Below are 72089 nucleotides of genomic sequence, written 5' to 3' on the forward strand. Positions count from 1 at the left end.
CTCCTTTACTACTTTAAGTGTGTCATTTCCTATTCTAATTCCCTCAGCATCAACCGACTTAATTCGACTACATTCCATTGTCCTCGTTTTGCTTTTGTTGATGTTCATCTTATATACTCAGGGAGAGACTACAACCCTGTCTCACTCCCTTCCCAACCACTGCTTCCCGTTCATGTCCCTCGACTCTTATAACTGCCATCTGGTTTCTGTACAAATTGTAAATAGCTTTTCGCTCCGTGTATATTACCCCTGACACCTTCATAATTTAAAAGAGTGTATTCCAGTCAACATTGTCAAAAGCTTTCTCTAAGTATACAAATGCTAGAAATTTAGGTTTGCCCTTCCTTAATCTAGCTTCTAAGAGAAGTCGTAGGGTCAGTATTGCCTCACGTGTTCCAACATTTCTACAGAATCCAAACTGATCTTCCCCGAGGTCGGCTTCTAACAGTTATTCCATTCGTCTGTAAATAATTGCTGTTAGTATTTTGCAGCTGTGACTTATTAAACTGATAGTTCGGTAATTTTCACATCTGTCAACACCTGCTTTCTTTGGGATTGGAATTATTATATTCTTCTTGAAGTCTGAGGGTATTTCGCCTGTTTCATACATCTTGCTCACCAGATGGTAGAGTTTTGTCAGGACTGGCTCTCCCAAGGCCGTCAGTAGTTCCAATGGAATGCTGTCTACTCCGGGGGCCTTGTTTCGACTCAGGTCTTTCAGTGCTCTGTCAAATTCTCCACGCAGTATCATATCTCCCATTTCAACTTCATCTACATGCATAAGCTTTCCTTATTTTTCTTTTGTGTAAATTTACCAGAGTTATCCGATGATGATTACTCGAAACGCATCATAAATACTGTTTTTAGCGATCAAGACGTTTTCATGGAATTACTATATGCCAAATTCTAAGAATGTTTATATTTTATGTATTTGCAGCTAAACGTGATTTTCATAATGTGTTTTAACTGAAATTTTCAGCTTTGGAATGAATTTCTGATACAATAATGTTTTGGGCCGCAAGGTTAGTTGTTGAGCCAGTGTTGCAATCCATACTACAATAACAGTATAATGAAGTGCTGTTATCAATTTTATAACATTTGTGTGCTTCAATAAGTAACTGGCTGCAACTGTTCTATCTATATTTGATTTTGGTGCCTCGCGTTTCATTTGTGCGCCAGCTAGTATAAGTAAGTGAAAGCTTCCTGATAAACGAAATGGTGATCGGTACACGTAATATGACTATCTGAAGACTGTTCCAATCCCAGTGTCTGTCAATAATTAAACTGATAAAAAATTCTCATGTCCCAGTTAGCAGTACTCCACCATCAGCAATTAATTGCCTATGATGATCATTAACTTCTCTGCTTTAATATACAGATAGTAAGTGTTACTCAGAGCCAGTTGTTGTTGAAACGTTTCAGTATTCGTTCTGTGTTGTGCATACCACACCACCGGTACAATGCTTGCTACAATGTGCTACTGTCTCGAACCCTTTGTGCAAAACAGAATATCAGTACCAAGTAAAGTCATTTCTAGTAGTTAACATACTTTACTAACAGTGCTACTATTTGATTACAATTTTTCCTAATTAGGGTGTCGGCCGTTGTCTTTTGTAGTTTGCACAAAGCAAACCTTGTTTCTGGCAGAACCTTGGTTCGAGTCCCGTTTGTTCTGCCTCTGCTTCCTTTCATTAGAATTCTTTTGAGAAACGAATCATAGTCCGAATGCCTCTCCATGACGCACGATAGCGGTCAAATCAAAATTCCTTTCAGAGAAGTAAGACTGTCGGCATACTGCTAATTTAGTAATGCGGATAGTGTTACAAAGCCTGCACAGTTAAATCTCCCAGCTGCGTTTAAATAGTTTCATTATCCGACCGACGTTCGGACGTAGCCTATAATCGGGGAATGAAACATCTCGTTTACATCTGCTATAGATCATTTCATTAAAGCGACCTAATCTGGCGTTTATGTATACAACCAGATTATGGGCTGGTCCGATAATAAAATACATTACATGCGGCTGAGAGGTGTTGCTCTGTAAACACGATCTTGTTAGGAAATTCGTATTGTCTGATGTTTCTTTTCTGTTAATGTAAATAGTGTATGTTTTCTGGGAAACAAAGATTTGTTCATGATGTTTAGGCAACTTGTATAGCACAATGCTCCAAAATGTTTATGAAATACAGGGTGTTTCAAAATGAATGTACAGGTTATAAGGCACTGCGGCAGATATTACATTCACCTTACAATTGTAAATAATGTACCAAATGAAGGAGAAACGCAAACAGTTTTTCTTACAGTTATTCAGTGTGAGCACAGATCACACATCGGGTCGATAGGCGAATTGTTCCGAAACCTTGATCAATCTGTCAGGAGTAACCTTTGCAATAATACAGTTTCTAAAGCCGGATAGGGCAGCTGATACCGGAGGAACACACACATGATCGCGTCAGATCGTGCGTGAATGTGGAGGTCATGCATAAAATGCTGTGTCAACCGACCCTTGCGCCCAATCCACCCGTCGGGTACGGCGCCGTTTAACCAGCCGCGTACTAAGTTATGCCAGAGAGGCTCTAACATTCTGCGTGGTGTCTGTTTGATCTACGTCGTGTCTTCCTACCAGTTTCGCGCAACGACGCTCTGAGCGTGTTTTTTAAGGAACTGTCTAGTTTGAACCTGGGACCTGTTGCTGGTAAGGAGACGCCAGACCACACATGACATGTAGAGTTGAGAAAAGTTCAGTGAGACTAGCGATGATATAATCAAATACTTAATGATTTCAGCGTCAGTTCCACTGCACCCCCTGTAACTATTTTTAGTTAGCTGGTAAAATAACGTCGAGAATGCAGTTAAGTTTACCATTGGAATTTTTATTCTACTCACAAAACATTGTTTATAAATTGCGCTATTGATGAAAGGAAATATTTTAATACAGGATGATAAAAACCAACTGCGTTAAACAAAAATGTGAACGAATATTCCTTGCATGGGTTTCCAAGTTCTACAATGAATCGAAGGATGACGTATGCCATATCACATCTATAATCTAGGTTTAAATTAAGTTTCATAAAAGAGAAAACTGTCAAAATTGGTCTACAGTGTCCCTCAGTTATCTTCAATTACTTATTTAACTTGTCGTAAATTACAGTGGCTGATGTGGCTTCTCAATAATTATATAACAGAAAAATCATCGCATATCAGATTTAAAATTTCAAGTAGCAAATGTGAATACCATGAGGTTCAATTGACGATCGACACTAGTATTACGCAAAAAGGGGGTGTAACAGATGAGACTTCTGCAGTTCTGAGTGAAGCCTTACGCGCTCTTATGCGGCATCGCGTGCGTTCATTACCTTGTTGGTTACTCAGTGTCAGGGGGCAGCTCCACACACCTCGCCGTCTCGGTAACAACTCCCTCGAACTTCTCTTTACTACAATTTACTGAAGTGGGTTTAAGAAAAAGGTATCTGGCTGTATTTTCAACTGACCAGTCAGGTCAATGTTAACCTTAAACTCCGCCTACAAAAATTCTGTCTATCCAATGAGAAACGTTATACTTTTCGTGGTGGCAATGTTTTTAAAGTTTGCAACGTAACAGAGACGCGTATAGTCTCACGCTAAAACGTGCAGCTTGTGTGGCCCTTTTAGTGTTATCGTAAGATCTATACTGATCTTCTGGAGGGCTCTATCTTTTAACGTGGGCTGTGGGGTGGTCTTGGCGGTTGGCGGGAGATGTGGGTGTCCCTTATTGTGGGGCCTTCTAGCTTACACGACTCTGCTCTCGGCTTCTGTTCTCGTTTCTCCCCTCGGAACTGCGTCTGTTTCACGGTGGGAAGGTATGACATGCATTTAGGCCTTCTTGTGTTAGTCTGTGGTATTCCATTTGCTCACTCGTTGATCGTATTACTTTGGATAATTTAACGTCAGGATTTATTCGGAGCTATGTGTCATACTGCCGGATTTGCTATCATGTCAGGGTTTTCATGGAAGGTGTTGGATTTGCCTGACACCTTACAAGGCAGCGCACCATCTTGCTCCCAAATGAAGATGTGTTGATTAACTTCTTCCACAGCTGTAGGACATCAAGATAAGAAACATGTTACAGTTTAATCACCGAAAAAGATAGCCCCTTTAACATTCAGCCCCCAAGGGCTAAGTGTGAAAGACTCGCACTCGTTCAACATGTTTTTCAGTCACTATTTTGTCATTCCATACTCTTCCCATTGCGCACCGGTATACAAACAAAACTGTTTCAGTTGCTCTTTCAATTTGTGTATTACACTACTGGCCATTAAAATTGCTGCACCAAGAAGAAATTCAGATGATGAACAGGTATTCATTGGACAAATATATTATACTAGAACTGACATTTCATTACATTTTCACGCAATTTGGGTGCGTAGATTCTGAGAAATCAGTACCCAGAACAACCACTTCTGGCCGTAATAACGGCCTTGATACGCCTGGGCATTGAGTCAAACAGAGCTTGGATGGCGTGTACAGGTACAGCTTCAACACGATACCACAGTTCATCAAGAGTAGTGACTGGCTTATTGTGACGGGCCAGTTGCTCGGCCATCACTGACCAATTTTCAATTTCAATTGGTTTTCAATTGGTGAGAGATCTGGAGAATGTGCTGGCCAGGGCAGCAGTCGAACATTTTCAGTATCCAGAAAGGCCCGTACAGGACCTGCAACATGCCGTCGTGCATTATCCTGCTGAAATGTAGGGTTTCACAGGGATCGAATGAAGGGTAGAGCCACGGGTCGTAACACATTAAACAAAGTGCAGTCAATGCGAACAAGAGGTGACCGAGACTTGTAACCAATGGCACCCCATACCATCACGCCGCGTGATACCCCAGTATGGCGATGACGAATACACGCTTCCAATGTGCGTTCATCGTGATGTCGCCAAACACGGATGCGACCATCATGATGCTGTAAACAGAACATGAATTCATCCGAAAAAATGATGTTTTGCCATTTGTGCACCCAGGTTGAGTACACCATCGCAGCCGCTCCTGTCTGCAATGCAGCATCAAGGGTAACCGCAAGCTGTGGTCTTCAAGCTGATAGTCCATGCTGCTGCAAACGTCGTCGAACTGTTCGTGCGGATTGTTGTTGTCTTGCAAACGTCCCCAACTGTTGACTCAGGATCGTTGCAGCCATGCGGATAAGATGCCTGTCATCTCGACTGCTAGTGATACGAGGCCGTTACTATCCAGCACGGCGTTCCGTATTACCCTCCTGAACCCACCGATTCCATATTCTGCTAACCGTCATTGGATCTCGACCAACGCGAGCAGCAATGACGCGATTCGATAAACCGCAATCCGACCTTTATCAAAGTCGGAAACGTGATGGTACGCATTTCTCCTCCTTACACGAGGCACCACAACAACGTTTACCAGGCAACGCCGGTCAACTGCTCTTTGTGTATGAGGAATCGGATGGAAACTTTCCTCATGTCAGCACTTTGTAGGTGTCGCCACCGGCGCCAGCCTCGTGCGAATGCTCTGGATAGCTAATAATTTTCATATCACAGCTTCTTCTTCCTGTCGGTTAAATTTCGCGTCTGTAGCACGTCATCTTCGTGGTGTAGCAGTTTTAATGGGCAGTAGTGTATTTACAATTGTAAGGTGAACGTAAGAAATGCTACAACGCCTTAAAACTGGTATGTTCATTGTGAAACGCCCTGCAGTTTACACAAGTAATAACAATTACGTATCTGTTAGAAAAGCAGTCGACATTCTTTGGTGATCAGAAGGTGATAAAATGTGTCTAAATTAATCGTTAATGTCGTTGTATTCAGTCTAAGAGCTCAACACAATTTACAGGTGGCGAAGCTCTCTGCGTTTAAGACACTAGACATAGTCAAAAAGAGACTAAGTGATGGATGTACAGCACAGGAGGTTGAGCTAGACCAGTGGAGAGAGATACTTCCTGAATCTGTGATTGACAGTATAGTGCAGCAGCTGACAACAGCCGGTAACGGTACCACGCTGCGCGGTACACTTGATGCGGCGATGTTGTACGGCGCAGTAGTAACAGGTGATACAGAATGTGTACGACTGCTGATCCAGGCTGGGGTTGACCTCAATGTACAGGTCACTAGTGGTGGGACAGCTACACATGAGGCAGCATATGCTGGGAATGTCGAATGCTTAGAGTCGCTACTCTCTGCTGGTGCTGACGTCAATATGAAACACAAGTCAGGTCGGAGTCCACTGCACTTCGCAGCAGGGATGGGCAGGGCACAGTGTGTGAAGGTACTGCTGCGGGCCGGTGCAGACGCGCTTGCGCAGGACTCGGAACGGCGCAGTCCGCTGCATTGTGCAGCCAGTGCAAGGGCTGCGGAATGCGTCAGGCTACTGGCCAATTCAGCCGAAAACCTGGAGGTTAGAGACCTGAAAGGCGCCACAGCACTGCACTACGCTGCAGAGAATGGCGATGTTGAAAGTGTGGAGCACCTGTTACGTGCAGGGGCTCACAGCAGCCCACTGAGTGACACCGAGGTCACACCTCTGCACGTGGCAGTATTGAGAGGCCATCTCGACTGCGAGAAGCTGCTGCTGCAGGCGGGGGCCAATCTGACCGCGGTAACTGCTGGTGGTTTAACTGCGCTGCACTTGGCCGCGCAGAGAGGCAACCCAGACAGTGTGAGGCACCTCCTGGAAGCTGGTGCGAATATCCGGGAGAAGGGTGATTTCGGTTTGACTCCGCTTGCCATTGCAGCAGCATTCCGCAGACCTACCTGCGTGAGGGTACTGGTGGAAGAAGGAGCTGACGTAGACGAGAGGGACAGCGAGGGTCGCACACCACTGCACCACGCAGCAGGGATGGGCAACGCTGAGAGTGTGAAGCTACTGCTGGACGCTGGTGCAGATGCACTTGCCCAGGACTCGCTAAGTAGGACACCACTGCACGATGCATCAGGTGGGGGGAATGCAGAATGTGTCAGTCTACTGGTGAAGAAAGGAGCTCATGTCGACAAGAGGGACAGCGACGGTGGAACACCACTACACTATGCAGCATCCAGTGGCAAGACTGAGATTGTGAAGCTACTGCTGGATGCTGGTGCAGATGCACTTGCCCAGGACTCGCTAAGTAGGACACCACTGCATGTAGCATCAGGCAAGGGGAATGCAGAATGTGTCAGGCTACTGGTGAAGAAAGGAGCTGATGTCGACAAGAGGGACAGCAACGGCCTAACACCACTACACTACGCAGCATTCAGTGGCAAGACTGAGACTGTGAAGCTACTGCTGGACGCTGGTGCAGACCCGCTTGCGGGGGACGCACATAGGTGCACACCACTGCACTACGCAGCCTTCGGGAGGAATAAAGTGTGTGTCATAATGTTACTGTATGCAGCCTGGGTCAGACACAGAGCAAGCAAATGAAGCTGGCCATAGAACACTCTACTGTCCAGCTACGTCTGCTGTTGAGGTCAATGTTCCGGCGGCGCAAAGTTCATGTGAGTGAGGTGTTCAAAATTTACATCTCGTCTACAGGTCGTCTAATAGACGCACTGAGCTGTGCATTCAGGGAAATCGGCACTCGTTTGAACACCCACTTAAAAGACCCTTCTCCTACGAGAACATCAACCTGAACACAGCCTATGGTAAGCTTGTACAGTCCAACCGAAAACTCTGAACGTTTCAAATTCAGTAAATAAAATTTTTAAAGCTTTGATGTAAGCTCATTTGTACACAGTTGGTTTAAATACATAAAGTGCCTGGCAGAGAAAAAATAATGTTGTGTTTCAAAAATTGTAGCTCGTTGCTGTACTCTCACAAATAACGAAATAAACTATGTTTATATTCTGTAATAACGTTCCTTACCTTTACCTGTCTACAAAAATATGACTTTAACTTTTTATTTTGTAAGTTACAGAGAAGAACGTCTCTGACTACCTAAAAGAGCCTGCATGTTACGGTAAGCACGTTGTTAGTTACATATGATACAGAATACGACATCCAGAAATTAGCCGTGAAAAGCACGACAGTACACACAAACTACAGGATGGCAGAGTTAAACTCTGATCCCTGGCTGGGAGAGGAAATTATGAAACACAGTCAGTGCAGATAGGGGAAAAGAAAGTGATGTCATTGACAGAGAAATGGAAAGAGAAAGAAGCGCAACTGGGAAGACATGCGACCATTTGGTTTACTCTTTGCACTAGAACTGGCTGCATGCGTTAATATTTCGTGACCACACGCACTTACCTGTACGTTTTCAGCCATGCCACTCACAAATTATTTTCGTCTTGATATGTCACTGCAATTTACTTCGAGCATAAAGTATACACGAAAGAAAAGACTACACATTTAGGTTAACTGTTCGTCTGCACAGTTCACATATATGCATTAAAAAATCAACTTTCGCACTCCCCTCTGTGTCTTTAAACAACAAACCGCCCTTTTGCCGCCTACTCCCTTTTCCAACTACGCATTGCTCGCACTCTCCTCTACAATCGCAGCCCAATGATGTCCCGATACAATGGACGAGATATCTGCCAACGCGAGACGCTTTCAGAGTGTACAGCAACACATTTGTTCTCAAAGTAGCCGACACAGGCGCACTGGTGGAACGACTGGTCGCCCCACAGGAGACATCTCACGAAGAACGTCCAATGCCGCCTCAAGCTTTGACGCTGGTTTCAACTCGGCCCAAAAGAGAGTCCAGAGGTCCCTTCTTGAATCTCATATCCGGTTGAAGCCATTCCTTGATGATTAGACCCCGAATTTAAATAATACTCATGTCAACAACTTTTCTAAGTATTAACAGGTATTTTCAACACTGCCGAAAAAAATTAGTACATCTGGTAAGATGATTTCGATTTCGATGCGATGACGGCGAATGGCACTTGGAGTTTAGTACATCTATTGATAGTGGGTTCAACGCCGCCCGGCAGCAGATAGCGCCCTGGCATAGCTTTTTTTTTTTTGGTCATCGGTCTACTGACTGGTTTGATGCGGCCCGCCACGAATTCCTTTCCTGTGCTAACCTCTTCATCTCAGAGTAGCACTTGCAACCTACGTCCTCAATTATTTGCTTGACGTATTCCAATCTCTGTCTTCCTCTACAGTTTTTGCCCTCTACAGCTCCCTCTAGTACCATGGAAGTCATTCCCTCATGTCTTAGCAGATGTCCTATCATCCTGTCCCTTCTCCTTATCAGTTTTTCCCACGTATTACTTTCCTCTCCGATTCTGCGTAGAACCTCCTCATTCCTTACCTTATCAGTCCATCTAATTTTCAACATTAGTCTATAGCACCACATCTCAAATGCTTCGATTCTCTTCTGTTCCGGTTTTCCCACAGTCCATGTTTCACTACTATACAATGCTGTACTCCAGACGTACATCCTCAGAAATTTCTTCCTCAAATTAAGGCCGGTATTTGATATTAGTAGACTTCTCTTGGCCAGAAATGCCTTTTTTGCCATAGCTAGTCTGCTTTTGATGTCCTCCTTGCTCCGTCCATCATTGGTTATTTTACTGCCTAGGTAGCAGAATTCCTTAACTTCATTGACTTCGTGACCATCAATCCTGATGTTCAGTTTCTCGCTGTTCTCATTTCTACTACTTCTCATTACCTTCGTCTTTCTCCGATTTACTCTCAAACCATACTGTGTACTCATTAGACTGTTCATTCCGTTCAGCAGATCATTTAATTCTTCTTCACTTTCACTCAGGATAGCAATGTCATCAGCGAATCGTATCATTGATATCCTTTCACCTTGTATTTTAATTCCACTCCTGAACCTTTCTTTTATTTCCATCATTGCTTCCTCGATGTACAGATTGATGAGCAGGGGCGAAAGGCTACAGCCTTGTCTTACACCCTTCTCAATACGAGCACTTCGTTCTTGATCGTCCACTCTTATTATTCCCTCTTGGTTGTTGTACATATTGAATATGACCCGTCTCTCCCTATAGCTTACCCCTACTTTTTTCAGAATCTCGAACAGCTTGCACCATTTTATATTGTCGAACGCTTTTTCCAGGTCGACAAATCCTATGCAAGTGTCTTGATTTTTATTTAGCCTTGCTTCCATTATTAGCCGTAACGTCAGAATTGCCTCTCTCGCCCCTTTACTTTTCCTAAAGGCAAAGTGATCTTCACCTAGCGCATTCTCAATTTTATTTTCCATTCTTCTGTATATTATTCTTGTAAGCAGCTTCGATGCATGAGCTGTTAAGCTGATTGTGCGATAATTCTCGCACTTGTCAGCTCTTGTCGTCTTCGGAATTGTGTGGATGATGCTTTTCCGAAAGTCAGATGGTATGTCGCCAGACTCATATACTCTACACATCAACGTGAATAGTCGTTTGTTGCCACTTCCCCCAATTATTTTAGAAATTCTGACGAAATGTTATCTATCCCTTCTGCCTTATTTGACCGTAAGTCCTCCAAAGCTCTTTTAAATTCCGATTCTAATACTGGATCCCCTATCTCTTCTAAATCGATTCCTGTTTCTTCTTCTATCACATCAGACCAATCTTCACCCTCATAGAGGCTTTCAATGTATTCTATCCACCTATCTGCTCTCTCCTCTGCATTTAACAGTGGAATTCCCGTTGCACTCTTAATGTTACCACCGTTGCTTTTAATGTCACCAAAGGTTGTTTTGACTTTCCTGTATGCTGAGTCTGTCCTTCCGACAATTGTATCTTTTTCGATGTTTTCACATTTTTCCTGCAGCCATTTCGTCTTCGCTTCCCTGCACTTCCTATTTATTTCATACCTCAGCGACTTGTATTTCTGTATTCCTGATTTTCCCGGAACATGTTTGTACTTCCTCCTTTCATCAATCAACTGAAGTATTTCTTCTGTTACCCATGGTTTCTTCGCAGCTACCTTCTTTGTACCTATGTTTTCCTTCCCAACTTCTGTGATGGCCCTTTTTAGAGATGTCCATTCCTCTTCAACAGTACTGCCTACTGCGCTACTCCTTATTGCTGTATCTATAGCGTTAGAGAACTTCACACGTATCTCGTCATTCCTTAGTACTTCCGTATCCCACTTCTTTGCGTATTGATTCTTCCTGACTGGTGTCTTGAACTTCAGCCTACTCTTCATCACTACTATGGCAGAGCTACCAGAGCTGAGTCTGCTCTTTATCAGAGAACTCTCACAGCCAGAAGGCCCGGCTTGGTGCAGACGTGTGAAGCAAGCAGGCAACCGCGCCACAGACAGGCACTCGCGCTTCCGACAGCCAACTGAGCGACTTTGAAACGGTGCAACGTCCCCTTAGGGAAATTAAGAATGGCTGTGCTGGTAAACCTCTTACGTTATCTGAATTTCGAACAGCTGAGCAAAACAGGACGCACTCAGACATTTCTCTCTTTACTTCTCCTGATCATCACTAAACTGACGCTCAACATTTTTTAGCGCGACGCAAACTGACTTTCAATAATCCCTACAAAAGAATGGCCCTGACTAACACTAACCTATACCTTTCGTGAATCACTTACCTCACAAAAATCTTCGTTACTCAAACTGCTGCAATACAGCGTGCACCAATACTGCCAGCTGAATAAAAGATTCAAACTACTGAAGGCACTAACTACTGATAGGCGTAGTTAGCAAAGTTTTGATAGAGAACAAACAATGTATTTACCTTACTAATGTTGAAAATTCATCATATACATACAGGGTGTTACAAAAAGGTACAGCCAAACTCTCAGGAAGCATTCCTCACACACAAATAAAGAAAAGATGTTATGTGGATATGTGTCCGGAAACGCTTAATTTCCATGTTAGAGCTCATTTTAGTTTCGTCAGTATGTACTGTACTTCCTCGATTCACCGCCAGTTCGCCTAATTGAAGGAAGGTAATGATGACTTGGGTGCTTGTGTTGACATGCGATTCATTGCTCTACAGTACTAGCATCAAGCACATCAGTACGTCGCATCAACTGGTTAGTGTTCATCACGAACGTGGTTTTGCAGTCAGTGCAATGTTTACAAATGCGGAGTTGGCAGATTCCCATTTGATATATGGATTCACGGAGGCACGGGGCAATAGCCGTGGCGCGGTACCTTTGTATCGAGACAGATTTCCAGAACGAAGGTGTCCCGACAGGAAGACGTTCGAAGCAATTGATCGGCGTCTTAGGGAGCACGGAACATTCCAGCCTATGACTCGCGACTGGGTAAGACCTAGAACGACGAGGACACCTGCAATGGACGAGGCAATTCTTCGTGCAGTTGACGATAACCCTAATGTCAGCGTCAGAGAAGTTGCTGCTGTACAAGGTAAAGTTGACCACGTCACTGTATGGAGAGTGCTACGGGAGAACCAGTTGTTTCCGTACCAGGTACAGCGTGTGCGGGCACTATCAGCAGCTGATTGGCTTCCACGGGTACACTTCTCCGAATGGTTCATCCAACAATGTGTCAATCCTCATGTCAGTGCAAATGTTCTCTTTACCGATGAGGCTTCATTCCAACGTGATCAAATTGCAGATTTTCACAATCAACACGTGTGGGCTGACGAGAATCCGCACGCAGTTGTGCAATCGCAACACACATTTTCTGTGAACGTTTGGGCAGGCATTGCTGGTGATGTCTCGATTGGGCCCCATGTTCTTCCACCTACGCTCAATGGAGCACGTTATCATGATTTACTACGGGATACTCTACCTGTGCTGCTAGAACATGTGCTAGTGCGACACTACATGTGGTTCATGCACGATGGAGCTCCTGCACATTTCAGTCGAAGTGTTCGTACGCTTCTCAACAACAGATTCGGTGACCGATGGATTGGTAGAGGCGGACCAATTCCATGGCCTCCACGCTCTCCTGACCTCAACCCTCTTGACTTTCATTTATGGGGGCATTTGAAAGCTCTTGTCTACGCAACCCCGATACCAAATGTAGAGACTCTTCGTGCTCGTATTGTGGACGGCTGTGATACAATATGCCATTCTCCAGGGCTGCATCAGCACATCAGGGATTCTATGCGACGGAGGGTGGATGCATGTATCTTCGCTAACGGAGGACATTTTGAACATTTCCTGGTAACAAAGTGTATGAAGTCACGCTGGTACGTTCTGTTGCTGTGCGTTTCCATTCCATGATTAATGTGATTTGAAGAGAAGTAATAAAATGAGCTCTAAGATGGAAAGTAAGCGTTTCCAGACACATGTCCACATAACATATTTTCTTTCTTTGTGTGTGAGGAATGTTTCCTGAAAGTTTGGCCGTACCTTTTTGTAGCACCCTGTATATATATCAATTCATGACATCCAAATTTCCTTTCTCTGACGGACACACGTCCAGATCGTCCGCTCTCAAAACTCTGCCATCTCTCTCCCCACATCCCCCGCTGGTGGCGCCTCACCTCCAACTGCGCAACGCTACGCGCTGCTCACATCCAACCGGCCAACACTACAATAGCGAATATTCCGACAATACCAACCGCTCACAGACTAGACACAGCACAGTCAGTGATTTTCATACAGCCTACTTACAACGGGTCACACTGTTGCCTTCGCGTCCGACCATCCTGATTTAGGTTTTCCGTGATTTCCCTAAATCGCTCCAGGCAAATGCCGGGATGGTTCCCTTCATAGGGCACGGCCGACTTCCTTCCCCGTCCTTCCCTAATCCGATGAGACCGATGACCTCGCTGTCTGGTTTCCTTCCCCAAACAACCCAACCCAACCCAACTGTTGCCTTCCGAGTGTTGGGAAGGTGGGTACTGAGAATTCCTACGCAACTTGGACGTGAAGCGTCAGTAGTGCAATGACGCTGTTGACAGTGGTCACGTGAACATCCTCAAACCCATACACGAGGGTCTGGTCGTCCACGCAGCCAGGACGCCGGCCAGGAGCGTGGTATTGCGAGGCCAGCAGGGGCAGACCGTACAGCTACCGCAGCACAGGTAACAGGGCATGTCCATTATAATTATCCGGGCTGTTATGCCGTGGTCGATTGATGAATTCCGTGTCGATTCCCAACGTTTCGTCTCCGACTGCGGGAGACATCTTCAAGGGGGTCCGTAGCTCGATGGAAGGTCCAACACACCCACGCAGCGAACACGACGCACCTGTCACAAATTCAGCCGATCAGATATTTACCATCTGGCATGCGACACATTTCCCTCAGTGCCTATTAAGTCAGACATCGTGAGCCAAGATAATCCTAAGAATCAGGGTCCACTAAAGCGCAGCTCACATTCGACACTTTCTGCCGACGTAACTGCTTACGACGACTACCCAGCCCAAATAGAAAGCTGTTTATAAATGCTCAAATGCGGCCTCAACCGATTCCGACGAAGTACCGCTGAGAAGAAACTTTCTACATAAAAGAAGTGAAGGTAAAAGGAGCAGTAATTCTAAATGAACCCACACAACTATGTAATGGAATACTACTCGCATTGGAATAGTACTCGGAAAGTGAAAGATGAGATATAGAAAGGCGGAAGGATTGACACGAACACACACACACTCACACACAAGTGAGGAATAATGAAACAATAACACCGGAAACACCAAGTCTCCACGACACGTCTTTGGCAGCAATTTATAACACAAAGATTTTTCACCAGCTGCGACATAGTCACGTATATGAACTGTGTTCCAATACTATGAAATGTTCCCTTATTTGATCACAATATCAATTCTTTTGACGACATTGTGATCAAAGACTTGAATAAAAAGCATTTGACAAAGATCTTTCTCATTTTTTTCGATTATCGTCATAAAAACATCTGGTCGATGGAGATACGAAGCTGTACAAGCATTTAATGAATGTTGCACAGTACTAAATTAACTAGTAAGTTCATCGATGACAGCGTGTGTGTTTATACAGTGTCTGCATCTTCAGAATTCAGTGTCCTTCAGACGTGCACGCATCGTAACCATCAGCGATGTACAGACGCCCACAAGGGCCAAATAGGTGATATAATGTTGGTCTCCGGTTGCGGAAACTACGAATTCTGTGAGCAGAGAGGCTGGGGCAACGAGGCTTGTGGGAGTCTGTGCCGGTGCTGGAGGCGAGGGCGGACAGCCGAAGTTGTTGAGAAGTAGCAAATCCAAGTTCGAGACCCGGTCCGGCACATATTCTCATATGCCGCAAACAGCTGACGTCAATGCCCTGTCGCAGGATATCTCTACAATGACTGCTGAACCACTTCCCGGCTGCATAGCAGGTAAGCCAATGTTTACAATTTTCTCTTAGTGCTGATGGTTTTGTCGTCATTCTACGACGTCCCACTCTATTCAGATGGAACATATTTAGGCAACCACTTACGTGAAAGGGTGTTGCAAGTGTAAAAAGAAGGCAATAAGCAGTCATATTTCATCAGAATGAACACGATGATCATTCGTCTACTCACAAGGGAACCTCCCCATCGCACCCCCCTCAGATTTAGTTATAAGTTGGCACAGTGGATAGGCCTTGTAAAACTAAGCACAGATCAATAGAGAAAACAGGAAGAAGTTGTGTGGAACTATGAAAAAATAAGCAAAATATACAAACTGAGTAGTCCATGTACCAGATAGGCAACATCAAGGATAATTTGAGCTCATGAGCGCCGTGGTCCCGTGGTTAGCGTGAGCAGCTGCGGGATGAGAGATCCTTGGTTTAAATCTTCCCTCGGCTGAAAAGTTTTACTTCTTCATTTTCGCAAAGTTATGATCTGCCCGTTCGTTCATTGACGTCTCTGTTCACTGTAATAAGTTTAGTGTCTGTGTTTTGCGACCGCACTGCAAAACCGTGCGATTAGTCGACGAAAGGGAACCGAAAACATTTGATCGCAACGTCATAGGTCAACCGATTCCTCCACAGGAAAACACGTCTGATGTATTCTACACGACATTGGTTATGGCATGTGCGTCACATGACAGTAATATGTTGTCGACCCACCTAACTTGTACACTTGGCGAATGGGTAAAAAAAATCTTCTACCTTGCCCGATTTAGGTTTTCTTGTGGATGTGATAATCACTCCCAAAAAAGTGATAGAAACACAAGCGTTTGTCACATAAACTGAAAATAAAAAGTTACACTTTTTAACTGAGGGAAGGCTTGAACGAAGGACCTCTTCATCCGCAGCTGCTCATGCTAACCACGGGACCACGGCACTCCTGCTCTTGCTCTTTCCATGTTGTTGCCTATCTTGCGCATGGTCTACTCAGGTTGTATATTTTGCTTATTTTTTCATAGTTCCACACAACTTCTTCCTGTTTTCTCGATTGATCTGTGTTCAGTTTTTCAAGGCCTATCCACTGTGCCAACTTATAACTAAATCTGAGGGGGGTGCGATGGGGAGGTTCCCTTGTCAGCACCAACGTTCGCAAGGAGCACTGTAGCAGTATCGGAGTCATCTTCGCGACGGAAAAGAACGATGTTTAAGCCGTAATTCTTCTACTTGTAATGGATTAACAAATTTGACAAAAAAATATAAGGTTTGGTGTCAAAATACGCTGTGTATATCTGATCTGAAGTCAAGCCAAAAGTATCTATGTTGTGTACATAGTTCAGCGTAGTCAGTGCGTACACAACTTTCCCACTAGAGCGCGCCCCGCTAAGCTCAACAGCGCAGGCGCAGCGCTCGTCCATCTCCGCACTATGAGATGGCGCTGCCTTAGAGACGGACCAAATTCTGTTTCCGCCGATCCGCGTATTAATATGTAATGCAGCCAATGAGATTGCTGCTAACGTAGAACCTTCTCTCCTTGCGGATCACACTCGCGCAGTGATACATGAACGTGCCCCCTACTTAGCAATCATATACAACCGCTCGCTCACTCATAGATCTGTACCTACAGATTGGAAAATTGCGCAGGTCGCACCAGTATTTAAGAAGGGTAATAGGAGTAATCCATCGAACTACAGACCTATATCATTGACATCTGTTTGCAGTAGTGTTTTGGAGCATATACTGTATTCAAACATTATGAATCACCTCGAAGGGATAGGCAATCAGCACGGTTTCAGAAAACATCGTTCTTGTGCAACGCAGTTAGCTCTTTATTCGCATGAAATAATGGCCGCTATCGACAGGGGATCTCCAGTTGATTCCGTATTTCTAGATTCCCAGAAAGCGACTTCTAATCAAGCTGCGGGCCTATGGGGTATCGTCTCAGTCGTGCGACTTGATTCATGATTCCTATCAGGAAGGTCGCAGTTCGTAGTAATAGACGACAAATCATCGAGTAAAACTGAAGTGAAATCAGGTGTTCCCCAGGGAAGCGTCCTGGGACCTCTGCTGTTACTGATCTATATAAATGACCTGGGTGACAATCTGAACAGTTCTCTTAGGTTGTTCGCAGTAATTTACTGTCTAGTAAGATCATCCAAAGACCAGTATCAGTTGCAAAGCGATTTAGAAAAGATTGCTGTATGGTGTGGCAGGTGGCAGTTGACGCTAAATAACGAAAAGTGTGAGGTGATCCACATGAGTTCCAAAAGAAATCCGTTGGAATTCGATTACTCGATAAATAGTACAATTCTCAAGGCTGTCAATTCAACTAAGTACCTGGGTGTTAAAATTACGAACAACTTCAGTTGGAAAGACCACATAGATAATATTGTGGGGAAGGCGAGCCAAAGGTTATGTTTTATTGGCAGGACACTTAGAAGATGCAACAAGTCCACTAAAGAGACAGCTTACACTAAACTCATTCGTCCTCTGTTAGAATATTGCTGCGTGGTGTGGGATCCTTACCAGGTGGGGTTGACGGAGGACATCGAAAGGGTGCAAAAAAGGGCAGCTCGTTTTGTATTATCACGTAATAGGGGAGAGAGTGTGGCAGATATGATACGCGAATTGGGATGGAAGTCATTAGAGCAAAGACGTTTTTCGTCGCGGAGAGATCTATTTACGAAATTTCAGTCACCAACTTTCTCTTCCGAATGCGAAAATATTTTGTTGAGCCCAACCTTCATAGGTAGGAATGATCATCAAAATAAAATAAGAGAAATCAGAGCTCGAACAGAAAGGTTTAGGTGTTCGTTCTTCCCGCGCGCTGTTCGGGAGTGGAATGGTAGAGAGATAGTATGATTGTGGTGCGATGAACCCTCTGCCAAGCACTTAACTGTGAATTGCAGAGTAATCATGTAGATGTAGATAACGAGTGTACAGACCTCCGATCAGTCAGTCTGCATTAGTCTGTATCAGTCTGCACCAGTCTGTACAAGTCTGCATTTGTCTGTACCAGTATATAGTCATGTTTCAGTCTGCGCCTAATAAGATTACCATGAAAATAAATGTATAGACTCTTTGTCAAGTATCAGAGATATGTGAGAATAAGATTAACGTACCAAGACCAAAGGTACTTCAGATTGTCAGTTGTAAACAGCATGCAGAATCAAGTTACGTAATGTCTATGCCTTTTATTATTTTAATAAATGTGTGTGAAAATTAATCAAGTTCTGTTTAAAGTTGGTCACCGTCAATCTGCTACTCTAAGCGTGCAAGTGGCATTTTTATCGTCTGACCTAGCGGCAGAAGATAAACACGCCACGATAAGACCACGAGACACATTGCTGACACTCGCCTACTTCGTTAGAGCGACAAGTCAAATAATCTGATGGAGTGAACCGAAGGTCCTACAGTAGACACACCACAATCTACCAACCAACCAGTCGTGGATTTCTAGGGTCAAGGGTCGACTTATCGAAAGAAAAACTCACTGTACCTTTACGTGAAACAGACCTGGACGCCACGAAAACGAAAGAAGCAAACACCACCGCCATAAATAGCACACCTAAACCAGCACAGACATAAATGCGACGTAGGGTATTATAGCGTTATATACGCTAGCCATTGAATACAATATGCGCTCACGTAACTTCACAACCGTCTAAAGCGTGAGATCAAAACATAACAATTGAAACATAATAATACTGTGACATGTGGTGAAATTTTGTGTTTGTTTTTTTCTCCATAAAATACATTTTGCAATCAAAATCATAATAAAAACGTTTGGACAGGGATTTTTGCTAAAGAGAACAAACGGAAACGAACTCTGTACACCTTTTGCAGTAAAACAAATGATATTGTACTTAAATTATCGTCGCAGTTCTGTGGCGTCTTTTTTTCTGGCTCTTGCAGAGTAGGTACACAAGTTTCTACGTACCGTAACTTCAGATACAATATAACATGTTTTTGGAAATGTTAAGTGGAATACGTCGGGTTGCCCGGTAGGTTACCTTCGGACAATGATGTCAGCAGTCGCTTCGGGCGCTTGATTAGCATCGTGTCTCGCGATATTAATAGGCAGTAACCTAATAATTACGTGAACATGTAATCTATGTCTTGTGAGAGTAATCATTAACTTCATTGATCTACATTTTTTGATCACGTTTCGCCGGCCGTTGTGGTCGAGCGGTTCTAGGCGCTTCGGTCCGGAACCGCGCTGCTGCTACGGTCGCAGGTTCGAATCCTGCCTCGGGCACGGGTGTCTGTGATATCTTTAGATTAGTTAGGTTTAAGTAGTTCTAAGTCTAGTGGACTGATGACCTCAGATGTTAAGTCCCATAGTGCTCAGAGCCATTTGAACCATTTTGATCAGCTTTTCCGTCTTTGAACGTTTCCCTCGCACCTCACAGAACTGCATAGTAATCAGCATTTTTATTTGCCTTTACGAACTGGGAAAAGTTTTCATAATACTTATATATCAGAAATTTCTCTAGTACTACAAATTCTAGATAGAAAAATTTCAATCGCGCCCAACGTGGGGCGCTGTAAATGAAAAATTCCATTAATGTCTTTGTGCAATGTTCCTTTCTGTTACATGTAACTACCTGATGGAAGCCATTGATGTAAATCGAAACTGCGACGAAAAATTATAAGACGAAGAAGCTGTCCAAGTTATGATATCTTTTTGTCATTAGCAAACCAAACAATATTATTGTATAAATTATGAAGGCGTAATACATCAAAATCATGTAAGGGCACCATTGATCTACGCTTCCATTTTTGCGTTGCCACGACTTTCAGACACTGCCATAAGCAGCCAATGGTTCAAATCTGCCTTTGCAATTATTTCAAATTTTTGAATTAAGAAAATTAGTATTTGTAAGATTCATTATTGTAACAGTGGAATTCGTAGCTATTAAGCTTTATGCGAACAAGATGGATGGAGGTTGGCTGTGTTATGTTTCAGTTACAAGCATTCGTCTCGTTGCTGTGTCTTAAATTTGTTTTTCTTCGTGCTGTTGTTTCAAACGCTTTGTATGCGCAGTGTGGCGACGTGCGTTGGAAAAATCTGTGGTTCTGTAGTACGTCAGAATCGGGAAAGCTAGACACGTTGATAACCCAGATAATGTTGGATAAAATTCAGCTGTCGATGGCGATGATACGGTCGATGGGACAGTGCCCGGAGTAGATTTAAATAACGTACAACACGAAACAAATACGCAGCCTGAATTAACAGAAGAAATTTTGGAGGCGAGCGCCGCTCACGATTCATTTAGTGCATTGCTCAATAATTTGGCAAATACACACATCAAAAAAAAATTTTGCAATACCCCAGTTCCCAGAAATCCTGAAGAAAGACGTTGACTGTGGATATTGTATCACAGACACAGTCCCTTTGACTGTTCAGAGATGTCACTAAATCCATCCAAAGACGTAAACAACCATGCATGAGCAGCGCGTATTAGGTGGAGGGGGTCCGACAGCCGATCAGTGGCTCTGACCACTATGGGACTTAACTTCTAAGGTCATCAGTCCCCTAGAACTTAGAACTTATGAAACGTCCCCTTTGAACAATTATACAAGACTGTGCTTAAACTGACACACATTTTTTTTTTTTTTAGCGCAACGCAATCTGACTTTCAAAAATCCCTACAAAAGAATAGTCCTGACTAACATTAACCTATACCTTTCACAAATCACTTACCTCACAAAAACCTTCGTTACTCAAGCTACTGCAATATAGCGAGCGCCACAAATGACAGCTAAATAAAAGATTCAAACTACGGAAGGCACTAACTACTGATAGGCATAGTTAGCAAATGAAAGATTTTAATAGAGAACAAACAATGTATTTACCTTAATAGTCATAATATATATAGCAGTTCATGACATCCAGTCTTACAAATATCAAAACTCCGCCATTTCTCTCCCCACATCCACCACTGCTGGCGGCTCACCTCCAACTGCGCAACGCTACGCGCTGTTAACATCCAGCTGCCCAACACTACAATGGCCAACAACAATGCAAACCAGCCACAGACTGCACACAGCACAGCCAGTGATTTTCATACAGAGCGCTACGTGGCGGTGGCGTTACCAATATAAAAGCCTAAACAGCCTACTTACAAACTACTTAAACCTAACTAACCTATGGACATCACACACATCCATGCCCGAGGCAGGATTCGAACCTGCGACCGTAGCGGTCGCGCGGTTCCGGACTGTAGCGCCTAGAACCGCTCGGCCACCTCGGCCGGCCAGCCGATCAGTCGCAGTCATTCCACGAGGAAGGAGGTACACGGCTCCTGTTGTGTGTAGTTCAACCGTGCATAGACGGTCAATACCGCGGTTAGATCGCGTCCGCATTGTTACTTCGTGGCAGGAAGGAAGGGCTCTCAACAGGGGAAGTGTCGAGGGGTATCGGAGTGCCCCAAAGCGATGTTGTTCGGACATGGAGGAGATACAGAGAGACAGGAACTGTCGATGACATGCCTCGCTCAGGTCGCCCGAGGGCTACTACTGCAGTGGATGACCGCTGCCTACGGATTATGGCTCGGAGGAACCCTGACAGCAACGCCACCATGTTGAATAATGCATTTCGTGCAGCCAGAGGACGTCGTGTTACGACTTAAACTGTACGCAATAGTTTGTATGATGCGCAACTTCACTCCCTACGTCCATGGAAAGATACATCTTTGCAACCACGACACCATGCAGCGCGGTGCAGATGGGCCCAACGAAATGCCGAATGGACCGTTCAGGATTGGCATCACGTTTTCTTCACCGAAGAGTGTCGTATATGCCTCCAACCAGACAATCGTCGGAGACGTATTTGGAGGCAACCCGGTCAGGCTGAACGCCTTAGACACCCTGTCCAGCGAGAGCAGCAAGGTGGAGGTTCCCTGCTGTTTTCGGGTGGCATCATGTGGGGCCGACGTACGCCGCTTGTGGTCACGGAAGGCGCCGTAACGGCTGAACGATACGTCAATGCCATCCTCCGACCGCTATAGCAACCATGTCGGTAGTATATTGGCGTGGCATTCGTCTTCATGGACGACAATGCGCGCCCCCATCGTGCACATCTTGTGAATGACTTCCTCCAGGATAACGACATCGCTCGACTAGAGTGGCCAGCATGTTCTCCAGACATGAACCCTAGCGAACATGCCTGGGATAGATTGAAAAGGGCTGTTTACAGACGACGTGACCCACCGACCACTTTGAGGGATCTACGCCGAATCACCGTTGACGAGTGGGACAATCTGGGCCATAAGTGCCTTGACGAACTTGTGGATAGTATGCGACGACGAATACAGGCATGCATCAATGCAAGAGGAGGTGGTACTGGTTATTAGATGTACCGGTGTGTACAGCAATCTGGACCACCACCTTTGAAGGTCTCGCTGTATCGTGGTACAACATGCAATATGTGATTTTCGTGAGAAATAAAAAGGGCGGAAATGATGTTTATCTTGGATCTCTATTCCAATTTTCTGTACAGGTTCACGAACCCTCGGAACCGAAGTGATGCAAAACTTTTTTTAGTGTGTGTATCATCAACGATTATTTCCAATGCCTTGCACTGAAACAAACAAGAAGTAAATACGACTCTTGTGTGTTGATGGTTGGTTCAAATGGCTCTGAGCACTATGGGACTCAACTTCTGAGGTCATTAGTCCCCTAGAACTTAGAACTAGTTAAACCTAACTAACCTAAGGACATCACAAACATCCATGCCCGAGGCAGGATTCGAACCTGCGACCGTAGTGGTCTTGCGGTTCCAGACTGCAGCGCCATTAACCGCACGGCCACTTCGGCCGGCTCTTGTGTGTTGATTTTGATCACATTCCACAAGAACACTTAACTCTGATAAAGTGTCTCAGCAGCTATCAGCTCTTGAACTTATTGCCCAAGAGCAAACAGATAAGATTAAATGAAAGTTTTGATGCCATCCGTACCGAAATGACGACATCAAAAGATGCATATCAGGGAACACTTGAAACGGTAAAAATGCCATCGGACGATGCATGCGCGCTATAAACTGCGCACAATACGCTGCAGGGAAATGTCGCTCAACTTGCACAACACCTCGATGAATTAATTATTTTTTTTCCTTTATTGATTTACAATTCCCCCCTAAGGGGGCGGGCTGGCAGCAGCTTAGTACGCTGCTCTACAGCCTATAGACTTTTATTTTAAAAACGGAAGAAGAAAAGAGAGAAGAAAAACAGGCGATAAAATGGTGACGTCAAGTGTAAAATGGCGGAAAAATGTGTAAAGTTAAAACAGAAAGCAAAAAGGGGGTGGCAACGTTAATAAAAGACACAGGAATCAGACAAGTAACATAGTACACACACAATTAAAAAACACGTCGGCAGTCTGGTTTCTGTTCGCAAGAGATAAAAGGCACATCCAGCGACAGTATGATGGCCATTCGCAACACTTCCCAAAAAACGTAACACGGAACACTCACTGTAAAACACGCACTGGAGAACACTCACTGTAGTAGAACACTGCGCGAAAGTGGCGGCACAAGGATGACACTCCCGAGCCAAAGGCAGAGGAGGGGGGGGGGGGACGTGGAGGAGGGGGAAGAACAAGGAGGGAGGAAGGAAAAAAACGAAAAAGGGGGGGGGAACGAAGGAGGGAGAGGACGAATAAAGGGGGAGAAGGGCAGACGCGAGAGGGAATGAGAGGAGGCAGAGGAGGGAAATGTAAAAGGACTCAGGGGAGAGAAGGGAGCAAAGAGAGGGGAGGTGGGGAAAAAAGAGGATGGAAGGGTGGGAGAGGGAGCCCGGGAAAAGGACAGAGGAAAGGAGGGGGGGTGAGGATCAGAGTTGATAGGAGGGATAAATGGAGGGAGAGAGGGCATCATCCGGGAGGGGGAGTTGATGGAAGCCACCTCGGGAAAGGAGATGAATGGTGTAGAGTTGGAGGGTAGGGGGGACACAACGGTGAAGACGTGGCAGGGGGCGGGGGTGGGAGAGGAGAGGAGCAACCAGGGGATGAGGGGGATCAAGGCGGCGGGAGGTGTAGAGTATGCGGATATGTTCGAGGAATAGGAGCAGATGGCGGAAAGGAGGTGAATTAACCGCTAGCCAGAAATCTAAAATTAATGAGGGACTCTCAGCACAGGGTACAAAATTGATAGATGGGTTCAATCGCTGATTACGAGAAAAGGAAGCCCTAACCAAGGCAAAAGTCGGTACTGAATTACGAGTTGCCGCGCAATCTACAGCTGCAGAGGCCTCACTTGTATCGGGTGCAGCGGGCGAAATCGTCCGAAGCGGCTTGTGACAAATTAAAAAGGTATCCGGTGTAGACGTGCGAAACCGGAACTTCCCTACAGGTGGAGCCAGCAGTCAGCGAAGCGCCCGCGAGAGCGCGCCTGCAGCGCCCCCTGCCTCAGAGATGGGTCGAACTCGTTCATTCCCGTGAACTACTTCATTCATTTCACTCTTTGCCGTGAAGCATTCAAATGAAGTAGTTCATTCGTGAAGTGCGGAAGCTTGGCGAAGTTGCCCAGTTCGCCGCTCAGCTGCGGCTACGCTCGCCTCGCCTCGCTCCTACAAAAAAGCTCGTAATACTTCAAAATTTTACCAACAGATGGCCGAACTATGCAGTAACGTGCACTCAACGTTTTACGCTCTTACAGCGTCTGAGTTAAATCGAGCATGGTCGAAGGGGACAAAGGAAAGATAAACAGACAAGCCTGTCACATATAAACAAGGTATTACATTTAATCTTGCTCGACATTTTCTCATGAAGCGCCCAAAAAGTCTTTATTTGCCAAATGAAACATTATTTGATGTATTCATAGACTGAAAACTAGGGCTACCAACGAAATGCAGTCCAATTTTATGTTCCTTTTAAAATTTAATCCAAAATAGAATGAGTATGTTTACCACTGTCACAAAGTCTATATACCTACGTTAAGTAATTATTCGGAAGTTTTCCTTTTTTTTTATTTTTGTTGAGAATAATAACCCTCCAGATTCAAAACGTAAACTGTCACCTGTAGCCATTGGTACGATTTCAGGTAAAATCCCTCTTTCAGTGTTATTAACAAACCTTTTATTTTCATGTTGGCTGGGTGTGCTTCGTTTGTATGTTTAATATTCGTTTGTCTGCAAGCACTGCCAACGGTAGGCTATCCGTAGACGCGAAGTTTAACTGCACAAATAGTCACGGGTAATAGTGTCAGCACTGCAGGAAGCAACTGCCGCTGCTTTCCCCTCGCCCCTCACCTCCACAACCCATCGTAAACCTATCGTTCCCCACAAACACCGCGCGATTCGTCGACAGGCAGTAGAGGGAGGACTGAAAAGAAGGGAGGATGAGTGACGTAGCGCCGATGTAGTGGGAGAGGAAGAGGGGAAGAGAGTGAGTGAACTAGAGAAAAGTGTGGAGTGTGCTATCTGTGAAGAGTTTGAAGTACCAGTTCATTGAAATTGAGTGGTTAGTTCACACTTCACTGGAGCGAAGCGTTCATTTGAACGACTCATTCACGAGCTCCCCATCACTAGTCAGCACACAGCAACCCATGCTCCATACATCGGTATCTGTTCCAGACTCGTTAACATGTCGACTTTTGTGCCTACGAACTACGACTTGCGGACAGCATTGGTTTTCTGTTATCGTTTGGAGAAAACTGCTGCAGAATCGCATCGACTGCTCGTCGAAGCTTTCCGCGAACAAGCTCTTGGGAAAACACAGAGTTTAGAGCGGTTCAAAAAAAAAATCCAAAAGTGGCGATTTTGACGTGAGAAACGACGAGAGCGCGAAACCACCGAAAAGGTTCGAAGACAACGAATTGCAGGCGTTATTGGATAAAGATGATACTCAACGTTGACAGGAACTCGTGAAGCAATTGTTTCTGACACAGAAAGCCTTTTCTGTTCGGTTGAAAGCTTTGGGAAAGGTGTAGGTAGTAGGCAAAAGGGTTCCGCACGAAATGAATGAAAGACAACAGGAAAATCAAAAGACCACATGGGAAATGCTGCTCGCCACATACAAAAAGAGAGTCATTTCTCCATCGAATAGTTGATGATAAATGGATATATTTTGAGGACCCTAAGCGTCATAAATCAAGGGTGAATCCAGGCAAACCATCAAAGGCCACAGTAAGATGAAATCGCTTTGGAAAGAAGACAGTGCTTTGTGTTTAGTGGGATCAGAACGGTGTCATCTACTACGAGCTGCTAAAATCTGATGAAACGGTTAACACTGATCGCTACCAACAGCAAATGATCTATTTAAGTCGAGCATTACGTAAAAAACGACCGGAACATTGAAAAAGGAAACACGAGGTCACATTTTTCCATGGTAACGCCCTATGACACACAGCAGAACGGGTCAGGGAAGCGATCGAGGGGTTCAGTTGGGAAATACCAGGGCATGCGGCTTATTCTCCAGACTTCTCTGCACCCGATTATCATCTGTTTGCATCACTGGGACACGCTCTCCCTGAACAACGCTTCAATTCCTACCAAAATGTACGAAACTGTCTCGCTGACTGGTTCGTTTCAAAATAAGCTTTTGTTGGGGGGCGTGGCATTCATAGCCTGCCGGAGAGGTCGGAAAAATGTGTAAATAGCAATTGAGATTATTTTGAAAAAAAAAAAAAAATTTATGAGTGTCAACCAACAGACGTGAAATTATTGCAACCAAATTCCGGTTTCACACTTCTACACATGGTATACGGCGATTATTGAACCGTATTGATGGGAGAGGGGCAGATCCAAATGAGACAAATGTTTTATTAGCCTCTTAGAACACCGGCAGTTTCAGGTTTTCACACAGGAGAAGAAACCTCCACATTCCGTTGTGTTTACAAAAGCTTTCACAGGAGAGCCGTCACAGTCATGCAGTGAGAAAAAGAATATTCAGTTTGTCATGCCTCACATTCAGGGTGACGCTGCCTTATGGGCAACTTGTACGACTTATGAAGAATTTGAGGAGGCTTTCTTCGCAAAGGACTGGCCGATATGTACTCAGCCGGCCGCTGTTCTAGGCGCTTCAGTCCGGAACCGGGCGACCGCTACCGTCCCAGGTTCGAATCCTGCCTCGGGCATGGATGTGTGTGATGTGCTTAGCTTAGTTAGGTTCAAGTGGTTCTAAGTACTAGGGGACTGATGACCACTGATGTTAAGTCCCATAGTGCTCTGAGCCATTTTGATACGTAGCCAGGAGAGGTTTCGGAAAGAAGTTCTTTCTCCGGAGGTCTACAAACCGAGACAGGAAGTCTTCGAGTGTGCTTTGAGAGGTATCTCGCCAAAACTCGCTACTGGGACGAACCCATAGCGAATAAGGACTTTTTGAGAACACTCAAAACTGTCAATACCGATACGTGAAGATGTCATTGGTTCAAATGGCTCTGAGCACTATGGGACTCAACTGCTGTGGTCATAAGTCCCCTAGAACTTAGAACTACTTAAACCTAACTAACCTAAGGACAGCACACAACACCCAGCCATCACGAGGCAGAGAAAATCCCTGACCCCGCCGGGAATCGAACCCGGGAACCCGGGCGTGGGAAGCGAGAACGCTACCGCACGACCACGAGATGCGGGCCGAAGATGTCATTAATTTGCGGGACAGTGATTTGGAAAATTTTTGATTCGTGTCGGATTCGATTAAGGACTGTAAGAGTTGCATTGGAAACTTCGGGGGCAGCCTCCGCCATCAAACGCTCGTGAACGTGGGGGTAGCACGGTAGCGTGGAAATTGGGCAGCGGCGCGTCACGCAAAGCGGACAGCAAAATGTGCCCAAACCGTCGCAAGCAGACAGGCGCCAAAGAAATCAAAGTGACGGACGTCGTATCATTCGAACGTGCAACGGAGCTCGGTACGGTACAAGGCAGCCACAGTGTTCTGATCGGCGGGCAGCCAGATCTTACGCAGCCGATGTCGAGTAATTGCAATAATAATGGCGGCCGCGGTGTGCCTGTACTAAAAGCGGTGCCTGGGCGCCACCCACGCAGTGTCACGCCGCGGACTCTGTAGAGTTGTCCCGAGTAACGGCGCCCAAACGACGCCGGCGCCGTGGCTCTCCCTGACGGCCGTCGGAAGGGGCTGGAATGGTAGAGACAACCGGCGTGGACTACCTTCACACGCTGGGGCACAACGAAGGCGCCGATGTGCGAGAACAGAGCTGTATGGCGATTTACACTGAAGAGCCAAGGGTTCCCGCGAGCACGCAGAAGTGCCCAACACGACGCGGCGTGGACTCGACTGATGTCTGAAGCAGTGCTGGTGGGAACTGACCCACGAACCCTGCAGGGCTGTCCGTAAATCCGTAGGAGTACGACGGGGTGAAGAACAGCAAGGCATCCCAGATACGCTAAATAATGTTCATGTGTGTGGAGTTTGGTCGCCAGCAGAAGTGGTTAAAGTCGGAAGAGTGTTCCTGTAGCAATTCTGGACGTGTGGGGTGTCGCATTGTCCTGCTGGAATTGTTCAAGTCCGTCGGAATGCACAATGGGGAAGCATGGATGCACACAGGATGAGACCTGAGTTTCTCCTGGCGTATACAACTTTCAAATAACTTCCGGGAATTCAGCCAGGTAACACTTTCAGCGACCGCTGATATTTCGGCGGGAGAACACCCCGCCATTTTCAAGGCAAACTGCAACGGACACGCGGCGTACATGCAAGTTTAATACCTCGGTTCTCGGACAGAAGCAGGAAAGATAACACACACACACACACACACACACACTGAACACTAGTGCCACCAAAGATGACCAAAGTCAGAGCTATCGATAGTGAGACTATGAATTCGCAGGTGAGGCAGCATTGACTCTGTTCCTCTGTTTTTTGACAAGGGAGAGAGCCGGATTCCAAACAGAGTTTAAACTGAAACCTCCATCCCTGTTAACGAGGTTGCTCGCTAATTTAATCTCAACTGCCTCCCTAATAACACTGTCCCAATAGCTGGACGTGCATGCCAATATCTCGGTGTTATTATATAACATGGGGTGACCAATGTCCAAGCAATGTTCGGCAATAGCAGATCTACTTGGCTGCTGTAATGATCTTGGACTGCGGGTGTATATCGTATTCCTTGTAGCTGCGGCATGGCGTATATTGGTCAAACTATCAGGACCGTGGAGGACGGATGTACTGAGCATAAACGGCACACACGATTACAGCAGCCAAATAGATCTGCTATTGCCGAACATTGCTTGGTTACTGGTCACCCCATGTTATATAATAACACCGAGATATTGGCATGCACGTCCAGGTATTGGGACAGTGTCATTAGGGAGGCAGTTGAGATTAAATTAGCGAGCAACCTCGTTAACAGGGATGGAGGTTTCTGTTTAAACTCTGTTTGGAATCCGGCTCTCTCCCTTGTCAAAAAACAGAGGAACAGAGTCAATGCTGCCTCACCTGCGAGTTCATAGTCTCACTATCGATAGCTCTGACTTTGGTCATCTTTGGTGGCACTAGTGTTCACTGTGTGTGTGTCTGTCTGTGTGTGTGTGTGTGTGTGTGTGTGTGTGTGTGTTATCTTTCCTGCTTCTGTCCGAGAACCGAGGTATTAAACTTGCATGTACGCCGCGTGTCCGTTGCAGTTTGCCTTGAAAATGGCGGGATGTTCTCCCGCCGAAATATCGCCGGTCGCTGAAAGTGTTACCTGGCTGAATTGCCGGAAGTTATTTGAAAGATGCAGACAGGATGCTTACGTACGTCCCACCTGTCAGAGTCGTAGCTAGACATATCAGGGCTCCCATATCACTCCAACTGCACACGCCTCACACTATTACAGACCTTCCACCAGCTTGAACAGTGCGCTGCCGACATGCAAGGTCCACAGATTCATGAGGTCATCTCCATACCCGTACACGTCCATCCGCTTGACACAATTTGGAACGAGACTCGTCCGACCAGGCAACATGGTTCCAGTCCTCAACAGTCCAATGGCGGTGTTGACGGGCCCAGGCGAAGCATAAAGCTTAGTGTCGTGCAGTCATCAAGGGTACACGAGTGGGCTTTCGGCTCCGAAAGCCCACATCGATGATGTTTCGCCGAATGGAAGAACTTTCAGCATTGCAGCGCGTCAGCAATCGTAAGTATCTGTGATCTGCAGCCAGTGGATTAAATTCTTGCGCAGATGGTAACCTGTCTCAGTCTGGAGTGTACGAGGTGCATTCAAGTTCTAAGGCCTCCGATTTTTTTTCTCCGGACTGGAAAGAGATAGAAACATGTTCATTGTTTTAAAATGAGGCCGCGTTCATTTTCAATATGTCCCAGAGATGGCAGCACCGTACGGCAGATGGAATTTTACCGCCAGCAGCGAGAATGAGAACTGTTTTAAATACTTAAAATGGCGACGTTTTCCTTACTTGAACAGCGTGCAATCATTCGTTTTCTGAATTTGCGTGGTGTGAAACCAACTGAAATTCATCGACAGTTGAAGGAGACATGTGGTGATGGAATTATGGTTGTGTCGAAAGTGCGTTCGTGGGTGCGACACTTTAATGAAGGCAGAACATCGTGTGACAACAAACCGAAACAACCTCGGGCTTGCACAAGCCGGTCTGACGACATGATCGAGAAAGTGGAGAGAATTGTTTTGGGGGATTGCCGAATGACTGTTGAACAGATCGCCTCCAGAGTTGGCATTTCTGTGGGTTCTGTGCACACAATCCTGCATGACGACCTGAAAATTCGAAAAGTGACATCCAGGTCGGTGCCACGAATGCTGACGGACGACCACATGGCTGCCCGTGTGGCATGTTGTCGAGCAATGTTGACGCGCAACGACAGCACGAATGGGACTTTCTTTTCGTCGGTTGCGACAGTGGATGAGACGTGGATGCCATTTTTCAATCCAGAAACAAAGCGCCAGTCAGCTCAATGGAAGCACACAGATTCACCGCCACCAAAAAAATTTCGGGTAACCGCCAGTGCTGAAAAAATGATGGTGTCCATGTTCTGGGGCAGCGAGGGCGTTATCCTTACCCATTGCGTTACAAAGGGCACTACGATAACAAGTGCATCCTACGAAAATGTTTTGAAGAACAAATTCCTTCCTGCACTGCAACAAAATCGTCCGGGAAGGGCTGCGTGTGTGCTGTTTCACCAAGACACCGCACCCGCACATCGAGCTAACGTTACGCAAAAGTTTCTTCTTGATAACAATGAAGTGATTCCTCATGCTCCCTACGCACCTGACCTGGCTCCTAGTGACTTTTGGCTTTTTCCAACAATGAAAGACACTTTCCGTGGCCGCACATTCACCAGCCGTGCTGCTATTGCCTCAGCGATTTTCCAGCGGTCAAAACAGACTTCTAAAGAAGCCTTCGCCTCTGCCATGGAATCATGGCGTCAGCGTTGTGAAAAACGTGTACGTCTGCAGGGCGATTACGTGGAGAACTAACGCCAGTTTCATCGATTTCGGGTGAGTAGTCAATTAGAAAAAAAAATCGGAGCCCTTAGAACTTGAATGCACCTCGTATAAGATGACTTGCGGTGACTGCCCGAAATTTTACGTAAGTCAGACAGGCCGAGCTGTCACGACCAGATATAAAGAGCACATCCCCACTAGAAGCGGTGATGAGACGAGGGGTCGCACTTATGCAGAACGCCTTATGCAAATGGCTCATGCGCCGAGTCCTCCGTCTAATATAGAGTTGCTTGATGGTGAAGTTAAGGGTTCAAAATTGGACATCTTAGAGGAGATGCAGATTTTTAAACACCTGCAGTATGACTAAGACGATGTCCTTAACGATCAGCTCCAATTAATAAACAGAAATTTCTTTCAAGGTCTCGGTCCCTTACTTAATTCTTCACATTAAGTTGCATGACGTGGAAGTTGGTTGATGCACGCGCACGATGTTGATTGTTCACGGATGGTAACGACGCCCCCCCCCCAACCCCCCATTTTGGTACGTTTTTCCCTCCTACTGTGTTGAGGGTTTGGTTAGCCAAGAAGAATACCATTTGTATTTTCTTATTGCTGCTCGCTTTTAGGAGGTATTTTATGTATCTTCGTTGGCTTCTATGTAACTATAAGATCATGGAGCCAAGGTATGTTATAAATCTTTAACGTCTTCTGAATATGGCCCAATGGGCCGCTTAGTATTATGGCGATGTACCGAGTATGGTTGTTCCCGCTGCAGATATTATTAGTGCGGTTTCATCCGTTAACAATAACGCCCTTAGCATAGCTATCTTTTTAGTTTACTTGTAATTTCTGCCTAATTCTAGGGCCTCCATATTAGCTTGTGTCTGATTTACCATCCGTGCACAAAGTTTCTCGCGCGTTGCTATCAAATATGTCTTCATTCCCGCATCATCGCTTTTTCCATTTGCTCAATTTGCTATTTGTGCTACAACTTTTGGTATTGTGTTGGCAGAAGAGCCAACACCGTCGTACTAGAGAAGGCCGAAATGCACGCGTTTTAGCTCACGCAGGCTGGTGTGAGGAGGGAAAAACTATACTGACGTGAGGTCTGGAACATGTCAAGGAATTAGAATTCAGAAAGTGGACGTAATTAGTTTGATACTTAACTTTAATCCATTAATGATGAACGTCGCTCTTGAGTCACAATATTATCCGTTCAGAAGACATAGTAACTGATTATGGCGCCTTGCTAGGTCGTAGCAAATGACGTAGCTAAAGGCTATGCTAAACTGTCGTCTCTGCAAATGAGAGCGTAAGTAGTCAGTGAACCATCGCTAGCAAAGTCGGCTGTACAACTGGGGGGAGTGCTAGGGAGTCTCTCTAGACTAGACCTGCCGTGTGGCGGCGCTCGGTCTGCAATCACTGATAGTGGCGACACGCGGGTCCGACGTATACTAACGGACCGCGGCCGATTTAAAGGCTACCACCTAGCAAGTGCGGTGTCTGGCGGTGACACCACATTTGGCACTCAGTTAGGTCCCGATCCGTGTTAACTTTGTAATCCCGCTGCTGTGCATAAGAAGAGCGTTTCGTGGCCACGCGCATGCGCAGTGATTTCGATAGTCGCGCATGTGAGCAGCCTGCGGTGGAGAGCCTCTGACCATCGAACGTTGGCTGGGGCGACGCAGCACACACAGTGAGGTGAGTAACACTATTGACTTGGTGCATACGTACCGTGTATTTGTAAAAAAAAAAATATGGTGTCTTGACGCCGTAGGTGTTGAGTTTAGCCTTTGGCTATGCCTATTTAGGCAACCTGTTTTCTATATTGTTCTGAAGAAGGGGTGGTTACCCACGCCAAAACCTGGGTAAACACCAGGTAGTTTGTGCAGTCGAGGCAGATTTTTCATAATTATTTCGCCGAATGGTTCGCACGCTGACAGTTGTTGATGGCCCAGCATTGAAATCTGCAGGAGTTTGCGGAAAGGTTGCACTTCAGCGACGCTGAACGATTCTCTTCAGCCGTCGCTGGTCCCGTTCCTGCAGGATCTTTTTCCGGCCGCAGCGATGTCCGAGATTTGATGTTTCAACGGACTGCTGATAGTCACGGTACGCTCGTGAAACGGTCGTGCGGGAAAATCCCCACTTCGTGACTACCTCGGAGATGCTGTACCCCATCGGTCGTGCGCCGACTGTAACACCACTTTGAAACTCTCTTAAACCTTGGCAACCTGCCGTTGTAGCAGCAGTAACCGATCTAAGAACTCCTTCAGACACTTGTCCGATATATGGGTTTCCGATCGCAGCTCCGTGTTGTGCTTGTTTACAAATCTCTGTACTTGAGTACGGGTGCCCATACCTGTTTCTTTGGTGCTTCAGTGTACATCGGAGGCTGCCGTAATGCGCGCCATCGTCTCTGCTGACAAGGGGAAGGCCTCAGACACGGCCAACCGATTCGGCTCAAATTTGGCAGGTCGCTTGTGTACAACCTAAAACGAAGAAATCTAAGATATTTTGGGTCAACACCCCCGTAATTTTGAGAAAATCACCCCTAAAGATTATGACGAGCAGTCGACTCAAAATTGGAGGGATCGATAGATAATTGTGAATAGAGCATTTTTCATCATCAGGTATGGGGTCCGCAAACGCTGACTTTTCCAGAAATCGAGGTAAGAAAGTTTTGCAACTGCCGCTTCTGTAACCACATGGTAAACACTTTTCGCCGACAGCACCGATAGCGCAATGGCCAAGGTAACTGGCTGGGAGTCGGAAACCCGGGTTCGAATCTCTAAGAAACCTAGCGGATGTTATTCTTTTCGTTTGTATTTTTCCCTATCTCAATTGATTGGGATGGGAGGGTTAATAAGGTAAGTAAATTAATAAGGAATGATAATAATAAGACACGCAGACTAATTTCCCAAACGCCGTGAGTTATTAAAGTATTAAAATTTTAAGCCTTGTCACATAAAAGCAAGTCCGAGTAAGAGTGCTGTGAATTCCTCACGAGGGATCACAGACAGCCAACCGCACGACGCTTGTTTACAGAGAGGCACGCGACAGAGAGTTATGTTGTCCCGGTTGCCTCTTCGTCATATCATAGTTGCGAACCTGGAAGAGTGAAGGTGTCCAGCACGAGCCTTATAGAAGTCAAACGGAAAGAGTTGTTTTCCGTCATTAGGCTGCCGCGGATCTTGGGGTTACATGCAGTGATTTTTCCACCGTTAAGGCGCCGAATGAAATACGTATTGTGAATGAATACACTGTTCTTCCGTAAGTAACATATGACGAGTAGTGTATGTAGTTTGTAGTAATAACGGAGCATGTGCACCATTCGACTAGCGCTGTAATATACATGGTGTTACAAAAAGGTACGGCCAAACTTTCAGGAAACATTCTTCACACACAAAGAAACAAAATATGTTATGTGGACATGTGTCCGGAAACGCTTACTTTCCATGTTATAGTTCATTTTATTACTTCTCTTCAAATCACATTAATCATGGAATGGAAACACACAGCAACAGAACGTACCAGCGTGACTTCAAACACTTTGTTACAGGAAATGTTCAAAATGTCCTCCGTTAGCGAGGATACATGCATCCACCCTCCGTCGCATGTAGTCCCTGATGCGCTGATGCAGCCCTGGAGAATGGCGTATTGTATCACAGCCGTCCACAATACGAGCACGAAGAGTCTCTACATTTGGTACCGGGGTTGCGTAGACAAGAGCTTTCAAATGCCCCCATAAATGAAAGTCAAGAGGATTGAGGTCAGGAGAGCGTGGAGGCCGTGGAATTGGTCCGCCTCTACCAATCCATCGGTCACCGAATCTGTTGTTGAGAAACGTACGAACACCTCGACTGAAATGTGCAGGAGCTCCATCGTGCATGAACCACATATCGTGTCGTAAAGGCACATGTTCTAGCAGCACAGGTAGAGTATCCCGTATGAAATCATGATAACGTGCTCCATTGAGCGTAGGTGGAAGAACATGAGGACCAATCAAGACATCACCAACAATGGCTGCCCAAGCGTTCACAGAAAATTTGTGTTGATGACGTGATTGCACAATTGCGTGCGGATTCTCGTCAGCCCATACATGTTGCTCATCCGTAAAGAGAACATTTGCACTGAAATGAGGATTGACACATTGTTGGATGAACCATTCGCAGAAGTGTACCCGTGGAGGCCAATCAGCTGCTGATAGTGCCTGCACACGCTGTACATGGTACGGAAACAACTGGTTCTCCCGTAGCATTCTCCATACAGTGACGTGGTCAACGTTACCTTGTACTGCAGCAACTTCTCTGACGCTGACATTAGGGTTATCGTCAACTGCACGAAGAATTGCCTCGTCCATTGCAGGTGTCCTCGTCGTTCTAGGTCTTCCCCAGTCGCGAGTCATAGGCTGGAATGTTCCGGGCTTCCTCAGACGCCGATCAATTGCTTCGAATGTCTTCCTGTGGGGACACCTTCGTTCTGGAAATCTGTCTCGATACAAACGTACCGCGCCACGGTTATTGCCCCGTGCTAATCCATACATCAAATGGGCATCTGCCAACTCCGCATTTGCAAACATTGCACTGACTGCAAAATCACGTCCGTGATGAACACTAGCCTGTTGATGCTACGTACTGATATGCTTGATGCTAGTTCTGTAGAGCAATGAGTGGCATGTCAACACAAGCACCGAAGTCAACATTACCTTCCTTCAATTGGGCCAACTGGCGGTGAATCGAGGAAGTACAGTACATATTGACGAAACTAAAATGAGCTCTAACATGGAAACTAAGCGTTTCCGGACACATGTCCACATAACATCTTTTCTTTATTTGTGTGTGAGGAATGTTTCCTGAAAGTTTGGCCGTACCTTTTTGTAGCACCCTGTGTCTCTGCTCGCAAATGGCACAGCTTAGTGCAATGTTGGCCTATCTACTAATACTGGACAACATTTGTCATAGATCTGAATTATAGAAAAACTGACTTTGCTTATTGACACAGCTGCACATCTGGTCGTCTGATTACTAAAGAACACATGACTGTGATCCGAGAAAATTTCTGAAGTTTAAATAAATGACTGGATCGGGACTGGCAATGACTTAAGGCAAAATTATTCCTTCATTCTTTGTTGACTGGTAAAATTTATATTCTGAATTTTTTTTAGATTATTGATAAAGGTCTGCAATCCATTATGTGAAACATTGAATATTACAAATCTGGGTCAACTGGTGCTGACGAATCACAAAAAGATTGAAACAGACTCATATTAACATCTCAGACAAGTGACTTAACTATGCGCATGCCAATAAAAAATAATAAAATTTACCTTACAATGGAGGCTGTGAACTGCACTGCACCAGCGACAGACTACGACTGCCCTGTAGCAGCGAGCGACTGCAACTGCTGCCGAGACTGCTCTGACCTGCGACTCTGTTGCAGCGAAGGTATTTTCTGTCGCAGGCAGCGCGTGAACAATACATCGAAATTACATTTGCTCCAGCAGGGTGGTGAACCCCTCACATAACCCTCCGCTGGGGGGTAAAGCGAAGGTGAGTCCCTTGGACTTGCGATGAGCAACAAATTTTTCTATTGCAAATAGATATGAAATACTTAGTTTACTAAGTCTACAAAGTGAGTTTTGGTAATTAATATACATATGTTTTACATAGTTACAGAGTATATATGAAATCATTGTAGAATTATATAAGTACTGAACATACAAAGGTAGTTATGAATATTAATAATCATATAAAGTACACATGCACTGTCAATTCAAATTATTCTTTAGTATACGTTTTTAGTATCGTTTATAAGAAGGTGAGGAATGGAAAGGATAGCATCATGGTTGTAGCACAGTGGGTAGCACATAACTGCCCTGAAAAGTCTGTTTTCACAGAAACACAACAACAGGTGTGAGAATCTGAAGTTCTCTTTTCTGAAGCATTTATCAGTGTAGCCAAGACATTGAAATGTCGCATTAATAAAGTATGTTGCCCTTTTGGTAGTACATTAGATACACCAAGCAGTAGGCCCATAATAACATCGCCGTTGGTCAGTGTGGTGAACTGCTTGATATGTCAACACCACATTCTTGTAGAATCCATAATCTGTACGTCAACGCAGAATTAATGTAAAATATCCAAATAGAGTGCTCCATGACCATGAGGATGGGCAAGACATAGAAAAGTCTCCGTAATTGGTTATAACTGGGTCATAAGTTGAAGGATACATTTAGTCTTATAACAATTCGTGAATATTATGTTATTGACATCAATCCAAAGTTACAAAGTATAAGCCGAGTTTCTGTCCCATAATATATGTTAGGTAAGCTCACATGAGCATTCCATTGCCGGTTTTACATAGATATATACTTGATTTGACATAATAAGTAGATCAAGAAAAAATTATATTACTCATTTATGTGACTTTTTGGAAGCCTTAAGTGACAACTTTACAAAATGTTGTGGCGTTCAAAGGCCGAACAATATAATTAAAATATTAAATAAGTGTAACATAGAAATCATCAGTAGTAATCTTATATATTCTTAGCTGGAGAAGTGTCGGCACTCAGTGGCCTGTCAAAATTTCATTAACTGATACACATGATATACAAATCATTATCTAGAAATAGGTGTTACTACAAGTAGCATTTAGCTGCTAGTAAGTACATATAATATTTTGCAAGTGACATAAGAGATTCCTAAAATGTATGACATTTAACCTAGTCATCAAGGTGCCTAGCCTAATGATACATACAGATAATCTATACATAAGACAAGAACGGAATTTTGCAATATATTTTGGTCTAGCAATGCATTGCTTTGGGATTAATGGTTCATTAATGAGAATATTTTCTTTTGATTTACTGCTGGAAATTAAATGATTAACGTCATTTGTCATTTGTCATGAGTCAGGTGCAGCAAGGTTATCAAATAAGTAAAGTATATATGATCACATTCACCAATGATAGAAAGAAGTAGGTAAAATACAAGAAGTGGAGCAGGCTTAATAACTAACTGTCTATAGCATATAATATAAAAAAACATATTTCAAATGATGCTGATGACATGAAATGTTATTCCTGGAAAAAATACAAAGTGGATTATGAAGGTAAAAGAAGAAATGTATGCCTATTATGCATAAAAGTAATAAAGTCTGAATTAACAGGTAATGAAACATTGTGTTTAATATGAATGTATTCTAACTGTCTCTCCCAAAAATATTCATTCATTATACTATGTGATATATGCCATACTGTCAAAAAAACTACAACAAATACTTAAATAACTACATAGCATCTCATAACTAAAGGGAAAACATCATCATTATCATCATACGCAAAAAATAAAGACTTCACTATTCATCACCATCATTTGTTTGTGTCAGCTCAAGGTATGACTTCTCGAGTATCATTTTCTTCGTATAACATTATTACCATCATCATTTTCTTTCATATTATTTCATTTTCATCATCATTTCACATATTACAGAGTTTCTTACATATGACATACCTCATCACAAAAATTAACGTATATAGTTTTACGTGATAGTCTGCTGTAACTGCGTCATATTCTGATAGAAAAATGATTAGTCAAGACTGTTATCATATGGTGTGTATAGTATATTCTTGTTAATGCTTGTTAATTCCTGTCCAGTTACTTTTCATGGCAAAGTGTTTTCCCTCTTTCGTTCTGATTTAAAAATATCCATGTCTGTCTACAGTGAACACTGTGGTTATTTAATTTATTTCTTTTACAGGGTATTGCTTTCTTAAAATGATGAGTATGGATTAATATCTAGCATTTACATTATATACACATTAAGGGAAAACTTATTTCTAATCATATGATCAAATATAAAATAGCAATTTTTGTTGTTGTATAACATACATCAAGGTATGTGCATGTAGCACAGCATAATAGAAAGAAATGTGGTAGGTACAAATCAATGGACAAGAGTATTTTCAAGTGCAGAAATGCATACACAATATCACAATGTAGTGGCATAAAGAAATATGCAATAAACAAGATAGTGAGATATAATAATGCGAAAATGTCAGATTGAACTGGTGTTTATTATATCTTAAAAACTACATAGTATATACACAGAATATTCTATTTTCTATAGGAAAATCATCATATGTACATTATAAAGTGGAAAATGTGCTATGTCTGTAATTGCAGTAAGTGAACTGACATACTAAGTTCAAGTTACTGGGAATTATCAAAGTAAAATTGTTATTTATAAAACTTCCTGGCAGATTAGACTCGATCCGGTACACAGTTTTAATCTGCCAGAAAGTTTCATATCAGCGCACACTCTGCTGCAGGGTGAAAATCTTATTATGTTATTTATAAAATGTGCACGGTCTGATACTACGACATGAAAGGCGACCTGCTACCCTCATCTTGCTGGGCATTTGCCAGGAAAAAATATAATCAGTATGTGGTGACATAAATGTAAATGCAGCTGGAAATGGCATTATGGTGTGATAAATCATAAAACAAGCATTCTATAAAGGGTTTGACGTATGAAATGTGGTGGTTACCTTTTGAGTCTCTGGTTCGTAAAGTTTCGATATGTACTACATTGGGTGAGGAATGCTGCGGATTCGATATGGGCCAGCGTATAGAAGTTCAAATTTACTGCATCTACTCTTTCCGCTGTTGGATAAATGTGTGCGTACCAATATCTTCTGTTCTATGTGAAATTCACGGAGTTTACAAACCTGTTTTTGCTGTCTTTTGCGGCGCTGTGCCGCACGTTTGATATTATTGAGGGCAATGTCAATTATTCCATGGTGACGTAGTCGATGTGATGTAGGAAAAGATGCCAGTTCATTAATTTTACTGGGTGGTTCAACGTTCTTCAAAATAACAGTAGGAGATAACATAGTGGTTTCATTTTGTATGCCGGCCGCGGTGGTCTAGCGGTTCTGGCGCTGCATTCCGGAACCGCGGGACTCCTACGGTCGCAGGTTCGAATCCTGCCTCGGGCATGGGTGTGTGTGATGTCCTTAGGTTAGTTAGGTTTAAGTAGTTCTAAGTTCTAGGGGACTTATGACCTAAGGTGTTGAGTCCCATAGTGCTCAGAGCCATTTGAACCATCATTTTGTATAGAATTAATTACATCTTGGAATGAAAAACTGTGTTTGTCCCAATCAATTTGTTTCTTATGGCAGTATATTCTACATAATTTACCAATTTCTTTCATCCATCGTTCGAAAGGGTTGGAAGAAGCATGATATTTGGATATATAAATCGGAGAAATGCTTCTAGCTCGTAACACACGTGTCCATGTTGCAGATCGAAATTGTGGTCCACTGCCGGAAAGTACTTTTAGTACATGACCTACATGACGTAGAAAATGTTTTACGAATGTATTTGATGCATATTTAGCAGTAGCTTTGCATAGCGGAGTAAAGGTAACAAATTTCGAAGTAAATTTAACAGCGACAAAGATGTGACAAAAACCTCTGTTAGATCGAATCGGTCCAAAGATGTCTACAGCGGCCATATGCCTTTACTTAATGGATACGATAGGATATAAAGGTTGAATATGTGAAGTAGTGACTGATTTAGCTTTCTGGCAGATTTTACGTGACGCTAAAACTCGTCGAATACGTTTTTCCATGTTGGCAAAATAACAATTCTGTCTTACGATGAGAAAATATTTTCTGGCTTCATAATGGGCGTAGCTTAAACGAGTGTACCAAATTAATTTGTGAACAAGCTCTTCAGGAATGGCCGTGTGGGATTAGCCGAGCGGTCTAGGCGCTGCAGTCATGGACTGTGCGGCTGGTCCCGGCGGAGGTTCGAGTCCTCCCTCGGGCATGGGTGTGTGTGTTTGTCCTTAGGATAATTTAGGTTAAGAAGTGTGTAAGCTTAGGGACTGATGACGTTAGCAGTTAAGTCCCATAAGAATTCACACACATTTTTTTTTCTTCAGGAATGCAGAGTAACCAATTATTGCTGTCAGGGCGAGAACGGCGAAACAGAATGTTGTTGCAACCAGTATAATTGTTTCTAATGGTAGCATTATTCCTATCTTGCCAAAGGTATTTAATTTCTTTCCGTACATTGTATTTGCTCTGTTCCTTCGTAACGTCTCGTAATGAGGACGAAATGAAATTTTCAAATGTAACTTGTTGAATATACATGAGGCTGACATTTGTTCGGCAGAAGTTACGTCTTGCTGATTGTTGCTGAGAGAATGGGACAGAGCGTCTGCTACAATATTTTTCGCGTCGGAAATATGAACAATTGTAAAATCAAACTCCTGTAAATAAAGTTTCCGTCTACTTAATCTGCCATGTGTGAATTTGGCGGAAAGTAAAAACTGTATAGCTCTATGGTCTGTGTAAACGGTAGTATGTCTTCCATAAAGAAAATGCCTAAATCTGGTAAATGCCCATACAACACATAATGTTTCAAGCTCTGTAACTGAATAACTCCGTTCAGCAGGTGGTAGAATGCGACTTACAAATGCGATGTTTTTTTATTACTGTAGTGCCATCTTCTTCGATTTCCTGAAAAATGTATTCCCAAGAGCGGTGTGAGAACTGTCTGTAGCAATGGAGAAATTTTTGGTGGGATCTGGGTGTGATAAATGTGGTGCGTTTAACAAGGCATGTTTTAGATTAATAAATTCCTATTGTGCTTGATTATTTCACGACCAAATAGTGTTTTTGCCTGTCAACTGGCACAATCTACGGGTGTCCAAAGCAGAGTAATGAATAAATTTACGAAAAATGTTAATTAATCCTAGAAAACTACGGAGCTGTTTCTCAGTCGTTGGAACAGTTTGAAGTTTTCAGGGTCAGGCGCAATGCCTTCGTTTTAATTTTATGGAGGTTTTGTCAAAGTGCTATTTGCTAAGGTTAACTGTGAGTCCTTGTGCATGGAAAGGACAGTTGTTCAAGAATGAAATTATGTTGAGACGAACTAGCTTCTGCTATAAGGATGTCGTCTACGTACGCTGTGATTCTATCTTTAAGTTCCTTCGGAAGTATTGTGTTCATACCGCGAATAAATGCTGCTGAAGAAATGGTTAAACCAAACGGTAATTTGCAAAATTGATAACAGTCGCCAAAACAGAGGAAAGCTGTGTACTTTCTGCAGTTCGGATGGAGCTGAATTAGCCAAAACCAAGATTTTAAATCTAAGGTCGAATAGATAGCAGTACCACGAAATTTCTGAAGAAGTTCTTCTAGTGTCTGTGTGTGGTGTCACCGCCAGACACCACACTTGCTAGGTGGTAGCATTTACATCGGCCGCGGTCTGTTAGTATACGTCGGACCCGCGTGTCGCCACTATCAGTGATTGCAGACCGAGCGCCGCCATACGGCAGGTCTAGAGAGACTTCCTAGCACTCGCCCCAGTTGTACAGCCGTCTTTGCTAGCGATGGTTCACTGACAAAATACGCTCTCATTTGCCGAGACGATAGTTAGCATAGCCTTCAGCTACGACCTAGCAAGGCGCCATTATCAGTTACTATTGATATTGTGAATCATGTACCGTCAAGAGCGACGTTCATCATTAATGGATTAAAGTTAAGTATTTCACCAGCTACGTCCGTTTTTCTAAATTCTAATTTCGTTGTCCTGTTCCAGACCTCTCGCCAGCCTTCGTGAGCTGGAACGCGTGCATTTTGGCCTCTTCTAGTGACACGGTGTTGGCTCTCCTGCCAGCCACAACATACCTAACCAACAATGCAATTTCCTAGGTCAGCCAAACTTTGATGTTATGCCACCTGCAGGTGTAGCATCGGTTCTGCCGAGCAGTAACGCTCAGCAACAAGGAAACCAACACGTACAGAAAAGCCATTATTTCAACTCTCATCGCAACGCGCCGTATAATAGCAACTATCATGACAAACGTAAATGCAATGAGCACAGTTTTCAACGCACATTTAATAACAGTAGGTTTTGTCAGCAGCAGAATCATCGACAGCCACAGATTATCATGAATGAACCATACAGTCGATATCATCCTCAACCTAGTACGTCAGGACGAAGTAACAGAACAGCACAGATAGTTGAAATGCCACAGCATCCTCCCGCAAATAACAGCACGCCAGAGAGAGTTTGACTAGATACAGTAGCGGTTGCATCTTGCAGCAACGTGAGCAACACCTTTGATACACAAGATTTTGTTCACGAAAATGTCATAACTTTTGACGATATCCGAGATATACTTTTACATGAAAAACCAGTTATACAGAAAACTATTTCCTACCCTCTTATTTAAGTAGAAATTGGATCATTCACATTTTCAGCAGTAATCGTTTCTGGATCATAAATGAAGATACTTTCAACAAATGTAACAACGAAAACAATTATCCTACGTTACCACTAGGCAAAACTAAAGTAAGAGGTGCAGTATCCGGTAAAGGAGTAGATGTAAAACTACAGACACACTTATCATTTTTTGCTGCAGGTCATACGTTTCATACAAACTTTTAGATTGTTCCTTTATTGACAACAGACGTTATTTTAGGCACGAATTTTTTGGTACAGCACGACGCGATCATCGATTTCAAAAAGTCTTATTTGATTTTAAAGGGTGGAAAAGAACAGCTTGCATTGAAATTTCAGCACACATTATCAGCAGAAGAACAAGCAATTAATCTAACACAAGTCATTTCTACACCAACATAGACTGGCATTCCACCTTTTTCACAGATGCTTATGTACACAACTACAGTACACCAGACGAATTTGATTACGACGTGATACAAAAGATTTCTGAGAAAGTAAAACAGAGCAATGCAAATACAAATTACGAACGTAGCCAATTACGTGATACTCTTTAACAGCAAGCCCCAGTTTTCGACAGCATCCCTGGCACTATGTCCCGTTTTATGTGTGAATTTCAAGTTAAAGAGAACGACACATTTAAAGCCCAACATTATCCTATTCCTTATATCCACAGAGAACAAGTCAAGAAAGAACTACAAGCTATGCTCGACCAAGGCATTATCGAACCGGCAGTTAGTCCGTCTATAAACCCGCTTCACATTGTCAAGAAAAGAATACGGCTCACTTCGACTTATGCTTGATTCTCGTCACGTTAATGACATTATCATTAATGAAACCGATCGCCCACAGTGTTGTGGGTTGGCAGGAGAGCCAAGACCGGTTTTGAGAGGAAGCCGAAAGGCACACGTTTTAGCTCACGCAGGCTGGCTTGAGGTCTGGAACAGGTCAAGGAAGTTAGACTTTAGCAAAAAACGTACGTAGCTGCTGGAATACTTAACTTTAATCCATAATTGGTGAACGTCACTCTTGACTGTACATTATTTACAATATCAATGGCGCCTTGCTAGGTCGTAGCAAATGACGTAGCTGAAGGCTATGCTAACTATCGTCTCGGATAGTGCTGACTCGCTGTATAATTCGCATAAATATTGATTTTGTTGCGCCATATGTTCAAAGAATTGCGTAATAGTGGAAAAATTTGAGTTTTCATATTTCGGTAGGCTGATTTACTGATCCTTGATACCGTGCTGTGTCGTTTTCGACCAATACGCTGACAGAAAAGCGTTTTGAAATTGCCGGCCGCTATGGCCGAGCGGTTCTAGGCGCTTCAGTCTGGAACCGCGCGACCGCTACGCTCGCAGGTTCGAATCCTGCCTCGGGGATCTATGTGTGTGATGTCCTTAGGTTAGTTAGGTTTAAGTAGTTCTAAGTTCTAGGGGACTGATGACCTCAGATGTCAAGTCCCATAGTGCTCAGAGCCATTTGAACCATTTTGAAATTCTTCTGCTCAGTGAAATGGTCTCGCGATCTGTCTCATCCAAGTTTCTGGTTTGCCTTCTAAAAACCTTCAAATAAATTCTAGCTTGTGCATAACAGGCCAAGTTGGTGGAAATGCAAAAGTAAATTGTTGTATCCAGTCCAAGGGGTGAATTTGTGTTCTGTCATTTTTAAATGTCTTAAGTTTCCTAAGGGATAAAAAGTGCTTGTAGTCAAAATTATCGTCTCTAAATGTTTGAGCAAGATCAGGGTTGTATAAGAACGTGCTTGTCTGTGTCTGTTCGGAATCTAAGTCACGTACTCTCTGTAATCTGTAATCGGGTGTCTGATTAAAGGAAACTGGTGACGTATCGTCATTTAATGTCTTTATTGTTCTCGATAACGTCAACTCTACTCGCTAATTCATCAAATTTTTCAGTTAGTGCTTTTACCTGGTGTCACAAGCATCAATCTGTTTTTGCATTTTACGCGTGGTTTTGTTTAATTTTTAACGTGTGCTGTAATGGCATCGGGATCTTTCACTAATTCCAGTTGTTCAAGTCTGCTTCTAACTTTCTGAAAGTCTTCCGTGTATTTGTTTTCTAAGGTCTGAATACTAGAGTCCGTTTTTGTTTTCAGATCGGTAAGTTCATCCTGTAACTCTGTGTTCTATTGTTTGACTGTGTTAATTTCACCCGGTACTGTGGCAGTGTTGGTGTCAACATATGTTTTACTTTCGCTAACAACTTAACGCTTATCTTCCAGTCTCTGTGTAGTAATTGTTTGTATGACTTGTTTCTTTACTTTGTTCTGTTCTGTATGAATTTGCGGTAATGCGTTTCGCTCTTTTGTAGGTGGCAATTAAAACGTTCATCAATTTGGGTGTTCTGTTGTTCAAATTTCTCCTAAATTTTCGCATACAAAGCGCGCGAGAGTTCTGCTGATACTGCTTTAATCTCATCGTGTAACTGTGTTGTGCTTTCTGAACGTTGTTTAGCGATTGCGTTGATGTCATCTCTAAGTAATTTTGTTGTAGCTTCGTGTGTGTTGCATATCTCTTGTGCAACGGATCTGATTTCTTCACTACTATTCCTAGCACAGGCCTTAATTTCCTCATATAATTGCTTTTTAGTTTCATTACATTGCTCGGCAATGGCTGTAATCTATTCAGTTAGCTGTTCAATAGTGGTGTCAAGTTTTTCGTTAATCTGTTTGAAATTTTCATCGGTTTGTTTGATCAAGGCGTTTGTTAAGTTCTTTATAATTGTTGTCTTGTTTTTCATTCGACTGTTTAAAATATTCATTAAGTTGTAGCAATACTGCCATAACTTGATCAACGTCAAAATTAGCGACTGTGTTTTTTATGCTGTGTGATAGTGTATCTGCATTTGATACTTGTTCTGTAACCATTTGGTCATTGTCTGATTCATGGAAAGGTCTGCTGACTGGTTGTGCACTGTTGGTCACTACATCGGAACCAAATAAATCTGACATATTCTGAGTAAATTGCACGTTTTCACTGGTAACATTTGTTTGCTCACACATTCAGCACATGCGATGTGTGAAACTGGGCAGTGTTCGTTGTAATCGAACGCAGCGAGACATCAATAGTTGCTACGTAAACTGCGGACATAATTTGCTCATCGTTTAAATTTGAAATGTTTCAGGTGGCTGACATGCGCTGATTGTCTAAGGTTGAAGGGTTACAACTATGAGACTAAATATCTCTAGTATTATCAGTTAAACTACTCAAATCATCGTTTTTATTCATTGCACTTCGCGATTTACTGTTTGCAGTTTTTCGCGGCATTTCCGTAAGACAATGGTGGACACAAAATCAAACAAAGAAAAAGCGGACACAAAGTGGAGCAAGTACAATGAACAATAAATTGCCGATGATCCGTGAAAAAATGTGACAAATTAGCAAATGCGTTGCGCCAAATTCAGGCAATGCTTAACACTGAATAAGTACGAGCAGATATATAGCTGACTACTTCCCAGAAAATTCTCAAAATTACGATCCTAGCCGGATATCGCCAAGTGCAACCTTCCCGTATAAAATAAAAATAATAATTTTTTAAAATAAACTAGACAACCATGTCTAGTTTTGATAATAATTTTTTTTTAAATATCTTAACTCATGAAAACTGATAAATTTGGACATAAGCAGCGCTACGCCATGGCCCTGTGAAATGAATCTGAATCTGTCCTTGAGAAATAAACTGAAAAATTCGTACCTCATGATGGTGTAACGCTGTCTATATATCTGCTCGTAAATGGCACAGCTTAGTGCAATGTTGGTCTATCTACTAATACTGGACAACATTTGTCCGAGATCTGAATTATTACAAAAACTGACCTTGCTTATTGACAAAGCTGCAGAGCTTGTCGTCTTATTACTATAAAATGGTTCAAATGGCTCTGAGCACTATGGGACTTAACATCTAAGGTCATGAGTGCCCTAGACCTCTACACAGCTGACCAAGCTGCAGAGCTTGTCGTCTTATTACTATAAAAATGGTTCAAATGGCTCTGAGCACTATGGGACTTAACATCTAAGGTCATGAGTGCCCTAGACCTCTACACAGCTGACCTGCCGAAAATTTCAATATGCAGATGACCTGGCAATTTCATGTTAGAATGAAGACCTTTCTGAGTGTGAAGAACACCTAACGAACATCGTTACTAAACTTTATGAGAATTTTGAGACATGGCGACTGAGACCAAATGTTTCTAAAACCGAGGTAAGCCTGTTCCACCTCTCTAACCGCCTTTCATCAGCAAAGATCAGTCCACATTTCAGCCCTCTTGGTACAGTCAGATACAACGAAAGCCCAAAATACCTGGTAGTCACTCTGGACAGAACTTTAACATACAAAAAACACCTTTCCAACTTGGCCAAGAAGATACAAACTCGAGTGAACCTTGTGAGATAGCTGGCAGGCAGTACATGGGGAGCGAGCACATCAGTTCCCGTAGGAGCATCCATTGCACTGGTATACTCTGCAGCAGAATACTGTGCACCAGTTTGGCTCCGAAGCGTCCACGTAGTGAAAGTAGACGTCCAGGTGAACTCAGTCATGAGAGTAATTAGTGGTACGGTCCGGTCTACACCTACTTGCTGGCTACCAGTGCTTTCAAACATCTGTCCACCAGTCCTCCGTCGAAAGGCTTCTCTTTACAACCTCTGTCAGCAAGTTTCTGAAAACAACTCGATCCCTCTTCATGGCGATTTGCTATCACTGCACAGGAAACGCCTCAAATCTAGAAGACCAGTATATGAAATTGGAGTCCAAATGCTATACACAGTATTCGACCAGGACACCGAGTGGAAACGTGAGTGGCAAGCTACAAGAACCCGAAACCACGAACTTGTAGACAATCCAACAGTTCCAGTTCCAGGCTTCCACCAAGCAAGGCAGGTGTGGGTGCAGTTAAACAGATATCGGACCGAAGAGGGTACGTGCAAATACAACATGCACAAGTGGGGCTTCTCAAGTGACAGTGTGTGTGACTGTGGTTACATCCAAACAATGAGCAACATTGTGAATGACTGTCCAATCAGACGCTTCCCTGGTGGCAATGAGAAGCTCCCTCAAGCATCCCACTCCACTGGATCGAGTCCATCAACATGCGAGTGTAGTCTGAGCCGTTTTAAAACTTATGTACTATACAGGGTGTTACAAAAAGTTACGGCCAAACTTTCAGGAAACATTCCTCACACACAAATAAAGAAAAGATGTTATGTGGATATGTGTCCGGAAACGCTTAATTTCCATGTTAGAGCTCATTTTAGTTTCGTCAGTATGTACTGTACTTCCTCGATTCACCGCCAGTTCACCCAATTGAAGGAAGGTAATGTTGACTTCGGTGCTTGTGTTGACATGCGACTCATTGCTCTACAGTACTAGCATTACACACATCAGTACGTAGCATCAACAGGTTAGTGTTCGTCACGAACGTGGTTTTGCAGTCAGTCCAATGTTTACAAATACGGAGTTGGCAGATGCCCATTTGATGTACGGATTAGCACGGGGCAATAGCCGTGGCGCGGTACGTTTGTATCGAGACAGATTACCAGAACGAAGGTGTCCCGACAGGAAGACGTTCTAAGCAATTGATCGGCGTCTTAGGGAGCACTGAACATTCCAGCCTATGATTCTCAACTGTGGAAGACCTAGAACGATGAGGACACCTGCTATGGACGAGGCAATTCTTCGTGCAGTTGACGATAACCCTAATGTCAGCGTCAGAGACGTTGCTGCTGTACAAGGTAACGTTGACCACGTCACTGTATGGAGAGTGCTACGGGAGAACCAGTTGTTTCCGTACCATGTACAGCGTGTGCGGGCACTATCAGCAGCTGATTGGCCTCCACGAGTACACTTCTGCGAATGGTGCATCCAACAATGTGTCAATCCTCATTTCAGTGCAAATGTTCTCTTTACGGACGAGGCTTCATTCCAACGTGATCAAATTGTAAATTTTCACAATCAACATGTATGGGCTGACGAGAATCCGCACGCAATTGTGCAATCACGCCATCAACACAGATTTTCTGTGTGCACATAATAAAATAGAATTTACTGTGCAGTATGAAACTGACAATTGTTTACAGTTCCTGGACCTGAATATAAAAAAGCAGGGCAACAAACATGCGTTCTCCATTTATAGAAAACAAACTACGACTGATGCAGTGATGCCGAATGATTCATGCCATCCGCAGGCTTATAAAGAAGCTGCTTTCCGTAGTCTCGTGCATAGGGCAATCAATATTTCTATGAGCGAAAAAGATAGGGAGACTGAAATTAATACCGTTAAGAGAATAGCGATGAATAACGGTTACAGAATAGATATGGTTAAAAAGCTGTTACGGAAAAGTAATAAGCGCAAAAAGAAAAAACCTGATGGAGAGAAAGTGAAAATTATCACGATGCCATACTACGGAACAGTCTCACAAAAGATAGCAAATATTTTTAAGCCATACGATGTTAAAATAGCTTTTCAGACAAATAACCTAGTGAGGTATAGCCTTAAGCACGATATTGGCGAGGAGAGAAATAAGTTTGAAAGATCGGGAGTTTATAAGATTCAGTGCAGAACTTGTGATGCAAAATATATAGGGCAGACAGGAAGGTCATTCGCGATCCGGTATAAAGAACATAAAGATGCGTTCACGTTAAGAAATTATGACAAATCAGCTTGTGATATTGGATTTCAGACATTTTTGCATATGAGAAAAGGATAGCCATCGAGCTGTAGTTTGTAATGATACTAAGCATGACAACGCGAGAGTAAAGAAACGAAATCTGTTTATAATGTGCGCCTATACCAAGACGCGGGGCCAGCGTTTAAAAGGTACTTTTAAACACTATGACTCGCTGGGCGCAGATATTTAAAATCATTGCCGCAGCGCTTGATAGCACGAAGCTGCGAAACAGAAGAAAGAACAATTTATCATTTGTTAGGAAAATTCTAGAGCCTTAATAGTGAGTTGTACTTCTGGTCGCCGATATGTTAACATGTACTTCATTACCTTTTATGTGTGATTGCCGACTTGTTAAGGCGTGTTGTGTAGCACCGCTACAAGTTATATTTCATTTAGTGTGAAAAACCACGTTATCATCAAGAAAGAAAACGCTTTTGTAAACCTTGTGACGATAAAAAATACTTACGCGCACGCCAGGACATTTAATTTTTACAAAATATCACACATAAAAAAGCAGCGATGGTTGGACTGCTCCATGTATGAGAAAAACATAAAAATGTAAGTTTTGTATTCATTGTAAATTTGTTAATGTTTATAGTTTAACGCCTTTCTTCTTTGAGAATATATTGATGCTTCACTGTACAGAAAATCTATGCTTATTCTTTTCTTTAAATTAACCACAAATGATGTTTATGTTTAAATGAACTTTGTTACAGGTTCGCTCTTTATCGCGGTGTCTCGATTGTATTTGGGAGACCATTAATGTGTTCAATTTCCGATCTGACAATTTTTTTTACAAAATTTCACTGTTTTGCATTGTTTTTTTTTTAATTATTCAAATAGGTCCCTTAGGTAATTTCACTGAAGAGTCTGATTGCGTGAAAGCAATCCGGGTTAAGAGGTCATTTGAGAAACAATTTTCGTGCAATCAATCTGTACGTCTCCTGAACACAATCGAGAACCGACGCATCGGCGATCATTCATTAATTTTTCTCTCTTTCCAAGTCGTACCAAAAAAAAAAAAAAACGGCCAAGGAGAACTGCCGTGAGTACGCAATCTAGTGTTAAAAGGTTGCATTCTTTATCTTGTCGGCAAACATTGCCATAAATTATCATCATCAATGTTATATTTGGTTAAATACGAAAAGCAAAAAAAAAAAAACCTTTTAACGCTAGATGTGGCGCCCGAACAGGGACCTAACTAAAAAACTAATTTGTTCTTTTTATTTTCATGCTACCATCTGGAGAAAATTGGAAGCCAAAACCAGTGATTAAAAAAAAAAAAAAGAAAAAAAGACGCATATGCAGAAAATCGCAGTAAGAATCCACAACAGCAATAAATAGCAGCGCGCAAGACAACTAATGTGAGTACGATTTTTCATTACGTTTGAAGCTTTGCGTACCGAGCATTCAGTCGGCTCGTGACATTCACTCTCTAAGCTTTTTTCCTTTTCCTCAAGCAATTTAATTTCCAAATTTCTGTTTCCTTTTGCTATTAGATCCGCCTCTATCTCATCATTTCGCTTACAATAGTTAGAAATAGTTAGCAAGAATTTCCATTGTTGTGCATTTTAGTGAATCACAATGGCCGCTATTATCTGTGCCAGTTTCAGTGCTCTATAAGTGTTTTTCATTCATTTTATCACTCCCGTTGCCATATTGGCATTTTCGTGTGTCAGAGTTTCAATTGTTTATAACGCGCAAGCAATATCTGTGAAATCAGGACGCGAAATCCTTGGCGCACCTGACAAGTGAAAATCATAATTTTTAAAAAAAAAAATTATCTTTTCTAGCTCGTGCAGTGTAACTACTTTAAATTTACGATGGCTGATGAGCAACCAAGGCAACTTAGACCGCGCGCGGGTATAAACAAACCTGAATCTCGTAGTGAGGGAACAACACGACGAAGCGACACGTGAGCTGTCGGCGCCACAGACCGCGTCGCAGTCACGTGAATGCTCGCTGTCAGATATACTAAAATTGTTTGCTGGTATGAAAACCAGTTTTGAAGCAAACATGGCACAGTTAACAAACCAAAGTGACAATATTGAAACGCAAGTCAGTCAGTTAACAAACCAAAGTGACAATATTGAAACGCAAATCAGTCAATTAGCAAATCAAAGTGACAGCAGGTTCAACAGTTTAGAATTAAGGATAGAGGACACTCAAGTGCGAATGAACAATATAATCTGTTATTACCGACATCCAAGCACAAATCAAAAATTCGAATGACACCATGGAGGAAAAAATTAAAGCCATTACCACTGCTTACGCAAGCGAGCTAAACGCAAGCGTACACGCAAAAATTGATAGTGTTCTTTCGATGGTGGAATCCGCCGAGACCAATATTGGTAGCAACTTTATAGATATGCAGGCCCAAATAGATGTGTGTAAATCAACTGTGAGTGAGTCTTTGAAACATTACAGTGATGTTTCAAAGAGAGTAAGCCAATTGACAGAAAGTGTCAACCACGTTGGCGAGCGAGTGGAAGACCTTGCTCAGCAAATATCCGATGTCAATATTGACAAAAAGATCGCAGATGTCAACACCGGTATAAGCAATACACTTAATAGGGAATTTGAAGAGTGGATGCAATTCCAAGAACAGTACATTGTCAGCAAGGTACACGCTGAACTAAAGGGTACGGTTAAATCTGATACAGCAGAAATCTTAACCGCTCCCGGTACTTCTGGTGACACTTTAACCAGTGAATTAGGTGAAATCAGACGAGCATTTAGCCACGATCTTCCGGAATGGAAACGTCAGCTAAGCAATGATATAGATCAACTGAAACGACAAGTTACGGAATTGCAAGGTGACAATCAAAGTGAGTATTCGCTACCGCCAGAACACGATAATCGTCAATATCCCGAGTGTCAGGTACAATTCTCACCAACAGTAAACAATACGCGTGGCGAAACTTCTACGTCACGTAGTCATGCCGATCAACTAACACTCGTTGAACTAATGCGAGACGAGAGTGTGCTAAAACACAGAGCTTTTCAACCTTTTATACCTGAAAAACGAAATATACATCCCATAGTATTTCTAAAATCATTCACAGGTGCTTTTCCGGAATCATGGAACGACAGGCAGCGGATACAGTTCATCTTAGGCTATGTACACGGTGAAGGATCAATTTGGGGTACAGAAATAATAGACAAATGTCACACCCATGCAGATTTTGAAAAGCATTTTTTGAATAAATTCTGGAGTTCAGGTATACAACAAAGACTCCGAAAGGAGGTTTACAACGCCGAACCTTTCAAAATCAAAGGAGGAGGTTTGAGACGTTATTTTGAAAAATATCTACGTAAAATTCAGTATTGGGACACGCCCATTTCAACCAAAGATGTAATCATGATCTTAAAGTCAAAACTTCCTGTGTCAATAAGAGAAAAACTAGTTAATGTGAGTGAAGAAGACCTAGAAGCATTTCTTTCTGTTCTTGACCATTTGGATATGATCTATGAGGATGTGCGTGCGAGCGCGCGGAATAATTATAATAATGGACCGCTCGCTCCGCAGCAGCACATAACAAATTGCGTCAATGGAATGTCGTACCAACATAACATGGGACAACCAAACGCTCAGCCTTACGGAAATCATAACAGTTTCAATCGCCGTAATGGAAAACAATATAACAAATATCCACACCAGAATAGATACAATCCGATTTATCAAAACACACAGCAACAATACCGTAATTCACCGATAAATCACAACGATAATTACCAGTACCAGAACAACAAGACGAATAATGGAAATCGTCACAAGGGAAAGAATTGGAACAGTTGTAACAGACCACGACAGTACAGTCAGGCGAGCCGCTTCACCCCCTGTCACCAAATGAATTTTGCACAGCCGAAAAATGTGACATTTTCTCACCAACCCAACCAACAGTTCAGGAACAATAGTCAGGACAATTCGTCGCATGCTTTTCCTGACACCGCCGGTCATAATGGCCAAGCAAATCCGACCATTTTCTACACACAGGCGAAACAAGCACCAAACACGATGTCAAATAACACGCAATCAAGAGATGCACAAGTCGTATGGGATACGAACGCAAGTTCTCAGCCTAACATGACACAAAATACTAATCACGTAAAAATAACTGACATTTCAACTCCACCCAAATCGGAACACCATTAGCAGCTTCTTTATGACTCCACAGGGAAGCTGCGGAACGAAATTACAACGCCCTAAAGTAACCTTAGACGACAAGTTAAGACAAGCTTTCATATCTTTAACCACTCATGCAAACCTAATAAAAAAGGCGCATGACAAACACATTAGCAAAGTCTTATCGTATCGTATAAATGAACGAGTGCTATTAAAGACCCACTTCAAACCATCTTTGATTCATCATAAGAATCGCAAGTGGCAGCACTTGTATGAAGGACCATATATTATATTAAGAAAGCCGCACATTGGTTGCTATCTATTAGCTGACCCTGTATCTGGACGAATAAAAGGATTGTTTCAACACGCAGACTTGAAGAAATACCGAGTCAACCATTGAAAATATCTGTTAAGTTAAGCTGCTAAAATAAAATATACACACACTATGTCATACTATGTGTGAAGTACCAACGTATGTAAGAGTAATGCACAGGACTAGCACCCTGTCGACCTGCCACAACAAGATAAGTAATTTATGTGAGCACCTTAAGTAAAACACATTTATTGTAGGAGAGCAAGATTTGCCTTAGATGTAAGTTAGTTTTAAGTTAATTGAGCCATGAACGGCCACAGCCGAAAGAGCTGACAAATAAATATTATGGTAGGGACGTGCTAAGTGCCACCTGCTATCACTAATTTTAAGTATAGCAAAGCTCTCTCCTCTTGAATGAAATAAATTAAAATGATCATTGAGACCAGAATGATTGCTCGTAGGTTAAAAAAAATATTTATTAAGGTCGCTTACTCTAATGAGGTAAATGTTATGTTATGCATAAGGAGTGTGTGACAACAAATTTTATGAGACCACCTATGAAACGCAGCAGGCAAAAAAAAAAAAAAAAAAAAGCAGCAGCTTAGCATATAAGAATCAAGTAAGTCAATAACGATCCAGGTAGCAGGAAAGAAGTGCGCAACTCAATTATTTTATTATAATACGGAGAAAACCGTATACGCACATAAGAATCTTACGGCACAGTGCAGCTGAAATACTTACAAAGATCATTTATAAATAAACTAATTTAGTACTAGAAATATCTATTTCAGGTCCTCGAGGTATGACAATTTAAAAAAAAAACAATTTTACGATACATGGAACAGAAGATAGTTAACAGACACAGTTCACTGCTAATGCATGGTTTAAGTAATTTTAGATATGCATAGAAAATTGTATAGAGAGTTGGATCAGACGACACTGAAACTACTGTATCGATTTAATTATGCTATTTGTCATGAAAAACTAAGGTGATGATAATTTATGTTAAGCTCATCATATCATACGTCATTAACACTGTGTCTTCAAATCTCTTCACTCCATAAAAGTCTTTTGTGTTTTCCTCCAACGAGTATCCTTACCATCCTACCTTATCCAGTAGAGAAGTGAATTTTAGGGCTGGTTGCATGATTGATACATACAGGCTATACGAATGGATAGTCGTGACACATTGGTTGTCGACGGGCTATGCTTATTCTCCGCAAATTGCGAGTTCAGTTAAGATTTGTTATGTGCAATTGCATGACAGGAAACACCAAGCTTCCTAATTTCCCTAATGGTAGTTCGAACACGAACTGTTCATCACGTAAACGAAGCCACATTGACTATGTCTTCAAACTAACGACGTAATAGACAGAAAATAAAAGAGCTGAACTTGAGAAAAGAGTAACTATTCTAAAAAGAAAAGAATAACAAGATTTCGAACAAAGTGTAAACCTAAAGTGCCTAGGAAGTACAAACTACGAACAAGAGACACGCTTTTCGTCAGGCCTTGTAGTCTTTGTAAATAATTTTTAGACATGATATATATACTAAATGTTAACTGTATTTTGTAGTAATAATGCAGTCACTAATAAATGGACACGTATATGCTGCTGCGTGTGAACCGAGTATAGACAAGTAATTAATGGACACGTATAAAAGTGGTGCGTGTGAACCTTAACATGACGACCAAATAAATGTGAACACGAATTAATAATAACGTGTGAACTGAAAAGGTGATAACTCCAAGGACACGTGTGAAATGCCGCGTGTGAAGTAAAGTTATAAGTACTTGTACCACGAAACCACGATGTAGAAAGCCGAAGAGTGAACGTGAATGTGTTGTACTTACCACAAACGGTACTGTACGCCTTTCCACGGACACATTCTTCGAAACAGCTGCGGGAGTCGCCGCATCTGGCTGATTCCGTAATCCAGAGTCGATGAAAAACTGTGTAAAAACTCACACCACTACCAGTAGACACCAAACGCTCTGCTGCTAACGTTGTGTAACTGTCAAGTTATTATCACGTGATTGTGGCCAACGGACGTAACACTGTGTACGCTGAGCGCTCAACAATCCATTTTTCTTTGCACAACGAGCGCGGATGCCAAATGTGTTTGAAATGCATTCAAAATAAAATATGACAAAGCAATGAATTAAGCACTCATGCAGCTTGTCAAATTATAAAGACACTAATCGGAACAGTCTTAAGCTTAATTTTGACAATTGCTACCGAATTTACTGACCAGGCCGAGTAATGACGAAAACGAATCGAACCAAATAAAACCAACAAAATAGATAAATATAGGAACTAAGCATTCCTAAGAGAATGAGACCTTATGTACATAAACAATTGTTATCCTTACCTAATCCAATTTTCTTTTAGACTAAGTTATTAGTAAGTAAGCACATTCTAATACAGATTTTTTTCTGTATTTTTCATGTACGAAAACATAAATGGAAGCACGGACATGTGTCAAGTGAAATAGAGACCGCCACCATACGGCTCAACATGTTGCAGAACCAGTCTTCCAGTTCCTGACCCACGACGTATTTCCAACGCAACATCACACCCCGACAACTACTCCAACTTCCACAGTGAAAGTGATGCCCTACTTTTCCTCCACTGTAAAAGTGTAATCAATTTCCCCACTCAAGTACAGTGCTATCATTTATACCCGAAGTTCTACCACTCCCAGTGCAACTCATACCTACCCAAGCGTAGTGAAACATTTTTTTTTTTTTGCAGGTCATGAAAGCCACTAATAAGTAAAGTGCTACGTATTTACTGCAAGAAATCTTCGACGAAACAACGACAAAAATATTCCTGTACTATGTCATTGTAAAACAAGAATGTCAATTTTTTGTGACATAATTTTTTTCACGAGTGCACACAGCACCCAGACTTACTGCGAAGTCAAGTAATTTATTTCTTTGTTATTTTTTAATATTTATTATGCCATGTATAATGTATCTATGTATGTGTATCTTTATCTTAATTTCATTAACTTTTACCGAGCAATGAACATTTGTTATCCTTGTACAATACATTAGAAAGAGCACAGTTCAATTGTCATGTAGTTACCCTATGGACAAATTACTATCAATTTCAGTCGTACGAATATACTTACCTGATACTCTGTATGTTAACCACTTTGCCTGATGTAGTGCGTAAAATCTATTGCAAAGAATTTTTGCAAGTAATACTAACTTGTTTCGCGAAAGCAATAATATCACGACTACGCGTGAGTCGCGATGATCCTGACGGAGTCATCGCTCCTCACGCGGGAAGCAATGTGATATAACTGGATTTCAGACATTTTTGCATATGAGAAAAGGATAGCCATCGAGCTGTAGTTTGTAATGATACTAAGCATGACAACGCGAGAGTGAAGAAACGAAATCTGTTTGTAAGTGCGCCTATACCAAGACGCTCGGCCAGCGTTTAAAAGGTACTTTTAAACACTTTGACTCGCTGGGCGCAGATATTTAAAATCATTGCCGCAGCGCTTGATAGCACGAAGCTGCGAAACAGAAGAAAGAACAATTTATCATTTGTTAGGAAAATTCTAGAGCCTTAATAGTGAGTTGTACTTCTGGTCGCCGATATGTTAACATGTACTTCATTACCTTTTATGTTTGATTGCCGACTTGTTAAGACGTGTTGTGTAGCACAGCTACAAGTTATATTTCATTTAGTGTGAAAAACCACGTTATCATCAAGAAAGAAAACGCTTTTGTAAACCTTGTGACGATAAAAAATACTTACGCGCACGCCAGGACATTTAATTTTTACAAAATATCACACATACAAAAGCAGCGATGGTTGGACTGCTCCATGTATGAGAAAAACATAAAAATGTAAGTTTTGTATTCATTGTAAATTTGTTAATGTTTATAGTTTAACGCCTTTCTTCTTTGAGAATATATTGATGCTTCACTGTACAGAAAATCTATGCTTATTCTTTTCTTTAAATTAACCACAAATGATGTTTATGTTTAAATGAACTTTGTTACAGGTTCGCTCTTTATCGCGGTGTCTCGATTGTATTTGGGAGACCATTAATGTGTTCAATTTCCGATCTGACAATTTTTTTTTTACAAAATTTCACTGTTTTGCATTGTTTTTTTTTTAATTATTCAAATAGGTCCCTTAGGTAATTTCATTGAAGAGTCTGATTGCGTGAAAGCAATCCGGGTTAAGAGGACATTTGAGAAACAATTTTCGCGCAATCAATCTGTACGTCTCCTGAACACAATCGAGAACCGACGCATCGGCGATCATTCATTAATTTTTCTCTCTTTCCAAGTCGTACCAAAAAAAAAAAAACGGCCAAGGAGAACTGCCGTGAGTACGCAATCTAGTGTTAAAAGGTTGCATTCTTTATCTTGTCGGCAATCATTGCCATAAATTATCATCATCAATGTTATATTTGGTTAAATACGAAAAGCAAAAAAAAAACCTTTTAACGCTAGAAGCTGTTGCGAACAATATACACTCCTGGAAATGGAAAAAAGAACACATTGACACCGGTGTGTCAGACCCACCATACTTGCTCCGGACACTGCGAGAGGGCTGTACAAGCAATGATCACACGCACGGCACAGCGGACACACCAGGAACCGCGGTGTTGGCCGTCGAATGGCGCTAGCTGCGCAGCTTTTGTGCACCGCCGCCGTCCGTGTCAGCCAGTTTGCCGTGGCATACGGAGCTCCATCGCAGTCTTTAACACTGGTAGCATGCCGCGACAGCGTGGACGTGAACCGTATGTGCAGTTGACGGACTTTGAGCGAGGGCGTATAGTGGGCATGCGGGAGGCCGGGTGGACGTACCGCCGAATTGCTCAACACGTGGGGCGTGAGGTCTCCACAGTACATCGATGTTGTCGCCAGTGGTCGGCGGAAGGTGCACGTGCCCGTCGACCTGGGACCGGACCGCAGCGACGCACGGATGTACGCCAAGACCGCAGGATCCTACGCAGTGCCGTAGGGGACCGCACCGCCACTTCCCAGCAAATTAGGGACACTGTTGCTCCTGGGGTATCGGCGAGGACCATTCGCAACCGTCTCCATGAAGCTGGGCTACGGTCCCGCACACCGTTAGGCCGTCTTCCGCTCACGCCCCAACATCGTGCAGCCCGCCTCCAGTGGTGTCGCGACAGGCGTGAATGGAGGGACGAATGGAGACGTGTCGTCTTCAGCGATGAGAGTCGCTTCTGCCTTGGTGCCAATGATGGTCGTATGCGTGTTTGGCGCCGTGCAGGTGAGCGCCACAATCAGGACTGCATACGACCGAGGCACACAGGGCCAACACCCGGCATCATGGTGTGGGGAGCGATCTCCTACACTGGCCGTACACCACTGGTGATCGTCGAGGGGACACTGAATAGTGCACGGTACATCCAAACCGTCATCGAACCCATCGTTCTACCATTCCTAGACCGGCAAGGGAACTTGCTGTTCCAATAGGACAATGCACGACCGCATGTATCCCGTGCCACCCAACGTGCTCTAGAAGGTGTAAGTCAACTACCCTGGCCAGCAAGATCTCCGGATCTGTCCCCCATTGAGCATGTTTGGGACTGGATGAAGCGTCGTCTCACGCGGTCTGCACGTCCAGCACGAACGCTGGTCCAACTGAGGCGCCAGGTGGAAATGGCATGGCAAGCCGTTCCACAGGACTACATCCAGCATCTCTACGATCGTCTCCATGGGAGAATAGCAGCCTGCATTGCTGCGAAAGGTGGATATACACTGTACTAGTGCCGACATTGTGCATGCTCTGTTGCCTGTGTCTATGTGCCTGTGGTTCTGTCAGTGTGATCATGTGATGTATCTGACCCCAGGAATGTGTCAATAAAGTTTCCCCTTCCTGGGACAATGAATTCACGGTGTTCTTATTTCAATTTTCAGGAGTGTATATGAAACAGGCCATCCCCTTAATAGCATAGAAGATAACGTAGAAATATTGCATGTAGAAAAGAAAGGGAGGAAACTTGATTTACTACAGGAAATCGAGATAGCTCTCCATGAAAAGAAACAAAGCAATATTTTAAATGCACAAGATAATTTTAAAGAAATGAGATTTTTTAGCGGGTTTTTTGAATTATTTTAGGGTAGGTTAGGGCAGGTATGCGACTTTAAACTTGCAGCATGTCACTGACGGAGTTGCGAGAGGCTAACGATGGCAGACCAATGCAATAAGGAAACGAGGCGCCCAATAGCATAGCGTTACCGTCAAGCACACGGCTGTAACCACGCCACAAACCTAGGCACGTCAGTTCACAACAGCTCCCGAGCCGGCACAGTGCGACAGCATACTTGGTAGCTTTGGGACGGCCATCGACTTGTGTCAACAACTTCAATGTACGACGAGGACCCACAGTCCAATATACTTTTAATTCTGTTTTACTCTATGGACTTCCCATCTATTTGTGATGGTATTTTGTCTTTTTAGTCCGTTTAATTGCATGACATAGACTTTACAACCTGATGATGAGAGCATTGTCTCTTGAAACGCGTTGTTAAAATTTATGTATAAGAATCGCGGTTGAATGCTAACAGTGATAACCAGTATAATGACAACTGCTACCTCGACTCCACAACGGATTATATTAAAGAGTTATAGTTTGTGGTGCTTTACATAGTTAATAATGAGTCAATACAAAGGCTCCGTCTGTGCGCGTGTAGTTAGATTTGATTTCTGTTTAATTGCTTCAAACCGAGCTTAAGAAAGAAATATTTACCGTGTTAGCTATTCTAATGCAAGTTGGTTGATGCACAGGCATAAAGACCCTGTGTTAAGCAATGAAGTAATAGAGTATGTTCTTTAACAGGCCCCCTGATTTGAATCAAAATCATTTTATGCTTCCCCTTGTTTAGTATTGCCAATAGTTTCATGTGTGTTGGTGATTGGTTCTATAAACTGCTGCATCTAGTGTGTCAAGGAAGGTTAGGTTAGCCTTAGCACTGCCTTCTGCTTCATCATTTTGCTTGACACAAGAATGCCTAAGAAGGCTGGCGACCGGTTCTAATACGTAGTGTTACGACCTGCTTTTGTGCTGGGAGAACGTCCGTTCCTGACCTGTTTAGTGTTGGTCAAACGAATCCCAGATTGATTGTTCAATTTCCATTAGGCTGTTTCACGGTCACAACTTTCTCAAAAATTCCTCGGAGAATTTTAACGTTAGCATCGATTGCCGTTTAAGGTGGTCGGTGTCACCGTACCAGTATATTGCTCCCTCCTGCGTGTTTCTGGCCGAAAGACCATAAAGGTAAAACTATGCAGATTCTAGCTCACTCGGAAGCTTAACAAGAATCGTTAATGCCGCGAACCACTCGCGACTGGGACAGGAAAGTGAGAAAGTCACTGTGTGTGTGTGTTCATGTGTGTGTGTGTGTGTGTGTGTGTGTGTGTGTGTGTGTGTGCGCGTGTGTGTGAGGCGAGAACTACCCTCTTCCATACACCGAAAGGTAGCCGCCGGGAGTAGAAGCTGATGTAAATACAGGAGATAGGCAAAATAATGTGAACACATGTACTTACTAGGGAATGGTTTATTAATAAGGGGTCGGACCCCAATTTGCCTGTAACACAGTGTAACGTCCCCTTAGAAAAATTAATAAATTACTGTACTGATAAACATCTTACGTTATTTGATTTTCAAACAGCTGAGCAAAACTGAACGTACTCAGACATTCACTAAAGTGACACACAATATTTTTAGCGCAACGCACTCCGACTTTCAGTAATCCCTACAAAAGAATGGCCCTGACTAACAATAACCTATACCTTTCACGAATTCCTACCTCACAAAAATCTTCGTTACTCGAACTACTGCAATACAGCGAGCGCCAATACTACCAGCTAAATAAAAGATTCTAACTACTGAAGGCACTAACTACTGATAGGCATAGTTAGCAAATGAAAGATTTTGATAGGGAACAAACAATGTATTTACCTTAATAGTGTTCCAAAGTCATTATAGTAAATTTGTAAGACTAGATGTCATGAACTGATATATATCAGTTCATGACATCTAGTCTTACAAATTTACTGTTCTGATGAACACATGTCCAGATCATCCGCTCTCAAAACTCCGCCATCTCTCTCCCCACATCCACCACTGCTGGCGGCTCACCTGCAACTGCGCAGCGCTATGCGCTGTTAACATCCAGCTGGCCAACACTACAATAGCGAACAACAATGCAAACCAGCCACAGACTGCACACAGCACAGCCAGTGGTTTTCATACAGAGCGCTACATGGCGTTGCCAACATAAAAACCTAAACAGCCTAGTTACAACAGCTGCGATTCTTCTTGGAATACTGGCATATAATGAATGCATAGTCTCCAGTGGAATGTTGTGCCACTCTTCGGTCAGAACCTCTTCCAACTCCTGTAGTGGAGAGGGATGCGGAAATCTGCTCCGGAGTCTGCACTCCAATACCACCCGCAAGGCTCTCTGAGCACTATGGCTCTGAGCACTATGGAACTCAACATCTTAGGTCATAAGTCCCCTAGAACTTAGAACTACTTAAACCTAACTAACCTAAGGACATCACACACACCCATGCCCGAGGCAGGATTCGAACCTGCGACCGTAGCAGTCCCGCGGTTCCGGACTGCAGCGCCAGAACCGCTAGACCACCGCGGCCGGCTCCACCCGCAAGGATTCGATAATGTTCAAGTCCAGGGACTCTGCTGACCGGGAAAGACGCCGCAGTTCAGTTGCGTGCTCCTCACACCACGATTGTACTGACCTGACTGTGTGAATGGGTGCATTATCGTCCTGAAATACGGCATCATTTTTGGGGATCAAAATTTTAATCACGGCGCGTAACTGATGATCTAAAATGTTCACGTGATCATTGGCTGTAACACGGCCATTGAGACTATTGATGGGACCAGGAGAATACCATGATACGGCTTCCCACACCATCACGCTTTCACCTCCACGCTTAACCGTTGGAATCTAGCGATCAGGATTGTACCATTCTTGCGACTGCTACGGTCGCAGGTTCGAATCCTGCCTCGGGCATGGATGTGTGTGATGTCCTTAGGTTAGTTAGGTTTAATTAGTTCTAAGTTCTAGGAGACTGATGACCATAGATGTTAAGTCCCATGGTGCTCAGAGCCATTTGAACCATTTGTACCATTCTTTTGGTGTTCTCCAGACGTAAACCCGGCCCTATGTTGGAAATAACGAAAACGTTGACTCGTCGGACAATATTACGTGTTTCCACTGATCAGCCGTCCAGGATTTATACTCCTGAGACTATGTTTTACGCTTCTCTGCGTTGGTTGTCATCACTAATGGTTTCGGTATAGCAGCTTGTACATTAATATTAACTTTGTGGAGTTCTCGGCGGACAGTGTCGATAGATACGGGGTCTCGAAGATGGCTATTGAGCTCTGCAGTTACTACAGCCGCCGTAGTTTTGTGTTGTTTTGACACAATTCATGTTAGTATACGACGATCTCTTGTCATTTAGTTTTGATTTGCGTTCACTATAACGTTTACACGATGACGTCTTTCCATGTTTTGTGCAAGCTGTCATGACCGTTGAAACAGTTGCTCTTGAAACATTCAACAAGTTGGTTAGTGATGCTCCAGCTATTCGGGCCCCCACAATCTGCCCTCTTTGGAACTCTGTTCGGTCCCTCATAGCACGTCCACCTCGGCCTCTGAATGCAAATACGAAGTGTGCACTACTCGTAAACAACCTGCACTTATCCAGAACGAGATTTTCACTCTGGGCTGATATGTAACTTCCTGGCAGATTAAAACTGTGTACCGGACCGAGACACGAACTGGGGACCTTTGCCTTTCGCAGAAAAGTACTCTACCACTGAGCTACCGAAGCACGACTCACGCCCCGTCCTCACAGCTTTACTTCTGCCAGTACCTTGTCTCCTACCTTCCAAACTTTACACAGTCTCTCCTGCGAATCTTGCAGAACTAGCATTCCTGAATGAAAGGATATAACGGAGACATGGCTTAGCCACAGCCTGGGGCATGTTTCCAAAATGAGATTTTCACTCTGCAGCGGAGTGTGCACTGATATGAAACTTCCTGGAAGATTAAAACTGTGTGCCGGACCATGACTCGAACTCGGGACCTTTGCCTTTCGCGGGCAATTGCTCTACCATCTTTTTTTTCAGGCCGTTTTTTTTGCCTAATGCTCTACCGACCTTTTTTTTAACATTTATCTATTGACATTCTATTTGGATACCAAATTAGGCGTTCGCAAACACTAAATGAAATGAATCCTATGCAAAAAAAAATCATATTAAAACAAATCACAAAACCATCTGAGCTACGCAAGCACGACTCACGCCCAGCAGAACTAGCATTCCTGAAAGAGTGAAGCTTTGAGGTCGGGGCGTGAGGCGTGCTTGGGTAGCTCAGTTGGTAGAGCACTTGCAGGCGAAAGGCAAAGGTCCCGAGTTCGAGTCTCGGTCCGGCACACAGTTTTAATCTGCCAGGAAGTTTCAACCAGCACTGATGCGTAGTCCGTACTGAACACACACAGTCCAGCGCGACACATGCCTTACATGCGTTGTTGACCGTCAACCATCCCACTACTACCACTGTTCACATTATTTTGCCTGTCCCCTGTAATTCTAGTGAGATTCATTTTTTCGACCGGTGCGTTAGAGGAATGTGGAAGTCGTCGTGGAAATGTTCAAGTGCGCGGAAGGATGTGTGTGTGCGTGAAAGCCAGACACGTTTGCCGCTGACCATGTCCAGCTGGCAGGCTACGACCTTCACCGCCAGTGAAAGTGGAGAACGGATGGCGACCGGAGCAGCTGGTCCATCCAGACGGCTTTGTACGCTCGCCGCGGTTTCTCGGCGAAGAAAGGCAAGGAGGCGGGTCATTGCCATGTGTGGCGCACCCCGGGAAAAGTCGCACACGATAAACTTAGTAAAATGCTCCACGTAGTAATTCAAAATACTATTATCTAATGAGTCCCACTAATGTTTACCTGTTCGTATTTTCTATAAACGAAAAGAATCGGCTTTTGAAAATATAACATAACTGGATGGATAAAATATTTACTCACCAAACGGAGGCAGGATAAAACACATAAAACCATATAAGAGTTAGGGAAACGTGCAAGCTTTCGAAGCCAGTGGGGGTTCTTCTTCTGGCAGAAAGGTTGAAGGGTAAGGAAGGCGGGAGTCTAGGAAGTGGGGAGAGTTCGGCAAAGTTGCCGAGAACCCAGCGTCAGGTGGGCAAAAGTTTTGAAAACGTGAGAGCTTACAGTTGGAACATATCATAATGCGCAAGAGAGATGTGACCAAAAAGACATCGTGCATGAGTTAATAAGGCAGGAAAGCAAAGCGCATTACATGTGGTAGATGGGGGTGGGAACGGGGAGGTGGGAAAAAATAGGGCAAAAAAATAAAAGATGTAGAAAACTAAAATAGAGTGAAGCAAGGAATAGTCACTGAAAAGAAGTGCCGAGACCGAAGAAATTAATCCAAATTATGGCCAGGTGGGTGGTGAGAACCAAGAACATGTTGTAGCGCCAGTTGTCACCTTCTGAGTTCTGAGAAACTGGCGTCTGGGGCAAGAATCCAGATGGGGCGTGTGGTGAAACAGGCACCTACGTAATGACTGTCATGCTGCAGAGAAACAGGTTACTGTTTATGTTGTCGGTATACATCCTCTGCCTATTCCCATTCAGCCTAACTGATAATTTGGTGGTACTCACACGGATGTAAAACAAAATTTTAGACATGGCTGCAACAGAAACTGTTGAAATTCTTCACGATAAAGGTTGACAGCCAAAAACAGTTGCAGGATAAAAATTTATTAAAATTTCTTGACCAATGTTTCGGTACATATAAATATACCTTCATCAGAAGTAAAAAATCCTGAACAGGAAGACACTTTCATTAGAAAAAGCATAGCATCGGAAGTGAGAAACACAAAAGCTTAAGTAACAGTGAAATTACCAAAGTAATACAGGCACAATATCTTAAGTTACTTACTGAAATTACATCATGTAATGGAGATTAATAAAACAATTATGCCAAAAGCGTCGTCAATAATTGAGACATCTTCTCCATTAGTACAACATGACTATGGGCACAGGGTCAATGCGAACAGTTTAGCACCAGTACTTCGCCTATGAACTAGCGAGACAAGAGTGTGAAAGCACTAGGGCAGATGGTTTCGCCGAGAGAGGGCACTTGTGGTATGTGCCAGACACTCGCCCATATTAAAATCCATGAATACCTACATAAGCGCATAAAAAATTATTAAAAGTTGTGTTGATTCAAACTTTCTGTCATAATAAATAAAACGTATCAGGCCATTTAAAAACATTTATGTAAAATAGAAAATTTAGAACCAATTTCCCTGTGTCCTAGTGTCAAACAGATAAAGCTTGCGCTATGGAACATCTAACGAGAGAGGGCACTAGTGTAATGCGCGAGAATCTCGCGTAACGTAAGCGGTGAAATACATACTAGCGAAAACAACCAAAATGTTATAATAAAACGAAACCATCTGTCGTTGTGAATAAAAACATACTAGTCAATTAAGCACACATATACATCTAAAATCACAACCAACAAACATCAAAAATACGTAAAATCCCAACAAGACAGGAAAAGCGCATTTCACCGAAACAAAAATATTTTAGACAGTTTCAAACCCCTCCTTGCCTTAATATAATACAGTCTGGCTGACTAGAAGTTAATTTTCTTGCTTGTTGATGCCGGTGAAATAATTTTTTATGCGCTTATGTATGTATTCATGGATTTTAATATGCGTGAGTGTCTGGCACATACCACAAGTGCCCTCTCTCGGCGAAACCATCTGCCCTAGTGCTTTCACACTGTCTCGATAGTTCATAGGCGAAGTACTGGTGCTAAACTGTTCGCTTTGGCGCTGTGCCTTAGTCATGTTGTACTAATGGAGAAGATGTCTCAATTATTGACGACGCCTTTGGCATAATTGGTTTATTAATCTCCATTACACGATGTAATTTCAGTAAGTAACATAAGATTTTGTGCCTGTATTACTTTGGTAATTTCACTGTTACTTAAGCTTTTGTGTTTCTCACAGCCGACACATCTCCGGCGGTACACCGAAAGGTTACCGCCCTTCGATAGTGCACCTTCGCGCTAATCGAAGTGTTAGGGGTTACAGGTGCCAGCCAGCCAGCCAGCCAGCCAGCCAGCCCGCAGCAGCAGCAGCAGCAGCAGCAGCAGCAGCGGCAGCAGCAGCAGTTCGCGGTACCGGCCTGCAGCAGTGGTCAGCCAGCCAGCCAGCCAGCCTGCCAGCCCGCCCTCCGGTGGCAGCCGCAGTCCAGCCAGCAGCAGTCCAGCCAGCAGCAGCAGCAGCAGCAGCAGCAGCCGCCGCCGCCGCCGCCGCCGCCGCCGCCGCCCCGGCCCCGTCCGCGGCAGCAGCGTCCCTGCCTCTCGCCGTCGCCGCCGCCGTCGCCGCCGCCGCCGTCGCCGCCGTCGACGTCCGTCCGCCGTCCGTCGTCTCCCAGTGTGTGTCCTGTCCTTTTAGTGTTGTGTTTTTTCTTTCTTCTTCTTGCCGTCATGTCCGCCCCCACCACCACCGTCACTACTACCACCACCGCCATCGTGTATACGTCCCCATCCGCCGCCTCCACCACAATCACTTGGTGTGCCCAGTCCCACCCCCCTCCTTCCATCCCTCCCCTCCTCTCTATCCCTTCGCCCTCGCTCTTTGTCGCCCCCTCTCCCGCTTCCTCCTCTCGTTCTGATCCCTTCCCCCCACTCCCCCAGCCTGTCACTGCAGCTCCGGCTAGGGTGGTGGCCCGTCGGGCCACTGCCCACGCCCAGCTCTCCCCGTCGCCATCGCCATCGCCATCGCCACCGCCGTCATCATCATCGTCGCCATCGCCATCACTGCCACATTCGCCTGCACCGTCACAGTCACTTCCTCCGGCGCCGACTGCTGCGTCCGTGCCGGGACCTGTCCCTTCCCACCACCTCCCCATCGTTCCCGTCCCTCCTGTCACCGCCCGCCCATCTGCCGCTGTCAAACGCCCTAGTGGCGCCTCCGCTTCCTCTACTCCTAAAAAGGCTCCACCCCGCCCCCCATCCCCACCCCCAAATGCCATGCATGGACGTCTCCCCACCAGGCCCCGCTCCCTCCTCCTCCTCCTCCTCCCCCCCCGGTCTCTACAAATATATCCTGTCCCGTCCCGATCCTTCCTTCCTCGAGGCCCGGAATCTCTCCCTCCTCCTCCGCCAACATTTCCCAGGCGCCCCCGTCTCTCTCCTTACTCCCAGACGGGATTCTGTTCTTATCTCCTCCCCCAGCCCGACCCTCCATACTGACATCCTCTCCCGCCTCCCCGTCACCCGTTTTGGTCCTCACGCCTCCCTCACCCCTGCTCCCTCCCCATCTCCTACCCGCCAACCCCAACCCCCGCGTCGCCCGCCGACCCTCACCGCCGTGATCACTCGGCTTAGCCCGTCGATCACGGAGGAGGAGGTGCTGGCGGAGCTGAAGGCCCATCCCACCCTGGAGGTGCGGGCAGTCCGCCGCATCTTCAACGCGACCGGCCCCACCCGCCTTATGCGGGTTTTCTCAGAGGACGCCCCCTCCATTGACCGTCTCCTGAAGGAGGGTGCCCTCCTCTTCAATCAGCGGTACAAAGTCGACCCCTCCCCCCTCCCGTTCCCCCCCTCAATCCCTGCGCTGCCAGAGATGTCTGCGCTACAATGCACACACAACAGCCGAGTGCCGCGAGGCCCCCACATGCCCGCATTGTCGCCAAGCGCACTTCCTCCGGCAGTGCCCCAACCTCCAATCCCCTCCCTCCTGTAATACCTGCAGCCTCCCCCACCCTACCTACTCCCAAAAGTGTAAAGCCCGGCCCCCTCCCACCACCCCTGAACTCACCGTCCCTGTCCGTCCCCTGGACGCCCCCACCCCTCCTGGCAATTCCCTTCGTCCCCCCCCCACTGCTGAGGACATCATCAGGTTCCTCACCATTGTCCTCCAAAACGTCCATCCCTTTCAGCGCCCCCACACCCTCCAACAGATCTCCCTCGCCGCCCGTTCCATATTCCACCTTAAAATGTACGCCACCTATTCCAATAACCAGGCCCATTTCACCTTCTCCCGCCTTGACACCCTCGTCTAAATCCTTATCATGGCGCGACAGCATCGTATCCTTTTCAACAATATCCGCTCCCTTCCCGCCAACAAGAACCTCTTCCTGCACACCCTTGCTACCCACCGTGTGGATGCCTTCCTTCTCAATGAAACCTTCCTCCAACCCCACCACTCCATCCACACCTCCCCCTATCTCCTCCACCGCTCCGATAATCCCCTCCCAGTTGCGCGTGGCGGAGTTGCCATTGGCCACCACCGCCAGATCCCCGTTCGGCTCCAACCTCTCCTTCCCGACCCCACCGAACACCTGATCCTTAGTCTCTTCTTCCCCGGCCTTACCGTTACCTGTGCCACCATCTATGTCCGCCCCAACGCCCCTCTTCCTTTCGACTTCCTCTCCCACATCGACCGTACCTTCTCCTCCTATGTGATCGCCGCCGACCTCAACATCCATAGTCGCTCCGCTGCCCAGTTGCGGCGGTGGCATCGGTTCCTCTCCTCCCTTCAAGGCGACCTCGTCCCCATCCCCCAGCACACCCGCCCCGAATCCAATTCCACTCCCGATGTTATTCTTTCCTCCCCCAACCTCCTTGGTCGCATTACGGTGGATGTCCTGGAGCCTATTGGTAGTGACCATCTCCCTGTCCTCCTCACCGTTTCCGACGGTCGTCGCCCCCGCCCCGACCCTCGTCATGACCTTCCCCCCAAGTACATCCATGACTATTCCCGTGCCAACTGGGATGCCTACCGGGATACCCTCTCCACTCAGGTCGACAGCCACCCTCTCGCCTACCGCCATCCCGATGATGTCTCCCATGCCGCCTCCTTTCTCCAGCAGACCTTGTCTGAGGCCGTGGAGGCCCACGTCCCTACTGTTGCCATCCACCCCCACCGTCCTACCTTACCACCACAGGCCGTCCTCCTCCTCCGTGAATCCCGTCGTCTCTACCGTGCCTTCCTCCGCACGCGTGACCCGGACACCCTACGACGCCACCGGCAACTACAGCGCCACATTCGAAATTTGCTCGCGGCTAAGAAACGCCGGGACTGGCGACAGACATGCACCCGTTTAAATGCTACCCTCCCCATCAACTCGTCCAAGTTCTGGACCGCCTTCCGTCGCCTTACCGGAACTAAGCCCTCCCCCTACTATCCTCTTCTCCACGATGACCACCCCTTCCCTGACGCCCTTAGTAAGGCCAACCACTTTGCCTCCTACCTGTCCGATGTGTTTTCCATCCCTGATGATCCCCGGTTCGATTACTCCCTCTTCCCAGATATCCGCGATCGAACTGACACCTCTGTCCCTCCCCTCGCTCCTGGTTTCCAGTACTTGGACAACATTCCACACACGGAACTTAACGCCCCCATCACTACACAGGATCTCATTACTACACTCCGCACCAAACGCAACACCGCTCCTGGTCACGATCGTGTCACCTACCGTCACCTTCGTGAAGCTCCTGTCTCTTTTCTCTCCACCCTGGCCAGGCTCTACAATGTAGTCCTGTCCACTGGTTACTACCCCGACCTGTGGAAAACCTCCCGTATCCTCATGTTCCTCAAACCTGGCAAACCGCCGTCCGCCGTCTCCTCCTACCGTCCCATCAGCCTTACCTCGGTCTTCAGCAAGGTCCTGGAATCTATCCTCACCCGCCGCATCCACCAGCATCTCCGCCAGCACCGCCTCCTCCCCGTTACCCAGTGTGGCTTTCGGCCGTCCTTCTCTTCCGACGATCTCCTCCTTCACCTCACTCATCTCCTTTCCGAACAGCTCAATTCCCGTCGCTCCGCAATCTTCCTCTCTCTTGACCTCGAACGCGCATATGACCGCGTATGGCATTCCGGTCTCCTCTTCAAGCTCCAAACCTTCGCCCTTCCCATTAACTACGTTCGTCTGATCGGTTCCTTTCTCTCCCGCCGTCCTTCCCATGTCACCATCCATAACACCGATTCCTACACCTTTTTCCCCTCCGCCGGTGTGCCCCAAGGCTCCGTCCTCTCCCCCCTTCTGTACTTGTTGTACACGGCGGACATGCCGCCGCCGTCACCCCCCGTCCACCTT

This window comes from Schistocerca cancellata, chromosome 10 (genome assembly GCF_023864275.1).
Source record: "Schistocerca cancellata isolate TAMUIC-IGC-003103 chromosome 10, iqSchCanc2.1, whole genome shotgun sequence".
NCBI classification, from domain to species: domain Eukaryota; kingdom Metazoa; phylum Arthropoda; class Insecta; order Orthoptera; family Acrididae; genus Schistocerca; species Schistocerca cancellata.